This window comes from Onychomys torridus, chromosome 2 (genome assembly GCF_903995425.1).
Source record: "Onychomys torridus chromosome 2, mOncTor1.1, whole genome shotgun sequence".
NCBI classification, from domain to species: domain Eukaryota; kingdom Metazoa; phylum Chordata; class Mammalia; order Rodentia; family Cricetidae; genus Onychomys; species Onychomys torridus.
The window spans coordinates 122,177,444-122,249,532 of record NC_050444.1 but is presented as its reverse complement, the minus strand read 5'-3'; the positions used below and the strand labels follow the sequence as shown (position 1 = coordinate 122,249,532).

Sequence of the window (72,089 nt, the reverse complement as noted above, 5' to 3'; positions counted from 1 at the left end):
ACGAATTTCCCTTGAGATTTCCAGTGATGCTGGAGATTAAGCCTAGGACATAGGTAAAGAATTTTTAATAGTTAACATTCTAGTTATATTTTTAAGTGATTTTATCTTTGTTAGTGACAAGTACCTTATTTTCATGTCCTTTAAACACACACACACACACACACACATACACACACACACACACACACACACACACACACACACACACACACACACACACACACACTTGGAGGCCTAATGGGAGAGTACCACACTGACATGGGTTTCAAATCTGGCCTTGACATCCCACAATCCCCTATGCTTCCTCAGCATCCAAGGATATGTTTACCAATCAAGTGCTCTCTCTCTCTCACAAAGTGGTACACTGTGGAGATATGATTAGTAGCTTTTATTTTTCCAAAATTTAGTATAAATCATGATCTCTAAAAAATATCTGCCAACGAATAAGTGAAAGGTCTGTTTCTTAACAAGAGTTTCCACAAATAGCATTTTAATGAACACGTTAGTTCTTAAACACCATGGTACAACCCTCTCAGTAGAGACAAAAGAACAAAACACCAAGGGCTAAGCAATGGCACCACAGTCCTACCAGTCAGAGGTAGCGAAGCAGGTTCTTCCCAGTTAAGCCATATCAAATTGAAAGCATAGCTGTGCCTTAAGATACTGATAAGTATCTTAGCCTACATTTCCAGGAGGAATACAGAAATTCCACCCCCCCACCCCGCACAAGTGACAGTGCACAGAGATTCTGAGAAGCTAAAAGATCTGCAGAGTCCTGATTCAAAAAGGTCTCAGTGTCCCAAGACGTAATGGACAGAGCAATAAGAACACAGTCACGGATTCCTGCAGGGCATCTGAATGATTCACTAAGCAGGAGAAGGAACAAGTTGCACCTAAGTGACCAGCGCTGCAAAGACAAACCAGCCCACTAAACCACAGGGACAGCTGACTGTCCTTTCCTGGGCTCCAGTGGGAAGCATGGGGCCACCTGTTTACTAAGAGTGCAGCCATTCATTTCATCATCCGAGAAGGGGAGGGGAGCAGCAGCCTAAAGGACTGTATGTCCTGAGAAAGGGACCAAATCACTCCAAAGAGCAGAAATGAACAACATTTCCACCACTGAGATAAGCTTCTCTTTCCCTCTCTTACCTCCAACAAGAAGCGTGAGGTTTGTAAGCAAGATTATGGAAAAAGAAGTCAGCTGCATTTATCCAGCAGAGTCACCCTGTTGAAAGTGAGCATCTTCTAAAACTCATCTAGAACTTAATTAATATCTGGTTCCTGTACACTGGAAAGACAGAAAGGGAGTCATTACTTATATCTATATGTTTGTTTATGGCCAAGTATCACCAACCCATTCAAATAATACCTCTTTCTAAAATTGATGCCTCTGTGTGTGTGTGTGTGTGTGTGTGTGTGTGTGTGTGTGTGTGTGTAACACATATGTTCTTCATGAACCCCTGTGTGTGTGGTTGTGCATGCCTATGCATGGGCATGTACAGAGGCCAGAGGAGAACCTAGGGTGTCCTGCTCTGGCACTCTCACTGTATGCCCCTGAGAAACACTGACTGACCCTCAATCCCCAGCCTTCCCACTGATTCTGCCCACTGTAGTGCTGGAGTTACAGGCATGCTCAGCACCACTGGGCTTTTTCCAATGGTACTGGGGATTTGAACTTAGTTCTCCATGCTTGCACAGCTGTGCTCTCACTGACTGAACCATTTCTCCACCCCTTCAGAAAATAGTTTCAATTGCCTATTGTAGGTGAGGGAAAAGAGCAGTGAATGCAGTGTATAAAGTGAAGTTGAGGAGTTTAATTAGCATCTGAACTATAGAACCAGAACTGAACTTGGGTTACATCTTATTCCAAGCTCATACCTTTTCCGCCTCACCATACTAGCTAAATATAAGTTTTAAAATTGTAACACTCTACACTTATTGATTGACTACACTCATTTTTAAAGACCAGATGTACAACTTTTCCTCTTAAAACTTCTTTGGTCTTCATTAAGGAAGAGATAGCTCAGTGCGTAAAGACACTTGCCTCACAGCCTTATAACTCACATTCAGTTTCTGGAACCCAGGTCAAAATGGAAGGAGAGAATCAACTCCACATAGCTGTCCTCTGACCTCTACACATACACCATGGAACATGACTACCACCACCACCACCCTCCCACCGCCACCACCACAGACACACCCATTCTGACACAATCACACACTATAACAATTAACTGATTAACAAAAAGATGTCTGGTGCCTATGCGTTTATGTCAGCTGGCTAGTCATGGGGCTGACATTGCTTCGAGTAAACCTTACCCAGTTCTAAGCACCACAGCAGCGGTTCTGGGGATGGCTCCAGAATTACAACGTCTAACAGACCTGGGGATCCACCACATCAGAAACTCGGTGCAGACTCAGCAATACGTGCTTTAATAAGATCCTTAGGTAATTAGGTTGACAGAACTGACAATATAGTTTAAGGGTCACTGTTCTACAGGTGAGGGGAAATGATGTTAATTCTCCTGAATGTCAACAGAACCTCAGAGACCTTAACACAGAAGACCAGAGAGATACTGTTGGGATGATGAATTGATGCTGCTTACAAAGATACCTATTTGTCATTTACAAGCAGCTCAACAAAACGATTCTATAGATGAGAGAATGAACTCCAGAAAAATGATACAGACAAGCTCACAAAACAAAACAGCACTAGAAATAAAGCTGTAGATTTATAGAATCCATAAGCACCATGATGGCCTGCCTGGAGCAGTGTTTCCTGTTGAACTAGAAAGTAGGAGAGCGGAAGGAGTTAATAACTTTTATAGGCCATGATGTGGGATCTGGTTTAGGAACCAGCACACAACCAGAGGTTGAGGTGGAATCTGACACCTAAGTTGGGACCAGGATAGGCCAGCACACAGCAAGGGAAGGAAGAGAGGAATCTGAGAGGGAACTGGAAGGGCACCTCTCCCTCTTGCGCTGTTTGGGAGGCCTCCATCTCCCCTGACCCCACCTCTGCTATGCCATTTAGATGAATTAGCTCACTCTGTGCCTGCTTCCTGGACCCTCCTCTCCCCACAGCTGCTGGATATGATCTCCATCCATCTTCACCCAGGCCAAGAGCCCTAGAGGGCTCATGGGGGATCCAGCCCACAGCGGTAATGAAAAGTGGGACTTCCAGGAGCCTGCTACTGAGAGAGGCAGGGAACCCAATCACTAATCACTGGGAAATTACCAGGTGTGACTGGGCAGGTAAGCAATGTTTTGCTTGAGGGTAGGGAACCTCCATGACCCCAAATCTCTCATCACTCCCAGGGAGTCCCTGTTGTCATGGTTTTTTGTTCATTTGTTTGCCAAACCAAGTCTACCTAGAACATCACTGTCTAGACAACACTAGAATGTCTCCGCTGATGGCAATAACTGAGTTTCTTTCACTGTTGGTCTTGATGCTAGTAAGTTTTTCCCAGTTGGAATTTCTATTGCTTCACCAGCCTATTAATATTCTAAGTATTGAGATGTCTCCATCAAATCCCCTGTCTTCCAAGAGCTCAGAGAAGGCTGGAAAAGAAGAGCCTGAAGTAGTCAGGGAGATGGAGGGCCCAGAACGAAGTCCTCTAAAACAACCGAGCAAAGCTCATACGAACTCACAGAGACTGAGCAGCAATCATGGGGCCTACAGGGGTCTGCTCCAGGTTCTCTGCATATACACTATATCCTTCAGTTTAATACTTCTTTGGGACTCCTGAATCTGTAAACAAGCGAGTCTGTAAATCTTTTGTCTTTTCTTGAGGCTCTTTTATTTTTCTGTTGGCTTGGCTTGTCCAACTTTGATATGATGGTTTTGTTTTATCTTATTATATTTGATTTTGTTGCATTTTGTTGTTATCTCTGAGAAGCCTGTTCTTTTCTCATGAGAGACAGAAAGGAGTAGAGAGCAATGGGAAAGGAGGTAGGGAGGAATTGGGAGGAATAGAAGAAGGAAAAACTCTGTTCAGATTATATTGTATGAGAAAAGAATCTATGTTTAATAAAGGAGGGAAATAGTCTAACTATCTTCAAGCTCCCATTGTCTTGAGTAAATGAAGATAACAGTTGAGATAATTTCTGTACTGTCCCCATCATAGGCTGTGCAAATGTGAAAGTGCTTTGCAAATGTGTAAATTATCACACATATATACACTGTGTCCTATTTACTCTCACTTCAAATTCCCTTAAACATCTTCTATAACTCCAATACAGTGATACATTTTATGGCCAGAGCATGGAGCATATTGTCCCACCCAGGTATTTTAAATCCTAATGGACAGTTCCCTGACCCCAACCGCCTATCAGCTCAGTTTTCTTCTCATATCTACCACACACATTTTCTCATCTGATCAAGACCCGCTAGCTCTTTGATCGTTCCCCACCACACCCTCTGCTTCGCTTCCTTCATTATCCACTGAACTATGTGGTCCATCACTTGAGGCATCTGTTGCCAGTGCCCTCTTCCTTCAAGCTCTGTGTCTCTCTTTCTACCTCCCTTTGGATCGTGCAACTCTGCCATGTCTTTTTCTTCGCTGAGCACTGCTGAAAGGTACACCACCGTTGGTTGGATTGGTGCCATTACGAATGTATGATCTCCAAGCTCACTGGAGCCCATGGTCAGAGCAACGCTCTGGTCCTCTTGGTGATTTCTTCTCCCTCTTCTCGCAGCACACAAACTGGCTGAAGCTGCAAAGAGAGAAGAACAATGCTGTCAGATTAGTGCCTGAAAACTCTGCTTATAAAAATCACACACTTTAACCTTGATATGAGCACCAGGTCTCCCCTCCTGAAATCTTGGGCCAGGCAGTAGACTCCTTCTCCTGTTCAAGGCAAATCCCTTTGAATGCTCCCAGTCACTTAGCATCTAACTCCTCTGGAAAGGCCATTTTCCCTGAGTGTTTCATCCCTGCCAGGTTATGGGAGAAGGACAAGCCCCCCTCACATCTCCCACCAGCAACTCTTCTCCTTTTCCTCTTTCCTCCTATTGAATTCTCAGGAGTATTATAATCATTGCCTTCACTTCAATTCCCGGCTGATCAGTATCTAACTGTGCCCATTGCGCTATTGAGCCTGTTTTGGTTATATACCATTCTTGACTACTTTGCACAACTCACTAATGCTCCGAATTCATCTTCTAGTAACTTTCTTACTACCATGTGAAATGTGTGTTTGCTTCCTCCCAGCCCATGCTGAACTCACTAGATAGCTCCCACACTGGAGTATTTTTGACTCTTCTTTGTCCTTTGTGCTGGCATTGAATGAGCCCTCCAATACTGTCCACCTCTCTTCTCTCCATCTCCTCCATCCTGCCTATGTTCAGTCTCCGCGATGCCTTCATTTCCGGGTTGGTTAATCTGCCTTCACTATTAGACCCCTCATACATCTATCAGATCAGAGTAAGCTGTCTAGAGCAGAATCTTCATTTATTAAGCCCTTGCTGGCTGCCAGGTAACATGCTAAATTCCTCACATTCGTTCTGTTGCTTGAGCCTCACAACAACCCTGGGAAGGAAATACTGATTTGACACATTTAGGAAGAAGACAAATGCTTAGAAATATCATGTTCTTCACCTAATACCACAAAAGGACTCAGTGGGTTAATCCACAATGAAAGCTTAGGCTGTGTGCTCCACCTATCCTCTCAGATGGTTCTCTGGCTCTTAGGCTTTGAATGTCTTGGCATGCCAGCTCACCTGATACTCACCTCACAGCACAACTTCTTGCCTCCTCCTCAAGAGGCCTTTCCCTCCTCACCTTTTCATTCCTGAAGAAACTCCTGTCCTTTCTTCTGTGAGGCCTTTGGACTCTGTGGAGACTTCCTTCAGAGTACTAGGACAAACTCATCTTATTTGGAAATTGCTTTATCATGAGTTTGTTTGTGAATTTCTTGAGATCATCTTGTTTCCAGAACCAAATGCTGTGGGATGTCTTTCTGTATGCTGTGAATATGTGTTGTTCTGATTAGTTGATAAATAAAATGCTGATTGGCCAGTAGCAAGGCAGGAAGTATAGGTGGGATAAGCAGACAAGGAGAATTCTGGGAAAAGGAAGGAGTCATTATCCAGACACAGAGGAGATCAGATGTCAAGGTAAAACTGAGAAAAGGTACCAAGCCACATAGCTAAACATAGAATTATGGGTTAATTTAATTTGTAAGATCTAGTCAGTATTAAGCCTGAGCTAATGGCCAAGAAGTTATAGTTAATATAAGCTTCTAAGTGATAATCTTATTAGCGACTGTGGGACTGTGGGCCAGGCAGGACCGGAGAAATCACCTGACTATAACCAAACATTATTCTTATGGCACATAGGACATGAGTTGGTGAACTACAGCTCATGGACTAATGTTTTTGAAAATAAAGTTTTATTGAGATAATGCTTCTCCTGGTCATTTGCATGTCATTTACAGCCAGTTTTGCACTACAGTGGCATACTTGTACAGCTTACAATTCCACAATATTTAGCATCTTGCCTTTTTATAGAAAATGTTTGTTGACCCCTGGTATAGCAAATGCTAAGCTAATGTTGAGTAAATGATCAATTTTCTGCAAGACTGTCTAACTGAAACTATGAATGGAGGAATCATTATTCAGTATAAAACCTTTTCCCAGTGGAAAATAAGAATTTTTAAAATCCCATTTATTTGTGCAGTGAGCAAACATCAAGTTGTTAACTCTTTGAAACCAAGTTTTCTCAAGTTTAAATAGATGCTATAACTCCCACCAGTAAAGTACAGATAAATCTGAAAGCCAACAAGTGACAGATGTGATAGGTTGTATTTAAGGATGGGCTTTGGAACCAGCACCCAAAGTTCAAAGCCCCCCTCTGCATCCTCCATTTATCGACTATGTAGCATTGTAAAGAACACTTGACCTCTCAGCTCATGATTACCTTTCATGTGTAAGTTGGGCACGGCACAGCAGCCATGCAGACTGTTGGCGTGATTAGAGATAATATTTTAAACATTAGATTGTGTAGGTTGGAATCTCAGCACCAAAGCTTACTAGCCATGTGATCTTAGGCAAGTTATTAATTTCAGTACATTATTTTTAAAATTTGTAGAATTGGGATAATTCCAAACTCACATACTTCTTCTAGGCACTAAATGAAATAACACATAAGAGTGTTTAACACAAACTGTGAAATAGAGATAATATTTGTGATAGGTTGAAAGTTTGCAATTTTTCCAACTGGTATATAGAAACTCTAATCCAGTATAGATGTGTTTGGAGGTGGGGGACCTAAGGAAGTAATTAATGTCAAATAAGGTCTTGAGAATGGACCCCTCATCAGAAAGAACTAGTGTCTTTCAAAGAAGAGATTCCAGAGAAAACCTTCCTTCCCTCCCTCCCTCCTCTAATACCTGTAGATGTATCCGGCTTGTTAAATAAGAAACACAGAATCGATTGCAGAGTTAAAAACCACGAGGTCAGAGCAAAAGCGGAAAACCTTACCCTTCACTGCTTCTGCGGTTCCTCCTCTCCACCAGAGACCTACTTCTGTGCGTCCTGTCTATTTAAAGACTTTCTGTTCTGTTTTCTCATTGGTTGTAAACCCAGCCACATGACCTCCCTGTCACTGCCTGTTTGTACAGACCTCCAGGTCATCTATGGTTGGTATTGAGATTAAAGGCGTGTGTCTGCCATGCTGGCTGTGTCCTTGAACACACAGAGATCCGCCTAGCTCTGCCTCCCAAGTGCTGGGATTAAAGGCGTGCCCCACTACTGCTCGGCTTCTGCTCTGGCTTGCTCTGACCTCAAGGCAACTTTATTGACATACAAATAAAATCACATTTCAATACAAATAAAATATCACTATAAATACCTCCCTCCCTTTCTACCTCCTAACTCTGGACCTATTCCATACCTCCTTTGGTGGGTAGATACTAGGAAAAGGGCATATGAAGATGTAGCCAGGAGATGCCATCTGCAGCCTGCGGGAAGAGACTCACTTTACTGCAACATGATCTCAGATTTCACAGTTTACAGTTGTGAGATGGTAAACTGTTTTTGTTTAAACCAATGTGTGTAGGCATGTATATGCGTGCATGAGTGTGTGTGTGTGTGTGTGTGTGTGTGTGTGTGGTGTTTTGTTCTGGCAGCCCAAATGGACTAATGTAATACTCAAAGAATGTTACACTCTATCATGGCCACCGTGAAACTGTGTCATGACATTATCACTGTTGTCACTACCACCACCAATGGGTCATCATTGTTATGACTGGTGAAGTAAATTTCTTGACGTATTAGAGACATATTACTTTTATTTATTTTATTACAATTGATAATATATTTAGACATTATCTGGACAGCTTAAGCCAAAAGAATTTTCCAAGTTTTAGGCAGTTAGCTGTAGAGTTTAGATAGCTATGATCTTGTATTAATCAGATTAATCAGAGTTGGAAGAGGTGAATAAAGTAAGTGGTATTTTGGACTCTAACCCAGCACTTTCTTCCAAAACAATGACCAAAGGACTGTGGAGATAAATCTATCTTCCTGGCTAACTTATGTGGATGTGAGGACTTGACAGACTTCTACAAGGTTGTGAGCCAGTGAAAGGCAGGCTGACACTGGGGCATCTAGAATGGAGGCAGCTCACACCAACAACGATCCAGGACCTTCCAAGTTCATGAGGGCTGGTAGTTGTTCCTGGGGAGCTCTATCTGGAACCTGAGAGACAGGACTTCTGGAAGAACTGTGCTCAGTGGAGGGAGTTGAATCAGTTGACAGCCCAGTAGCATGGAAGGCAAAGAAAGAAATGCCTAGACCCTATTCCCCCTTCTCCTTTGACTATCTAATGGTGTCTGCATCTACACTAGCTAAATAAGTGTACACACAGAAGGCACAGTTGTCAGTCACTGCCTTAGAGTTCCCTCTCCTGCATCACAGAGCTGGGTTCAAATGGCAAAAGACCTGCAGAGAGGCAAGTAAGTAGACATCCACTAACAATGGTCATAATAAGTAGACGTCCACTAACAATGGTCATAATAAGTAGACGTCCACTAACAATGGTCATAATAAGTAGACATCCACTAACAACGATCATAATAAGTAGACATCCATTATCAACAGTCATAATTAGTAGACATCCACTATCAACGGTCACTTTTCCATTTACTACCCATTTAGAGTGGTGAGGGGCATTGTCACATAGTTACCATTTCAAGTGTTCTGGGGATGATCCAAGACTTTTCTCCTTTAGCTCTTGTTATCTTTTCAACCTGTAAGATGGAAATGTCCATCCTCTGTTTTGTCAAAATAATAATAATGAAGCTCAGCAAGGTGAAATTGGAACCAACCAATTCACTTTTAAATGTTATCTCTACAGCCCAGGCCACCCCTCTCCACCCATGAACACATAGCTCAAAGGTCACTCTTAAATTATACATCCATCTCTTTGCATCCTGCTCTTCCCTCCAATTTGAGCCTATACACAAACAACTTTATGTAGGGCTCTTTGATGAGCTTTAATTGTTTTATTTACCCCTGCTGAATTCAACAAATATTGAATTCATTTTTTTAAGCATTCCCAGTGGCTAGAGCTAGCCTGTCTGTTTGGATAAGGGGTGGGGAGGCTGCCCTGGCCACATCACAACATCTAGATAAGGGAGACAGGATGCCACATAACCTTCTGACATTCACTCCAGCACAGCAGCGGAGTGGGGGAATGGAGCATGTGGGTGTGCCTGGTTAATCGGGCAGAGCAGACTAAACAAGCCCACACATTCTGACCGTTTCCTTCCTTTGGCTTTTTAATGAAAGTCCTTTCTCCCAGAGAGTGAAAACAGTCATTTGTTCTTTCATTTAGTGTGCACTGAGTACCCACCCTAAGACGGGCCTTCCACGGGTACAAGGGTGAGGAGACAAATATAGCACAGTTCCTCAAGGAGTTCAGGGCTCATGGGCAAGAGAGACATAGTAGGAAGATGAGGTGATGGATACAGTGCAACACCAACTCTGAATAAGAGACATGGAAGAGCCTCTGGGAGGAGTGCTCGCTGGCTCTGGCTTTTGCAGAAGAAACAAGAATTTAGCAAAAGGATAAGACGCTAGTATACTGTTGACCATCTTTCATGACACTCATCTTACCTACCCTAAAATTTTGTACTCTTCATTATAAATTAAAACTAGAACCAGAGTTGGGTGAATTGTCGCGTGCCCAAGTCCACAAAAGTGGTGAAGGCCAGACTTGCAGAGTGATATATTCAGGGGAAGGCAGGGCTATTTGAATAGTAGGAGTTACACTACCACGGGACGGACATGTGAGAGCCATGCTGGAAGATGATATGGGCTCAGGTCATTGAAAGGCTGGGCATGTGCTGCCCATTTCGACCATTTCCCTTGTCGTTCCTGGGAAGCTAAAATCAGACTCCTGCTTCAGAAATGGGATTCTGGCAGAAGTGAGGAGAAAAACTGGAAGCAGATGGAAGGCAAGGAGATGAACCAAGAGGCTGTTGCCTTCATCTAGGCAAGAGGCACTAGAGAAAGGAATGAAGAGGTTATTTATCAGTCAGGGATTGCAAAATCTGAGTGAGCTGGGGCAGCATTCTGGGATGGCTCCCTGGATAAAGGACTGCCTCATTTGAGTGCACACAGAGATTATCTGAACTTTGCAGCTAGGAAGTTGAAATGCAGGGGGATGAAGAAGGTCATAGAGAGTGTCAACTCTACAGCTGTCCCCACCCCTGACCCAGAGGGAGGTGGAGGTCCTCTGTCCTCTTCCTGTCAATTTCTCTCTGTTCAATGAACACATCACTAGACGCCCATCCTGTAGTACAGCCATGACTGCTTTCCAGCAAGTCATCGTGGAATATCTCCCAGTGCATGGACATGATCCAGCCGTGTGTAAAGGCTGATGGGGGAGGAAGCCCCTAACAATGAGCAAATGTTCAGGGAAAACCCCCGTGCTTCCCCGAAGGAGCTCAGGCAAAGCAAGCCTTCCCTGAGCGCATGCTTCACTGAGCAGGCTGACTGAGCAGAGAGATGATGAAAAGCAGGATGCTGCAGCCTGCAATGCCAGAGTCGAGCTTCGAAGGGGAAACCCAAGTGCAGCCACTATAATAAGTCCTACCTTCCTCTGTGTGCCAGTCGTAAGAAGAACAAAGGGATGCTGTGCAGAGAAGCCCCCTAACTGGACACCTGTGGCTTGTTAAAGGTCTCATTCTGTGTTAATAACCACAGCAGCTCCCACATCCTGCACAGGCTCCTGCTGACCTCCTGTGGCCACCCGTCTAGCATCCCAGGAGTCTCTTGCATTTCCTCCTAGTCAGCTCATTGTCTCTGCTCCTCAGCAGATGGAGAGGGTTGATCTTGTTTTTAGACTCATTTATTTGGGGGAAAGCCAGCAGGGAGGGCAGGTAGAACAGGCCACAGGTTCAAGGCTGGAGTGCCCTCAGCTGGCCCAACCACTGTCCCTGAGACCTTCCTCAGTCTTCAGGCAAGCATGGCTTAAAAGTATGTATGGACCTGACTGACAATAGTCAGTATCCCAAGCACCTTGTACTTCTCACAAGAAGGAGAAAGTCTGTAGTTGGTGGTCAAGCAAGTGGGAAGTGATCAAAAAAGAACAAAATACTCAGTAAGAAAATGGTATGAACCAAAAGAGGCTGAGTAGTTTGAAGGCAGGTGATAAATGGGGTAGTTAGCGCCCCTCAGACTCCAGTGCAAAGCCCCCGTAACAGCATTACACATGTATGGGTGCCAGTTTATTCAGACCCAAGCAAGGAAACAAGGCTTCCTTTCTGGTGGTCTCCCCTGGAGTTGGTATCTAGAACTTTCCATGAATATTAGCCTACTACATCACCCCTTGAAAATGTCCTAGCCGGTCCTACCTCCATGTCTTGGGTCATTACTTTTTTCTGCTTGCCATGACCTCTGACCTTTTCCTAAACTCTCAGCTGTAGCTAATGTTCCAGCTCACTACACACCTCCTTTCCCACAAACTTGGAGTCTGAGTTTGAGGTGCCCAGAAAACAAAAGGCTGAGTCAGGGACTTAGACGCTGGTAGTTCGGTTGAAACCAATCCCAGGAAACAGAAGGAAAGTGAGAGTGAGTGATGAGTGAAGGGAGGAAAAGAGAGCTGATGGAAGGTGCAGCAGATAGACTGCCATGCAGGAATCTCCTGAGATGTGAGATGTGCAGCGCGTACCTCTTGGAATTATCTCTACCGGAAAGATGAAGACCAGGCATTTAATCTACTGACATCTATCTCCTCTGATCTTTGCCCTACTCCCTGATGAAGCAGTCTTCATCAGGGGTCCTGTCTTATCTTAGCCTGGACTTCTAAGCCTAAGACAGGATAAAAGTCCTATAAGAGGAAATACAATGAAATGTGTTCCCCAAAACAGACTCAATCCTGGGAGAATGAAGCCAAGTGAATACATGTTAGCCGATAAGTCACCACTCTAGTTCCCAGGGCTTACCCCTCCTGAGACACTGAGGGAGAGTGTGTAGACAGGGACCTCAGAGCTGTTCCTGCAAGGAAAACAAGTGTCAGAAAGTCTGACACACTGATTCAATCAGTCATCCCTGGAGTTTGAAGCCTGGCCCTGGATTAGAGGTTGGGAGTTTCATTCTCTGGTCCTTCCAACATCCCCATCATACAGCACACAATAAGAATAGGGTTTAACTCTTGGAAAAAGCCAAAGGGCCATGGAATTATACCTACTTGTATAAAAAAATTGTGGATTAATAGGTATGGCCCCCATAGACTCATGCATTTGAATGCTTGGCCCATCGGGAGTGGCTCTATTGGAGGTATGGCCTTGTTGGAGTAGATGTGGCCTTGTTGGAGGAAGTATGTCACTGTGGAGGTGGTATTTGAGGTGTCATATGCTCAAGATATACCCAGTGTGGTACCAGTCACCATGACAATAATGGACTAAACCTCTAAAACTATATGCCAGCCCCAATTATTATTTTTTTCCTTATAAGAGTTGCTGTGGTCATGGTGTCTCTTCACAGCAATAGAAACCCCAACTAAGATAGAAATCAAGGCTGGGTAAGCAAAAAAGTGTTGTGGATACAACACTGCCCCAGAGTGTGCTTGCTTCCTAGGAACTAGAATAACAAGAAGCTGGGGAAAAAATAGGGACTCTGGCTAACACAGGTGACTCTGAGCTGTCCATTAGAGCTGTGGTTAAAGTTAGAGCTAAATGGTGGGGGGGGGTGGGTAGATGTCAAATGGAAGACATGGGGTATGTCCAACACCAGTGCTCACTCTGCCAGGCCCACTGACCTCTCCTTTCTCTGAGTGCTTTCTTCTTAGAGCTCTCTAGATGCAGAGGCTGGCCTGCATGTGTGTAGAAGCACTGTACTTGAAAGCAGACTGCAAACTCTCATGGGCAGGCAGTTCTGAAGCTTTGATTTACAGCACAAATATTTTTATCTAGCTCTCTCTCTCTCTCTCTCTCTCTCTCTCTCTCTCTGTCTCTGTCTCTCTGTCTCTCTGTCTCTCTCTCTGTCTCTCTATCTCTCTCTCTCTCTCTCTGTGTGTGTGTGTGTGTGTGTGTGTGTGTGTGTGTGTTTAGTTTTAGGAAAATAGAAGCATTCTTGCATGATCTTCTTCCCTTACCCATCTATAAGGTCATCTCCACCCCTCATCTATCAATCATTTATGTATCTTTGTGTCTATTTGGCCATATGTATATCCATCCGTCTCAGATCTTAAATCTGCTACGTACATCTCAGAAATAACAAGAATGCCATCCCTCCTTTCTCTAAGTTAGTCCCTTCAGTTTGAGATGCAACTGCCTCCCCTAGTCTCTCAGGAACCCTCCCCTCATCATGATCCCTTTCTGTCAAGTATCTGCATACCAGATATTTGGGTCAGTTAGTAAGTATCCTGCAACTTGGGCCATTCTTCTCCATTTTTGCTGTTTGGAGCCTCTGTACACCTAACAGGAGCCTTGGGATACAGTGCAGCATCTGGGGTGAGCATTCAGCTCTAGCTTAAGCAGGGCAGCCAATGGGCCTGCCTCCAGTCTGACTTGGCCACGGGCGCCATTTTTGTATGATCAATTGTGTAACATTAGCCTGGGAAATGGGACATCTGCTCTTTCCTTCTCCTCAGTCATGACAGGATGAGGACAAACAGGAGGGGTTTGCCAGACTGGAATGAGGCGTAGAAATGCCCTAGTCATGCGCAGCACACGCTTCATCTGCAGCTTCTCCCTCCAAGTCCAAGGGCTGTTGTTTCCCCGGGCCTTCAGAAAACAAATTGCTTCTTGTCAAAACAGTTTGGATTGTTGCACAATAAGGAACATGTTTTTGTGGCCTCCACAAACTCTCATAAATAAAGTGGCTTAAAGAGGTGGAACTGGACTGGGCTGTACAATGACTTTTCTACCTCACCAAATGTTTTTAAGGACAACGTTGGGTATCAGTGAACAGCCAGACATTGTTTTAAAACAATTGATTCAAGCATGCTACTTGAATTTTTTGCCCTACTCTATTTCTTTTGCCAATAAAATTTCTAGTCTCCTTCATGCCACATGCTAATGAGTTTGAAAGGTGTCCTTAATTATGAATGTATATGTGTAAAATATATGTCAGATCTCAGATGTGAACAGATCTTTGTAGAAATTACCTGGTATTATAAAATTCATTCTGGATTTTACTTTTGTTACCAACAGTGGAATTTTAGTGTGGTAGAAAGTGATATTATTTGCTTGGTTTAATCATGTTTTTTTTTCATTTGAAATAATTAAATATACATGGCTGCATATACAATAGCATATTTCTGATAGTCTATCCCTCTCTTCTCTAGAGAAATCATCTAAACTAGACTTATATAAATCACTTTCATCTTTATTGCCCTATTTCTGCACATTTATTGTCTCTTGCTTGTCTTTATGTAAATTACTCACACACAATATATACCTTTGTGGTTCTTTTAACTCAACATTACCGTTTTTGTTCAGATTTGCCTACGTGAATGGTGAAGCTATGGTTGATTTGTCTTCATTGTTGGAGGGTGTGTTGCTGTAGACTAGTCTGTAATTAACGGGTGGACAATTGCATCTGTCGCTGTTGTTGGTATTCCAAACTGCTCTGTGGCCCCGCTTCCACGAGTCACAGGGCAGGAGATCATTTAAGGATGCACTGAAGACTCCCAGTGGCTGAGTCATATACACTTCTGTTCTAAGCAATGCCAAACCAAGGCTGATGTGTTCATTCATACTCTCCCAATGGCTCTGAACTCCTTTGCCACATCCTTGGTAACACTAACACTGTCAAAGTTTTTATTGTTGTTAATCTAGTAGCCGTGAGAAAACATTCTTTGGGATTTCAGTGTCAGGAAATTAACTCAACTGCCAGAAGCCTGAGTCACCTTTCCATACAGACATTCATATCTTTTCTCTTGGAAAAAAAATTGTTTGCATTTTTTATCATTTGCCCACCAAGATTTGGCCTCTTAACATTCCCTCATGGAGGGAGTTGAGTGGGGTAGAATCATTGGCCCCTCATTGGAGATTCTAGTCACTCTTGTCCTCCTGTGTATACCCCACAGATGCAGATTCAAACTTAAGAGGTATAGGAGGACCAGAAGCTGAAGGTCATCCTTGGTTCATATATATATCAGATAGTAAGATAAAGCCAGTTCATATATACATAAGTCATTAAGATAAAGCCAGGCATAGGAGATTCATTTCTATTCTCCAAGCACCCTAGAGGTTGGGGTAAGAGGGTTCCCTGAGTAAGAGGCCAGATTGGGCTATATAGTGAGTTCCAGGATAGGCTAGGGTAGAATAAGACCCTCTCTCTGTCTCTCTCTGTATCCTTCCCTGCCCTACCCCCATAAATCAAATGGTAAAATGACATCTAATGGCACTACTTGTGTTATTTATCTTCTCTGAAACTTAGTTTGTGAAGTGGTGTATCTTAGGGGATTCATGACAAATGTATGTGATGAATGTGTAAGAGTCTAAAAAAGTATTTCACACACAATTGGCCCTTGGTAAGTGTTGATTGGTTCATCTACCAGTGTATAGTCTAGGTTCTCTGTTCCAAGGTTGTTAGAGTTTTACAAGTTAGTTCATTGAACATTCAGTTTGTGATAGTTACATCCTGGACATTTTGTTGAATGTTTTATTGTTTGCCATGGCCCTATAAAGTACACAATATTAACACTGTACAAATAAAGCAATTTGAGGCTCAGAAGAATTAATCGTTAGCCTTTGGGTACACAGCTGCTAACTGGCTGTATTTGTGTTCCATGTTCTCTTTTCTGGGAAATGGTTTATGGGAAGATTGGTATCCTTTGGTGTCCAGGGAATGGCATAAGCCCATTGGGAAATCAATTATATCTATAGGCATGTGGTGTGTATCAGGAGCTGCGGCAGTAGGAAGAAGGTGCAGGAGAGTTTCATGTTTCATTTTAACATGAGATGATTTGCTCTGGTCTGCATCCCCTACTTCCCCAAAACTGACTCAGAATTTCTTAAAATCAGCCACTCACCTCTGCAACTGTCTGATCCAACGGCCCTTCTGGTTTACATCCTTAAAAAGATGCCCACAATTTAATCAACCACATTGCTCCTCTCAGAGGAATTCCACATCAAGTGGAACATTGCCCCAGCCGGGTAACTGGACCCCAGTGATTATCTTCCTGTCAGAACCTTGAGTCACCTACATTACATGTGCCAACAGAGTTTAAAGCTCTGTTTATTTGCTTCTCCAGACAGAGGTAGAAAAAGGATCTCCCACAGCCAGTCAGCTGCCCAGACAGCCATGCTACTCAGTAACCACTTGCTAAAGCTAACACTCTCTTGGCATGTGGTTCCCACCAGATGAATTACAGCATTGCATACACTGGGTTCATTCAAAGCACTGGTGTTAGATCAGGAGGGACACCCCCCATACCTAGTGGGAAGAGAACAGAATCCAAAGCCGCGGTGTTTGGGTGTAAGTCTCTTAACTGTGCATCACACTGGAGGCAATTATATTGTTGGGTCTCCTTCACCTACAAAAGGAAGACTTAAAACAGTGCCTATTCTTCCTACGCTTTATCGTTTAGTGAGAAATTAGCAACATATGATAATTCTCCCTCAACCCAAATATAAAATTGTATGTGAAAGAGAAGAAAATGAAATGCAAACATTCCCTGGTAGGTCAAGGATTTTGAATAATCCTTTTCTTTGAAATACATAATGTAGGACTGAGAGTATAGCTCGGTGGTAGAGCATATGCTCAGCGGGCAGGAGGCTCTAGGTTCACTTGGGCATTTTCTTTACTTGTACACAAATGAATACTATGAGGCAAGCACACAAGGATTGCAGCAGCCCCTAAGGAAGGAAGGAAAAAGAAGAAAGGAGGGAGAGAATGTAAAAAGCATTAGTCTACACTATCTAGGCCTATGGAAGATCCTGCTGGTCACTAACAGGTCTTTTCCCACACCAATATCTACCTGGATCTAAGGAATCTCTTTCAATATAATATTCCAAGGAGTCATCAATAATTATTTCTTTAAAATTTTTAATATTGTTGAGAAACAGTGGATTCAAGATGATACTCCATGTTAAATTCCTATTTAAAAAAAAATAAAGTATCAGTTCTCTTTTGCAGCTATACTTAGGATCCCAAACAAGAGCTACTGACTCTGCAGTTAGCTTAGGAGGTCCCTTTGAGAACTTAGCCTGGAGTTACTGTTCAGCTTCATTCAGCTAGAGCCCTGGCTGTACCGACAAGAGGGTTCCATTCACAAGTCTGGCTGCTGGTATTTTGTATCAGCAGGGTGCCTCAATTATCCACAGGGTCTGGCATCTTGTAGAAGACAACACTGACATTCTTTCAATGGCACCACAGGGCAGCATTTCACATAAGCAAGGACTTGAAAGGCTGATCTTCCAAAATCACAGTGCTCTGCTTATACCATTTGTATTGGTAAGAATGAGTCACTGAGTGTCCCTGGTTTGAGAGCATACCAAAATATTCTATCTCTGGATGGGAGGAGCAACAATGGCTCATGGTAAATGGGTGTGCACATGGATATGGAAGCAGCCTATGACCATGAAAAGATCTATTAGTGCCTCTCTTCTCACTACGGTTTACTGATTTTTCTTCGATACGTAAAGTGCGTCTGTTCCAAACTCACACATCAAACTCACATCCCATTGATATGTAACAGAATATTCTAAACCCTAGCTACCTGAGACAGTGGTAAACATTTCTTATCTCACACAGTTCTATGAGTCACAATTCAGGGGAGTTAGTTAGATGTCTTTGTCTTAGAGTCTCTGGTGATGTTAGACAGAATATCACAAGTGTGGTCAATCTGCAGATTTGAATGGTTCTGGGAGATCTACATTGAAAATGGCTTGATCATATGGCTGTGGACAAATGCTATGGTCCTCATTTCACACACCTCCCCATGAAGCTCTGTAAGGGTTCTTCTGGTGTAGATGCTGCGTTTCCCCAGAATAAGGGATACACAAAGCAAAGAAACATGTGAATCTTCTCTTTGTGACTTTAACTCAAAGACATACTTGACTATGTTCTAATATCTCATGGATTATCCAGGCCAGATAAATGATTGAAAGGGACTATCACAGATCCTGAGGAACTCATTTGGTGGCTGGTACCATAGAAATTACAATGCCAGGCTCAAAGTCTAGAAGTGATGGACTGCTTTGGGTCTAAATGAGCATGAAGTGAGGTTTTCAGGAGAGAAACTCTTGAACAGCAATTTCTAAGACCCATTCAACATTCAGATAGAAGAAGCTCATCTACAAGACACTATCCCACTCACAGTGAAAAAATAAGGAGCATGGGTCACAAATAGAGAGCAATGTTGAAATCCAAATGATCACTTGTCAGAATCCCAACCGCAAGGGTGAGAAATACTCATTGGTTGCAGGCCAGTTCTTTTCCTTGTGAGAGGCCTCGTGTTCTCTGAGCTCTTCACTCAGCCCTCTGAGCTCCTTGTCCGACTTTCTAAAAGCTCCTTTGGTTTCCAAAGGAAGTGGCTGCTGAGCTGTGTGAGAAGATTCCTCCAGAAGCAATGCTTCCTCAGGAAATAATGCCGAGAACTGACAAACAGGACTATGGGAAATTCAAAAGCTGTTGTGCAGCAAAGGAAGCAATCAGCAGTCAACCTAACAGAATGGGAAAAAGTTCTTGGCCAACTTACATGCCAGACAGGGAGTTATTAATATCTAGGCTATATAAAGAGCTGCAAAAATTAAACTCCAAAAATACAAATCATTCTACAACTAATGAACTGAATAGATCATTCTCAGACATGCAACAATAAATACATTCTTGAAAAAGTGTTCATCATCCTTGGTCACCAGAGAAATGCAATTAAAAGTCTAGCTCTCCCCTGTCAGAATGGCTATCACAAGGAAACAAACACTGGCGAGGATGTGGCAAAGAGGAACTTTTATTCCTTGCAGTGGGATGCAAAGCTGTGTGGCCACTGTAAACCTCAGAATGGAGATTCATCAGAACACTGAAAACAGAGCTATCATATGAACCTGCCATACTACTCTTGGGTATATACTTGAAGGACTCTACATAGACCACAGATGTACCTGTACATCTGGGTTTTTTACTGAACTATTCACCATGATCAGGAAATAGAACCAACCAAAATATTAGTCAAAAGATGAATGGATAATGAAAATGTGATACATATATACAATGGAATTTCATTCAGCTAAAAAGAAAAATAAAATCACAGCATTTGCAGGAAAATGATTGGCACTAGAAATCACTGTATTAAGTGAAATAAGCCAGGCTTAGAAAAACAAATGCTTAATCTTTTTTCTCATTATGTAGAACCTAGATTTAAACTATATATAATGTGTGTGTGTACTTGTACATAGGTATTATTCATAGATGTGTAGATATGTGTTTATGTTTGAGTGTGTATTTATATATGTGTGTTTTAAATCATGCTCCCAGATAGGGGATCATGAGAGAATCTTAAGAGAGGCAGGATATAAAGTAATGGCATTCATGTGACTGGAAAAGAGAACTGAGGAATAACTGGGAAGGACTGGATCCAGACGGAAGTGGAGAAGGACATGGGAAGGACAGCAGGAAGGGACAAATGACATCTGTGCATGAAGATGTCATGATGAAAATCATTGCATTTCCTCACAGTGCTATGTACATGGTTCTTTTGGTGGATTTTGGCAGGCTCATTCAGACACGTGCATTCTGCCAGGAAACTGACTGACTAGAAGGTCTCAGATGGCCTTACTTGCATATCTATTGTTGGGTACTGGTTGTCAGCTAAGAACAAGTTAATTTTCTCAATTTGGGGAAATTGTGCCTCCAAGAGATATTTGGCAATGTGTAAATAGTTTTGATTGTCACGGTTTTGTGGAGGTTATTGCGTCCAATAATTAGAGGTCAGAGATATTTACAAGCATGCCGTAATATACAAATCAGTCTCCCTCAGCAGTAAGATACCTAGCCTAAAATGTTGATAGTGCTGAGAAGCCCAGGGACAAGTAAGTTTACATGAAATATCTTCTTTAGTCTTCACAATAGCCATACAGATGGGTGACACTCTCATTATCTATAAGAGAGAGAGTGCCACTATGAGGCAGTAAGTAGTCAGCAAGATTACATAGAGGTAAAGAAAGGAGTTGGGCCTACATTATGTGCACACCTATATGGGCTTTTAAATATCACAATGGAGCTATACATTCCACTTAGAATGTTCACCTTCTGACTACCCTAATTGTCATCATAGAACCTTCATCCAGTAACTGACCAAAGCAGATGCAGATTCACAGCCAAGCACTGGGCTGAGCTCTGGGATTCCAGCTGAAGAGAGGGAAAAGGGGTTATTTGAACAAGGAGGGGCGGGTGTCAAAGTCATGATTGGGAAACTCATGGAGACAGCTGACCCAAGCTCATAGGAGCTCACTGACTCTAAACTGACAGCTAGAGAGACTGCATGGGACTGAGCTAGACCCTCTGCCTGTGGATGGCAGTTGTGTAGCTTGGTCTGTTTGTGGAGCCTCTACAAGTGGGACCAGGACCCGTCCCCGGCACATGAGCTGGCTTTTAGAATCCCTCTATAGTGGGATGCCTTGCTTAGCCTTGATACAGGGGGGAGGAGCTTGGTACTTCCTCACCCTGATATGCCATGCTTCGTTGATTCCCATGGGAGGCCTTTCTGAGGAATGGATGGGGGGTAGCAAGAAGTGGGGGGAGGGAATGGAAGGAGAGGAGGGAGGGGAAACTGTGGTTGATATGTAAAATAAATAAAAAATAATAATTTTTTAAAAAGAACGTTCATCTTTATAAAAAATCTGATTTTCTTTTTTTTTTTTTTTTCTTTTGGTTTTTCAAGACAGGGTTTCTCTGTGTAGCTTTGCGCCTTTCCTGGAACTCACTCTGTAGCCCAGGCTAGCCTTGAACTCACAGAGATCCGCCTGGCTCTGCCTCCCAAATGCTGGGATTAAAGGCGTGTGCCACCATCACCACCCGGCTGAAGATCTGATCTTCTAAAAACTAAGACCACACCCAGGCAACAGCCTAACGTTTCCACCATTTGTTGCCTCAGACAAATTCCCAAGAAGCAAAGCCCAGTGCAAGAACTCAGTGTAGATGCTTTATGGTGGAGGTACAACCCTGTGGTTGCCAAACTGAGCAGAAGAGAAGGTGATGCCGAGGAGGATGGGAAGCAGTGCAAGGTGAGTTGCTCCAGCAGGAACATCTGCCCAGATTGGGGAGCATTTCCAAATGGGCTGTTGCTGTGGTCCATGCTCATTGAGTCAGACCGCTGGAAGGAGGAAGGAGGAAACAACAGACTGTGCACTGCACTGTCAGCGCTTACCTTCCTGAGATTCACATGCTCACCCTCCAGGGCTCTACCGCCTGGTTCCTGTAGTAGGGACTTTGGAAGCCACACATCAGCTGCAACTTGGTTTTCATAGCCTAAGAGTACTGTGGCCTTGGCAGGGGATTCAAGAAATCGCTAAGCAGTGAGCTTCTCAGCCTTCTACAGCCACCCAACTATGGCAGCTCTGAATTTATTGATTTGACATAGTTAACAGTTTTCCTCATGATTGTCCTTCACAGAAATAATTTCTTGGATCAAGGGTAAATACTAAAAACCAAAGCCCCTTATAATGAGAAGGCTGAAGATCAGAGGAGAGAGTGAAGCCAAGGTATAGTGTCAAACACCTAAAATCCCAACCCTGGGAGGCTGGAGAATCACAGGAAGTATTGGGCTACACAGCAAGTTCAAGGCAAGCCTGGGGGTGTGTGGGAAGGCATGGTGCTCACCTGTTCTGCTTCAAGACACTGGTGCGGATATTAGGGGAAAACAAACCCCTCTTTACTCCCAAGTCATCAGTTCTCCAGAATCAATGGCTCCAGACTCTTCAAATCCCACTCATGTGAAGATCTTCCATGTCATCTCAAGACTCGATTGCCCAAACCCTTGTTAAAATAGAGCTTAAAGTAGAGTTCCAGGAAACGAACATGATGATTCAGATGCAAGTGTGTATCAGTGAGAACAGGACTGGCCTGTTGCCCCGTCAGGTCACTGCACTCCTAATAAGCTAGTGAGGGGCCACATTTGCTAGTTGGCAGGCACAGAACACCATTGCCTCATACTGTCCATTAAAGCTCTTCAGAGTGTTTCACAAGCTCTAACAAAGGCTTTTCTCCCCATTCTATCCTCCCCTTGATTGCTTGGACTCAACTCACCCACTTAACTATTCAATTTACTCTGAGATGACACAATTCTAAGTGGGCACATGTGTAATCAGCCATGTGCACACTCCTGATTATAGAACACAAACAGTGAATACTGCTCACTAGAGGGCTCAGGTGGCGAGGCCATGTAAGCAAATGACAAATGGTCAGGTAGGATCCAAGTCAGGGAGGCAGGAACTCTGGTGCCCTGGGAATTCAGAAGACAGCTTTGCCTAGCTTGACGTAACTGCTGCCTTGCAAAAATGAAGCCTGGGGTTGATAGGTCTTCTGGCTTAAAAAAAAAAAAAAAAAAAAAAAGTTAGAAAACTGTGTATTTACTGGATATACTCCATCTTTTAAATGTTGGCCCCCAATTCACAAAATTCTAACATATACTATTGGCCAAGGGAAAAAAAAAAGGACATTTGCAGTTTGGGTCCAGCCCATGATGGGTTTCAAGTTTGTAAGCTCCCCTGTGGGGACAGAGGACTTGCTCAGCACTGGTTTTAATTGAGACAAAAATGTAAAATGGCTTGTGTTATCTTGGATTTAAAATCATAACATTTATTTTCAGTACTCCCCTGTTAATCACGGGCTTGAGCCTTTTAAAGCCAAAAGAATCTTCAGAGTTACACTGTTTAGTCTTTTTGTTTTACAGAGAAGGAATGCACGGTTCAGAAATAAGAAGTCACTTGAATTTTAAATAAATTTCTGAAAGAACAAATTTAAAAACTCAGATTTCTAGAAATGGAAGAAGCCACCCTGGCCCGCTAGTGCAGGGTTTCTCAACACGAGCACTGTTGCTGTTTTTGAATAATTCTTGACTAGGGAGTTTGCATTTGTTATTTTTCTCATCACTGTGACCAAACACCCAACAGGAAACCACTTGAGAGAAGAAAGGTTTTTTGGGCTCACAGTCTAAAGGACTGCAGTCCATCATAGTCAGAGTACATGGAAGCAAGTGAGTGCATGGCAGCAGCAGCAGCAGCAGCAGGCATCTGGGCCTCCTCATTGCCTGACATTTCAGGGGAAAATGATGCAGATGAGAGGCGAGGTTTGGAGCTTAGCCGGCTGCGTTGTTTTCCCTTTTTGTAGTCTAATGTGCTACCCCCAACTTGTGGGGTGCTGCTGCCCACATGAAGGGGGCATTTCCTCTGCTTAGTTAACCCTCTCGGGAAAGGCTCTGACAGACACAGCCTAAGGTGGGTCTCACTATTACCCAGTCAAACTGACAGTTGAAATTAACCACACCACGGTGGCTGTTGCACACACTGTGGGATGTCCAGCCACAGCTCTGATTTCTGCACCCGAGATGCCTGTACTTGGCCCTGCAGTCACAAGTGCCACTAAAGGACAAAATCACCATTGCCCTTGGAAACCAATGGTGACCACTGGCTTCATCTAGTCCCTTCATGTGATAGATGAGGAAAACTAGACTCAGAAAATTGAATATTTTTCCCCCAAGATGACTGAAGAACAGAATTATTGGCATGGATAAGGCCATGACTCAAGTCTCTTATTTCCTAGTACAGTGTTCTCTTTACCTGCATGTCTTTCTTCTCATTATTAATTTTATTTATATTCATTATTATTGTGTGTATGTATGATGTGTGTGTATGTTAGTGCAGGTGTGGGCTTGCAATTGGACATCAGAGAACAACACTGCTGGAGTCAGTTCTCAGCTTCTCCCATGCAACTTCTAGGAATCAATTCCAGCCATTATTAGGCTTGAATGGCAAACACTTTTACCCACTGAGCCATGTCCCCAGTCCTCAAGCCTGAAGCTCTTAACCATGAGTCTTTAAATAACCGAGCTGTCTAAAACTGTGATTCCTATGAAGTGACTGCATGGCCAACAAGAGACTCAGAGCCTAAGACTGACAGATTAGGGATCGGGTCTCAGCTTTTCTATTTACTAATTCTGTACTGCTGATCCAGTGAACCTTCCAAGTCTTTATCACTTTACTTGAAAATTAGATTGTAAAAGCTATCCAGTGCTTACCACATGATAGTATATTCCTATGCTGTTACCATTGTTGCTATTATAATTAGTGGTACCTGGGATCTGTAAACTATAGCTCAAATAATTATCTGGACTGCTTGTTTTTAAATCCTATGAGCAGAGAATTTTTTTATCATTTTAAATGATAAAAATAACACTACTGTTGTGACACATGAATATCTCTTACAATTCAAAGATCAGCGTCTGTAAGTAAAGTTTTATTGGAACACAGGCATTTCAACATATAGAATCTATGGCTGCTTCATGCTCCAACAGAATTGAATGGTTTGCAACAGACATTAATTAGATGGTATTTGAAGATTGATACACTATCTGATCCTTGGGGGGGGGGGGGGAAGACCACTAATCCTTTAACTAGACTTTTGGTCTCTATGAAGAAAAATAGTTAAAATTTGCACAGTGCCCTCTGGTGTGCAGGAGGTAATATAGCAAATGAATTCTTCACTTGTTTCTGATGCCAATTGATATTTCCCGGGGTCTGTATACACTGAGGCCTTCTTAAAGACATAGGCTCCTAAGTCATCCAAGGGACATGAAAAACCTTTACTTTTTATAGACATCCTTTTTAAAATAAATCTCATTGCAAAATTGGTTCTTAGAGATGTTCTTTCAAAATCTGGAATTTTTATCAAAAAGAAAGGAAATGGCTTGCTCAGTGTTAAGCAACTGCATATTTTAAGTGTTCCATGATTTGGACAGGACAATAAAGAGGGATATCCTGGAAAGGGAAAAACAGAGAAGAACTAGATGCCAAGATTAAAATTTAAGGGATGTTGTCATGGCACTCTTTTTTAATACCTTGAGCATCTTGACTATAATTTAATCTTGCTGTTGGCCAAAAGTTTAAATGCCCTGATTTCTGTTTACAACCTTAACTCTACCAAGAGTTAGATGTAGGCTTCCTACAAGTAATTTTCAATTCAATGGAATCCAAGTAGCGATTGTCAAACACATGCCCTGGGCATCAGAATCAACACTGCCTTTGCTATCAAATATTTCTTAGCAGCTCTGGTTCAGTCATTAAAGCTCTTGAGTAAACTCCTTCTTTGAATATCAAAGTCAAGCATTGGATTAAATATCACATCCAGTTCAAGGAAGATTAATTGAGGGCCTTTGTCTGTCCTTACTCTATTCTCATGAAATCCATGTCACCCATATACATTAGCAGACCACCAAGAATGGAACAGGGCTCTGCCATTGTGGTCATTCCATTCTAAAGTGCACCCACTCTCTGCCCTTTGAAGTGACTCATGAGATAAATGTTAGAAGGAAACCCCTCCCCGAGTTGTCCTGAACGAGGAAGAACGGACTTTACAAGAGAGGCAACAATGGAGCGAATTGAAAATGATGAACACATTGGTGACGAGGTAGGCTGGGGATGGCATAAAGTCAGACTAAAATAAACTAGGAGCCACAGATGAAGACTGAGTCCAACGAAGCCAGTACTTTCCCCGGTGGAGTCCGAATTCAAAACCCAGTCCAAAAGGGATGGACAATTCTCAGCAAAATATCGATTCATATCAATAAACCTGATGGGCAAGGATGAGGTAGGAATGTCTTTTACATAGTGCCAAACATAAACTGAAAAGATTCATTCGGAAGGAGGTGGCAGAAATGAGGCCCATAGCTCCCCAAGGAAATCGGCTGATGAGTACTCAGACAGAGCTAGGCCAGCAACCAGCTGCTCTAATTTAGGAATTTACTCTCAATCGGTAGGACTTATTATATCCAGATTATTCTCAGTTCTCATGCACTTATGGCAGAGAGACTTGGTGTGTCTTGTCCGTTCTGAGGGCCCTGGGAGCTTAGGCAGCAGAGGTACAGCAGAGCCGGTCACAGAGATGGGGAGGATGAGGAGGCCATGTAAGGGAGAGCATGCATGACAGCAGTGGAGTGCTTGCAGCCCTGCAACAATCCTGCCTGCCGCTTCCCAGTCCTCCAAGTTGCTGTGTGTGTGTCTGTAGTGACAGTTAGAGCCCCAGCACCTCTCATGAGGAATTGGGCAACAGAAGCAGGATTCACACCCACTGTTTAATGCTGTTTGGGTGAAATCGAATGAAATCCCAAACTGTCCGCCCCACTGTAGGAGGAACAGGACAAGTTAGGCCTGACTTCCTCAGGAAGGATCCCTCAACATTCAGACCCCTGAGGAAGCAAAACTGTGGATACCTCTGCCCGATGCAGTAACTGCCTCTTCTGCATGTCCTGCTGCAGAATTGGAGATTCCGAGGGCCCTCTGTAAAGGTCTGTCCCACTGCAGCTGGTTTAAAGCATACCTGGCCGTGGCTAGAGGACCCTCCTGCCCACCGCTCATGACACTCTGGTTTCACTAAGTTTCCTAGCCTGCTGTGCCAAAGCTTCCCCTTCTCCCCACCCTCCCACACCTAGCCTCCAGCCCACTCCTAGCTGCAGTGTGCTTGGGGGAAATTCAATCCATATGTTTCCTCTTGTTTCTTCAGAATGCATCCAGCCATTGTTTAAAGAGGGAGGCAACAGCCAAGAAGAGCCATGGGAGGCCTCTCTTGGCCTTCCAGTCCTTCATTAGGGAGCAGGGAAAAAAGGACTCTGCCAAGAGCAAACCTGAAACATTCCTTTGGGTTCAGTTCAATGCCTGCACATCACGTTCACACACAAACATGACCCCAAGACTGTGGATGGGAGACATTCACTGTTCAGAGACTCTCATGGAGGAGGAGGTGGTAAAATACCATCACCATGGCCTAGATTGGTAATGTCCTCAGGGAAGCAGTTTCTAGGATGCTGTTCTCTATAGCTACCTGTGCCCACTCTGACAGTAGAAAAGATCACAAATATCAACACACATTAATGGAGAATCAATGAATTCAGCTCTGTCTCATTTATAGAAAACATCTCTAGGCTCAGAGAGGGCAACAGCCTTGCCCAAGGTCAACAAGATGACCAGGGTTTCATGTGGAAACCAGGGCTTCTTATATCCACAGCTTTGACCCCTTCGTTTTGCAACCATACCTTACACAGATGATAAGTGCCTGGTACAGACCTTCTGGCTTGTTCTAGGCCAATCCTGTGAAGAGTCTTCTTTACCTATGCTTCTAGAAACATCTTGGCAGTTGAAAACCCAAGATCTAATGACTGAAAGACAACTAGGAAATCTTGAGTGTTATATATCACTTCAGTGTTTCAAAAAGCAGTGGTAAGAATCATATTAATAGCTGTCCTTCCAGAGGACCCAAGTTCAATTTCCATCACCCACATTGCAGCTTACAACTGCCTGTAATTCCAGTTACAGGGGATCCAATGTTCATAACAATAAATTATTTTTAAAAAAGAATCATAGTAAAAAATAAATTTATGTTAACATATTATTTCATTAAGTAAAAATTTTCTAGAAAGTAAGGTCCTTACAAGCCTTTTTAAATTATATGTTTTTAACTTAAATTTCATTGATACCTTATACATCATGTGTTCTCTGCAATGCTAGGAATTTTATGAAAACCAACAAGGTCCATGTATTAGTTATTTCCCCATTGCTCTGAGAAAACACCATGACCAAGGAAAATTGGAGGAAGAAAGAGCTTCCTTTGGCTTGTGTTTCCAGAAGGACAAAAGTCATCATGGTGGCTACAATAGAAAGCCAAGAGCTCACATCTTCAAATGGGAAACATGAAGCAAAGAGAAAAAAATAGAAATGACTTCACATTCTGAAAGCCTGCCCCTAGTGATATATTCCTCTATCAAGTCCATATCTCCTAAACCTTCCCAAATAGTGCCACCAACTGGGGACCAAGTGTTCACATACATGAATCTGTAGGGGGCATTTTCATTCAAACCATTACAGTTTACAATCACCTACCTTTGGCAGTACTTCCCAAAGACCCTTTCAGCCTTAACCCACCATGACTTAAAAAAAAAAAAAAAAAAAAAAAACCTTCCAGCAGCAGGAAGGTTACTCTTGAGAGAGAGTGTAACAACAGGGTGGTTGAGGCTGTGAAGTAGGTAACAGATGGGAGTGTGGAGAAAGATAAAGGCTGAAGTCATAGCTCAGTAAGCCCTCCTGGATATACTGGCTATGGAGCGTGGCGACTTCAGAGTCAAGCTCTGTAGACCCAAGCCCCAAATTCCATACTGCTAGGGGACGTTATTTCACTTTTGACAGTTAACTATCCTAAGCCCACAACCTATAAAATGAGGATATGGATACACACTTCCAAGGGTAACCCGAGATCACAACAGGCTTGCTGTAGCTCACATACATTGACCAACAGGCAGAAAATTCCATCTCCTACCCACGAGACAAATCCTACAAAGGCAGGTTGTTGGGCTGATTTCAGCTCATCTGTTTTGATACCAGAGGCTGTTTTTCTCTTGAGAACAGTATTTGGAAATCAAAATCACAAAAGCGTGAAGTCCACAGGCTTGGCATCATTGAATAGTGCAAAGGGAAAACGCCTCATCTCAGCCAAGGAGCCTGGCTCCATTCTGTTTACATGTACCTTGCCTTGGGTACAAGTGAAGCAAACACAGGTATCAAGACATCATGGAGGTGCTGGACATGGATTTCTTAGTGTGCTCCTCTGTGTGTACAGCTGCAGTCAATTATACAAACCAGGAATTGTTTTGTTCTTTTGTTCCCGGAGAAAGAAGAACGGATGATGGGTTTTCCTCTTTCATCTTTCAGTATTTTTTGTTTTATTTTTATTTCTCATCATAATATTTAGATAGTATTTGTAGAAGGGAAAGCAATCATAATAAAGTGGTAATCAAACAAAGAGTTCTAAGGCACAGTCGCCGAAACTTCCACCTCAGAAATGCTTCATGCAGGCAGCAGATGGCAGAGGGCATGGGAAAAGTGTGCTTATAAGAAGAGGGCATGAGCTGTACCAGTCAGCACCTCTTCCCAGACTCCCCATGTGTAAGGTATGGTATAATTAAGCACTCCAAAAAACAGATGTCCTGCATGCTTCCCAGGGCTAGACCATGCTAAGATTGCAAGGTGACTGAAAGCCAAGAGCAAAAACCCAGATCATTGCTGGGTAAGGTGGCATAAGCCTATAATCCCAGCACCCAGAGGCTGATGCAGGAGGATCACAGGCTCAAGTACCTAATGAGACCCTGCCTTAAATAATAACAAAGAAAAATATCTCGGTTAAAGAAGATAAATATGATGTCAATGCAAGATTTTAAAATAAAAAATTGATTTAAAAACCTTATGGTGCACAAACTATCAAAAGTAAAGCATACCGCTGGGAGTTTATATGTATAACTGGCTGTGTCCAGAAAATACATTTTCCTGTAGTCACCCACCAGCTCTGGCTCTTACATTCTTTGCACCCCTTCTTAGACAATGATCTCCAAGACTTGTGAGCAGATGTGTGATATCAATGTTCATTTAGAGCTGAGAACTCCCTTATTCTCTAATCCTTGACCAGTTATGGGTCTCTGTGTGAAGCACCATCTACTGCAGAAAGATGCTTCTTTGAAGAGGGTTGAGAGATGCCTTAACTTATAGTCATTAGGATGACTTTGATAGTATGTCAGTTTAGCAGAGCAATGGCAACAGGTTTTCCACCAGGGTCTGTTGTCTAACTAGAGGTTCTTGGCCTCAGTCATGGTGCCAGGCATGAGTTTTATCTTGTGGAGCGGGTCTTAAATCTAATCAGAAAATGGCTGGTTACTCCCTGACTTTCATGCCACTACTGCACCAGTAGACATGCTTTGCCAAATTTGCCATTACTGTAGCTCTCTGGGATCACAACTGTGGAAGACTGACGATTATTTCTCTCCTTTGGTATCATGCATAGCACCTTCTAGCACTAGGAAGTCTACCCAGCATGGATGAAAGTTCCTGATCAGTACCAGCTTGATTTCTCCACATTCTGTAACTAAAGTATATGGTGTCTTTGGTGATGGGGTCTTCATCATCAAGTTCTGGGAAATAATCAAGGCACTGGCAATAGTCTGTATTTGGGAGTCCATGGGGCCACGCTGGCCAACAACTCCAAAACAAAGGTGTCCCACTATAGGCACTTGGTTTTTCACTCATAAGCCTGCAGTATCTAGTAGAGACTTCATTGCTCTGTAACTTCATTTAAGCTCTTTTTATGGATGCTAATCTATATGTTTTAGGAAGCTTCTCCAACAATGAGTTTTCTTTTTTGAAAAGTCTTCAGTGTCAGCCTTCCTCATATTTCCTCCTCAACCCTGCCCTCCCAGATCCCATGCCAATCTAACCCTTCCTGTTCCATTATTCACATTTAACACTTTATGCCACAATATGCCTAAGACCTGTACAAGCAGACCAAATCCCAGCGTAGAGATAAGAAGTAGACATGAAGTACCACCACAGCTGAAGAGCTGCTGGTAATTGATGGATCCTGGGAAAGGGAGAGTCAATCTTCTTTAAGAATGTGAGCTCTAAGCCAGGTGGCGGTGGTGCACACCTTTAATCCCAGCACTCCGAAAGTAGAGCCAGGTGGATCTCTGTGAATTACAGAACAACCTGGTCTACAGAGTGAGATCCAGGGCAGGCACCAAAACAGCATGGAGAAACCCTGTCTCAAAAAACAAAACAAACAAACAAACAAAAATCAAACAAACAAACAAAAAAGAACGTGAGCTCTGATAGGCTGACCACGCTACTGTGAAAGGTCATAAACCCAGGAGTGTATGGGAAGCACTAACTATACCTGGTAGATTGATTGATTGATTGATTGATTGATTGATTGCTTTTTAGGAAAAAACAAAGTCAGGTGGGTAGGGGGCTTTCATATGGGAGGACTTGAGAGGGGGGGTTAAATTCAATCAAAGTCTACTGAAATCCTCACTGTGTGCTACACCAGCAACTGGGCTAGCAAGACATGCCCTTTAGTGCAACAGTAACAGGGATGTCATGGGAATAACCATGCACTTTCTGATTGGATTGAAAGCCCACTAGACAAGATAAAACCCATATCTGGCACCATTCTCTATCCAAGAACTTATGGTTAGAGAGATAATAAACCCTGTTTATTACTCTGCTAAGTGGACATAGTATTAAACAATTCTGACAACTAATCATTACACCCATAGATTAAGGAATCTCAAACAGAGGCTTCTGTTTGCACATGACCATCTACACAGAGAAAAACACCCGGCCAAGGTGCAGAGACTAAGACACTGCAGAATGTCCAGCCCTAAATGAAAAGTATATAGCACATGCACCCCTCCTGCAGAGGCTCAGGGATCCTCGCAGAAAATGGGACAGAAAGAGTATAAAGAGGCAGTGGGTGACCACAAGGAAACAGTGGCAACAACAACAACTCTGGAAACAACAGGGCAATAGGACATATGAACTCAGAGCAGTTGTGACACCAGGCTTGAGACCTGTGCAGGCCCAACCAAGCAAGACCAAATCCCAGCATGAAGAGATAAACTGGGCACAAAATTTACCCCTAGCCAAGGAGCTTTCAGAAGTTTTCAGCTGCCATGAAAATAAGGATCAAGTTTTTGCTAAGAGTGCATCCCCCAAATAAGTTGACCATAATCCAGTGGAAAGCCACATACTGAAGAATATTTGAGCATTATATATTGACCTTGATGTCTGTGTGTGTGTGTGTGGGGGGGGAGACAGAGAGAGAGAGAGAGAGAGAGAGAGAGAGAGAGAGAGAGAGAGAGAGAGAGAGAGAGAGATGGCGTGAATGGGGTGAATCTAGAACAATTTGGGGAAGGGAATGTGAAGACAATGGAAATGTTGGATGAAATTCTCAAAGAACTAATAAAAATAGCAAGACTGACATGTTGTCAGTTAAATATGCACTAAGATTGCATAACACTTTAGGAAAGTCAGTATTACTGAGAAAGGTAAATACTTTAGTCATAAAAGTAAGTCTAGCACCAAATCTAGAAAACAATAGATGGAGTAAATAGCAAGAAAAATAGGAATTCAAAGCTGTATGGAACAAAAGTTTGAAAATAAATGTACATATTTCAAATACGTTCTTTATAGAATATGACTGATTACCTTTTGAAATAAAATCCCTGGCTTTGAAATTTGGAAATAAGATTGAGAGTCACGAAATATTCATTTCCTTTGACTGGATCTCTTGGTCTAATCAGTGCAATAGCCTGCTTATGAGGTCATAGCCAACTGTGCCACTAAATACGCCAAAGATTATACTTACAGGAATTTGTTATAAGTACAGCCAAAATGTAGGAAAGAGTCGATTGTAATGGAGAAAAAAATTAAGTAAGTCTCAAAGGAACACTATCCAGTAAATTAAAACAACGATGATGATGCCTAAGCAATTAAAATGATTAATGGACTATTTAAGGTGAAAATAGGATACAGTTTATGCACCACACCCAAGACTATATGGGCAGCAATAATTAGAGTGAGTGGCAACACTGCATACATTCACAAAGAAGAAGTACACAATAATGTTGTTGTAAAAATCGCCCAATAAAAGAATGTTTTAATTAGCTAAAATAAATAAATGAATGAATGAATAAATAAATAAATAAATAAATAAATAAATAAGAAGAATACAAAGTTTGGTGGGTATGGAATAAGGGATGGATCTGAGAGAAGACTGGGAGGGGTGAATACGATCAAGCTCTAATGTATGAAATTCTCAAAGATTAATAAAATCTAGAAAAGAAGATTCTTGCAGTTCTGAAAATAAATAAATAAAACTGGAAAATATATGCACCATACTAACAATCAAACAGTTATATACAAACTGCATATGAAAGCTAAAAGTAAATATATCAAAATTCCAATAATTTTAATTTTAAATGGAAATCTCTATTTCTACCTTCCTTCTTTCCTCTTTTCTTTCTTCCTTGCTTCCTTCTTTTCCTTCCTTTTTCCTCTTCCTTCCTTCCTCCCTTCCTTTTTTCTTGGTTTTAGGAATTGTGTGCCTACTGTATCTTTCAAGGTCTAGACAGGAAGCATTCGGCATAGTCAAGGGTATGTCTGGAGAAGTAAGGAATTACAGGATGTCTCAGAAGTGTAAGTCGAGAGACACAGCAAAAGATATTGAAGACTGGGGTCTCCACCAGCTGGAGCCATTGCTGCTTTTAGAACCAAAAGAGAGACAACAGGGAGCAGTGCCTGGAGAAGTCACAGGACCAAGGTGCTCAGAGAGGACGATCCAAGAGGAGACACCACAGAGCTGCAGTGAGGGATGGGAACAGAGGAGAAGCCAGCTCCACAGAGCTGCAGTGAGGGATGGGAATAGAGGAGAAGCCAGCACAGAGCTACAGAGAGGGATGGGAATAGAGGAGAAGCCAGCACAGAGCTGCAGTGAGGGATGGGAACAGAGGAGAAGCCAGCACAGAGCTGCAGTGAGGGATGGGAATAGAGGAGAAGCCAGCACAGAGCTACAGTGAGGGACAGGGAAAGATGGCCCAATCTTCCTCTCCCCCACTAGTCTCTGGTCAGTCACTCCCAATGGCTAAACACAGCCTCACACCATAGGATAAAAACACAAGCTTTTGAAGCCACCCTCGTGGGGCACAGGGAGGGTGAGGAAAAGGAACAAGATGGGATCTGAAAGGTGAGCAGTAAAAAGGTTGAAGTCATTGGTATTTTATTTCTAGCATGGAAAAAATACATATTTAAAAGATAAATTGATAGGAGCCTTAGTAATGCAGTAGATAGTGCATCAGTTTCCTCAAAGTAAATTGAAATCAAATCAAAACTCACTTCCTTCAGTAGTCAAATGCAGTTTAAATAAAATGCAATCATGCACTACCATTGACACAGTGTCCTAGGTGATGCCTGTGTCCAATGCCAAGCCAGGTGCCCAGGGCACACATCTTTGAAAACATTAATCAAGGAGCAAACAAAGACTCTAAGTAAATGTGTAGACGTTGAAAGCAGGTGGATTATACAAAGAAGGCATATTGAGTACTTGGCCATCTCAAGTACTCCACAAGGGTTAGTCCAATAAATATAAGTCCTGTCAAGTAGCTATTACCATTCTACCCACTTTACAGATATGCTAACTGGGGTCGGGGGGGGGGGGAATAGGCAAATAGCTTGAAGCTGCATAGCTGGTGAGTGAACACTTCGAGTTTTTAGCAAATGACTCCACTTGTAGAGCACAGGCTCTTAGTTTCTATGTCCTTTGGGAGGACTGCATGGCAGACGATATAGAACTAGAATTAAGCCTAGAGAGGACTAACCTGACAGTGATGAGGCAGCTGGGGGGCGGGGAGGGGGGAGATGAAAGAGAAAAACCAGTTAAGTTCACTCAAGGCCAAGGAAGTAGTATTCAGGAAAGACCCGGAGAGATACTTGAAAGGACATTCTCAAAGAAAGGTGGCTGGAACTCAGTCAGAGGTGTGTTGAATGGGATCATGATTGGAACCATGAAATAAACAGGACAAGCTGTAATGAATTATCTCATAGTCTTTAGGTAACACGTGAGGAAAATCCATGCCACCACCCTTCTGCGTGTGTGTGTGGTGTGTGTTCATTTAGCATGGTTTCTTTCAAGGAAACGTGCTCTTTGGGAAGTGTTCTAAGTGAGACTCTCTCTTGCACTGAGCTGGCAGTGTTTGGGCTTCCTGCCCCCCGGGATCACTAGGGCACCTCAAACCCAGGACAGTGTGCTAAGTGTGGTTACCTACACTGAGCTCTGCTGCCAGCTTTGGCTGGGCCTGTGGTTGGAATTCCTCATCTTTCCTGGCTGTTTCATCGTGTTCTTTGACAGGCGGCCGAGAGACTCTGTTGCAGCTCAACCAAGTCATCCCACTCTCTACCTTCGATAATAAATTAGGCTGCAACAGCCTGCAGAACGGCTCTTGCCCAAGTAAGGGGGCAAGTTCTCACCTGGGGTAGCCGATCTGAGAGGGTAGAATGGATCACTAGGGATACACAGACAAAAGGGATATTTCAGGTTCTCATAAATGGGGTAATTAGTCCCTTGTATATGTTGTTGAGTTAGGAAAAGCTGAGAAAGAAAATTTAAAACCAGTAGAAATATGAATGGTCTACTCATGGGAAAACATACACATATACCCACACATAACCAGAGAGAGAAACACATATAACCACACATGCCCCCGCCTCCTACACATGCATTCATTTCCTCTACTAAGAAACAGACTAAATAAAAATATGTACTGATGTTGTGAAGAATATTTGAATAGTTTAGTTTTTGCCTATTTGCTTCTTATTTACACTTTTACAAATGTTTAGCAAATGCCTTCTCTACTCCCAGGTCTCAGCACTTGTGTCTATAATAGTGAAGACGCCAGAGTGAAGTATTTCTCCCCAGTAAGTCTTTATTCCAGTGAAAGAAACATTACAGAAAACCAAGAGAGCAATCAATCAATCAATACACATTCTGATAGATGCTAAAAGAAAATGAAGAGGCTCCTCTGAAAAGGCTCTTGGGCCTGTGGGAAAGCCCATGAATGTGATGTAAATGTCATGTTTGAGCTGACATCCAAACACTGAACAGGAGCTGGCTGGGTAAAGAAAAATAGGACATTCCTAATAGAGCAGACATCAGAAAGCATGAATGTACTTGAAAAAGATGATGCCCATGTGACTGAAGAGCAAGGATCAAGGGCACCAGTGAGGCTAGAGAGCAAGCCGATCACATAGTACCATGAGGGGATCTGAGGGTCTCAGCTTTATTTCAGCTGCATTGAAGTTTACAGAAGAGCTTCAAGGAGGGTCCTTGAGAATACAATGAGCCAGTTAAGAGACACTCAAGGGCAATGACTGCTGCATCTACAATGATCTTGATGACTGTGGTAAGTCAGAGTAGCTGGTTATATTTAAGGGTGAAAAGCAAAGGATTTGGTGACTCACTGGTGTGAAGGGTATGAGAAAGTCGAGGACATGTGTCCAGAGCTTATGTGTGTGGGCAAAAAAGCTGTTTTTTGTTTTTGTTTATTTTATCACTTATTTTTTCTTTGAGATTATAATATAATTGCTTCATTTCTCTGTTTCTTTTTCTCCCTCCAAACTCTCCCACATACCCCTTCTTGCTCTCTTTCAAATTCATGGCTGCTTTTTTCATTAGTTGTTGTATGTATGTGAATGTATATGCATGTACACATATATTCCTGTTTTTTTTTTTTTTTTCCAGAGCTGAGGATCGAACCCAGGGCCTTGTGCTTGCTAGGCAAACACTCTACCACTGAGCTAAATCCCCAACCCCAATACATATATTCCTAAACACATAAATACAACCTGCTTAGTCTTTGCAATGCTATTTGTTTGGGAAGGTCTGTTTATTGTGATTTGGAAGTTGCGATGAGGAGCTCCACACCTGACATACAGGGAAACTTTTGCACTGCAAAGTTTTGTGGGTAATGCAAGTGCTTGAGTTTCACACTCGAGGAATGCACAAAGGACTAGCGGAGCAGAAAGCAAGAGGCCTATCAATCTGCAGAGCTGAAGCTGGCACCTAAAAGACAAAGAACAAATTGTGAACCCTGTGAACTGCAGTAACGATGGCAAGGTATGCCCCCTGGTGCAAAAGTGGCCAAATATTATGGGAGTAACCAGTGGTTTTCTGAGTTATGGCTCACTTTATAGGAGGAGATGTGTGCTTGGTTCTGTAAATCTGACTCCAAACTATAGTTATTTTGCTAAATGGACATTCCATCCAACTGCCTTCTAAATTCATGCCTCTGTACCAATAGATGAGGTAACTCTTGAATATCAGAGAAGTCTCTTTGCGCAGTGGATGACAGTTAATGGAAAATCTCCCAACCCATCCAAGTATTTACAATAAGAGCACTGTGGAGAGCTCAGCTACAAACAACACATCTCTAGAGCTCACACCCTTCTCTAAATCTCAGGGACTATGGCAGAAAACGGGGGTGGAAGGGTTGTAAGAGCCCGCGATAGGGGAGAGGCAGAGCGAAACAGTGTCTTCTGGATATGAGGCAACCATTGCACGTGTGAACTCACAGCAGGTGTGGTGGCTTGCACAAAGGAAAGCTGATCCGTGTGAGCTCCCACCCTGAACCGAGGAGCTATGGACACGGTGGCGGCTTCGAGAGGAGGAAGAGTCCATTTTCTCCAGGATGTGGCTCCTGGAAGGTCAACCACACTCCAGTGGACAAGTCTAACACACAGCGGTACATGGGCAGCACCAAGCGGAGTTGACAGGTTCTTAGAGCAGACAATAAAGAGGACAGGAAGTTGGAGGGTAAGTGTGGAGGCGGCAGGGGCTCTGGGAGGAGTTACGAGGAGGAATTGGGGGTGAACACGACAGTTAATATAGGGAGTGAAAAACGCCCAGAACTCAGGCTAAATCTCAAAATTACATTATATCATTCCTTAGAATTCTCAAATAATTAACAAAAATAAGTACTTTTAATAAACAATGAAAAGGAAAAGAAACGGGAGGGAGGCCTTTAGGAAGAGGGTCGGCATTTAAGACGGGAAGGTTTAATGGGAAAGTAGCTGCAACCAGGCCTCAGAGCTCCCTGACGCTGCTTACAGGATTGGCCCCAGCCAGGCCCCAGCCAGGACCTATGGACACTTCGCACTCCTCATCCGCTAAAGGAGAACGCATTGACTGCAGCTTCCCTGCTTCTTCGTTGTGCACCTGAGATGTGGATAAAACAGCTAGTACTTGTTCCTGCAGTTTAGCTAAAAGAAACCATTGGTATGGCTAGCTGTCTTTTGTCTTTTAAATTTCTTCATTGTATTCCTCTGAGCTTGGAAGTAACCGTGGTTTGGAAAATTCCATTCTGCCCTTGTTTCTGCACCTCCCCCTGCTGCTAGCGTGGGACCTAGCACAAGGTGGTGCTCAACGAAAGGTCACTAAAGCCTAAGGATGCGCAGCGCATCCATGGCAGGACACACAGATAAAGCAAAGCTTTTGCCGTCAAGAGAGTCACAGGCATAAATCCCAAGGAATAAAAATGTATGCATATATCCTTGTGTGTTGTGTGATAAATGTGTGTATATATATATATATATATATCGTCCCTCCCTCTCTTTCAAAAGTTAACAGACTACAACCAAAGCCACATGTTTTCCAATCTATAAGCATTGGCTGGCTTGAAATCTCCAAAGCAGAAACCCGAGGGCACAAAAGCAGATTCAAGCACAGTCTGCGGAGGTCCTTGAAGTGACCCATAAATACTCACCGCGCCTTTCCCCGGCCCTGCTCCTAGTCATAAATCCCCATTTCTTTTCAAGAACTTCTACATTTGATCAACGGTGCAGGGTGATGTTTAAACCAGGCCATTTGGAATATTCGATTTTCATGCATAGTTTTAAGATTTTAATTTCCACTCTGCAAACTGGCTCAGATTTTCCCTGTCCTGAAATAAATCAGGATTTCTAAGACATGAAAGCGGGCTCCAAGCACAGAGGGGCTTTCTGAGTGTTCAGCCTGCCTGCACTGCTCAGGCAAGTCATACTTACAAACGACTTACCTCTCACCTCATCCCAGCCCCGGGGAAAGGCCTGGAAAACTGGCAGCTAATGTGGTGAGAGAAAAATGCCCAGCACTCAGGATCAATCTGTCAAAAAGAGGCTGGAATTGCTTGTCAGGGGAGAGGGGAAATAAACCCAAAGATGCTATGAAACGTTTGCTCAACCAATCTGAAATTAATTGGTCCCCCACTCAACCTCCCCTCCTTTAAGCCTTCCCAGTGGCCATGTGCTCCAAGTGGGTAGCCAGCTCTCAGCAGCAGAAAGGATGGTTTGTATATGATACTGACAGTACGTCACAACACAGAGCATGTTTGAGCAGTCTTCGGATTTCCTTTAGCAGATTGATTGCCTACTTTAGAAAGGTAAAGCAGAGAAGAGACCTGTAGCTGGCAGCAGAGAGGAGCTGAGTTCTCCACCCTGTTAATGCTCAAGCTACAGGACTTTAGGGTAGTTAGCCATCTCAACCAATCTGAAATTTATAATTTTTATCTGATAAAAGGGGTGGGGGAAAAGGTCTTCTCACCGGGCTTCCATGGTAATGTAAGTGAATTCACTTTGGAAACTGAACTAAATGAACACAGACACAGGCAGGAAATTATCACCATAAAGGACTCAATAAGAACTCCTTGAATTCTATAAAGAAGAAATAAATAAATATTAATCTTTTTTAAAAAATAGAAAGAAAAACCCTCCCTGAATCCAATCAATGTAGAGACATCCTCTCAGCTTCTCATCAGAGTCTTCACATTGCTTCCTAGATGGAATCCTAACAGCTTCCATTCATTATGTAAAGACTGATTCTAATGCTAGTGTGCCAGAGACTTGCCTCCCACTACTAAGTGTATTTATCATTGGATCCTCTCTCATTATATTTCTGAATGTAATTACAAATTTTAATTAAATATCATACAATCCAGTAATATTGTTGTAATTATGTATTTTAATTAAAAATGCAATACAATAAAATTTATATTTGTAATATACATAGGAAAACAGTTGATAGAACTGTAGCTATGTGATACTTTCGGTCAAATTGGTGTGAGTAAGGTCACTATAAAACATTGAAAGAAATTGTATAATAGTTTAGAAGATTTCTCCCTTTGGCTGTTTCTCCAAATGTCTTTTCTGTCTAGCTTCATTCTAAAGAAATTAAAAGATTAAGCAGCTTGTGAGCACAACTGTTTAAGAGAGACAGTTGGCATTTGGCTTTCAAATAGGAAAGCAACTGTACAATATGACACAATATGGATAAACCTGGAAGGCACTGTGCTAAGTGATAGAAGCCAGACTGAAGGAAGAAAACGGTATGATGGCAGTTGCATGAGGTATAAAATAGACTTTAACAAACCCCAGAGAGTGGCACAGTGGCTGTAAGAAAGGGCCATGGGGAACTGATATTTGATTAATGGGAAGTCTCAACACACAAGATGAAAGGGTTCTAGAGATCTCCTGTGTATCACCATTTTCCTGGTTGGGTTTTATTAACCTGACATAAACCTAGACATATCTGGGAAGAGGAAATCTTCATTGAGAAAATGCCTCCATAAGACTGATTGATATGGGAAAGCCAGCCACTGAGGACAGTGCCATCCCTGGGCAAGTGGTTCTGGGTGGTTTAGACAGCAGGTTGAGGAAGTCATTGGGGGCAAAGAAGTAAGCAGCCCTCCTCCATGGCTTCTACCCCTGTTCCTACCTCCAGGTCCCTGACTTGAGTTCCTTTCTGCCCAACTTCCCTCGGTGATTGAGTGTGAACTGATAGCTGTAAGCTGAAATAAACTTTCCTCGCCAAGTTGCTCTTGGTTGTGATATTTTATCACAGCAATAGAGAAGTAACTAAGATAACTATTCCTAACATTAACAACATTGGATTATACATTAGAATTGTTGTTGAGGGCGTATCTTCTGTTAAGTATTCTTATTATAGTAAATAAAGTTAAAAAAAAAAAAAGAAAAGAAAAAAGACAAGTGGGGTTGGGGATTTAGCTCAGTGGTAGAGCACTTGCCTAGCAAGCGCAAGGCCCTGGGTTCAATACTCAACTCAAAAAAAAAAAAAAAAAAAAAAAAAGAAAGAAAGAAAGAAAGAAAGAAAGAAAGAAAAAAGAAAAGCCTTACTTTTTGCCGGGTGGTGGTGGCACACGCCTTTAATCCCAGCACTCAGGAGGCAGAGCCAGGCGGATCTCTGTGAGTTCGAGGCCAGCCTGGGCTACAGAGTGAGTTCCAGGAAAGGCACAAAGCTACACAGAGAAACCCTGTCTTGAAAAACAAACAAACAAAAAAGTTAAAAAAAAAAAAAAAAAAAAAAAAAAAAAGACAAGCGGAGATGGAAAAATGCCAACTAGGAAATCTAATCAGTGGATCTATGGACACAACCAAGACCTTAGACCTATTCAGAAAAATTGTTACCCAATTCTGCATCACCATCACTTCCTCCTGACAAAATGTAACCACTCAGGATGCCATTCCTAGGTAGCTTGCCTGTACTTGTTGGCTGACGGTTGTCTACCCGGTCAGTTGCTAATACCCAGGAATCCTGAAGGCAAATACTATTCATTCTCTATCCATAGCTGTCAAGAAACCCACAATTTGGTTGAACACTGACAAAATGGGAAGCATGGATAGCACAGGTACTGACATACGACATGACTCACAACTGTCCTCCAAGAGCAGTACAACCAGAGCGGGGAGAGCTGAAGGATTTCTCCCAAGTAGCTTATCTTGGTACCACTGATGTAAAACTCTTCATTCACTGTCCATAAAAAGCAAATGGGAGCTGGAGAGATGGCTCAGAGGTTAAAAGCACCAACTGCTCTTCCAGAGGTCCTGAGTTCAATTCCCAGCAACCACATGGTGGCTCACAACCATCTATAATGATATCTGGTGCCCTCTTCTGTGTACATAATAAATAAATAAATCTTTAAAAAAAAAAAAAAAAGCAAATGGCCTTTAGAGCCTAGAACCAAGTAGGCTCTTCATTGGCTCAACAATATCAAGAAAGTGACACATAAGCAGGATGTTGGAGGTGGAATTAAATAAGAGGAAAATCCAGGAGACACAAGGAAATGGAGGAAGAATATGTTTGGGATCCTCTTATTCTCACAAATATTTCTTGAGTATCTCCTTAGACATCTTAACCCCTCTGCTTGTGGACAGATGATAATAGTAGTGATCAATTATAATAACCCAAAATACAGAGTCACTGTGCCAGGTGCTGTGTAAAATGTGTTAGCCATAGCAACTTATTTTCCACAACATACTGATGAGGTGGGCATTTATAACCATCTTCCTCTCACAGATGGCAAATCTTAGATCAGGAGGAGTTAGGAGACTTTCTCAAGGTTTCACAACTGTGGGTATTAACATGGAACTGGCACCTAGGCCAGTCTCAATTAGCAATTTAGACTAAGCCAAGACAGCCCACCCACACTCATTAGCAAGCTCAATCTTGGCATTAAGTGACTCAAACATAAGGTGTCTCAGTGTTTACAGTCTTCTGGGAAAGACAGACATATGAACCAATACTATAGACCAGTAGACAAGTGGGATCTTAGAGATAAATGAGACCTAAGCATAGGTAGCGTGGAGCAATCAGGACACATGGTTCTCACAAAGGAGGTGCTTCATTCTGGAGTGATGAATACTAGTTTGCCAGGCAGGGGAGAGAAAAGAAAAAACAAAACCCTCCTCAGGAAATACCAAGTTGCCATGTTGCCCTGGATGGCTGGGGATCTGGAAAGGTGGGAGATGGAAGAAAATGAACTGTAGGAGCAGAGTGAGTAGACTATGAAAGTTTCAGGGTAAGCAGTGAAGAGGAATGGAAAGCTAATGTTTCTTGTGATCCCTGTCCCAGAAAAGGTGTGCATTGAAGGAATATAGATCATGGGAGAAAATGAGAAGATTTTGCTAAATATATAAACGTGTCACTAGGGCAACATGACGGACTTTAGGTTGCAAAGTGGGCAGATGAGTTGAAAAGATGCACCTAAGAAACTTTCAGGATAACCCTGATGAACAAGGATGAGGACAGAAACCCAGAAGGTAGAAGATAAATATTAAAAAGAAATCCAGAATCCCAAGATTAACGTGTTGTGGGGACTCACCTTAGCAAGGAGAACAACATGTAACCACACATTAATCATTCAGAAGATAATGCAGTGGGATCACCCCTCCAAAGCCAATTCATCTTGGCTCAGCTGAATAAATCATATTCGATTGAGAGGAAAGTTGCTATTTTTATCCCTTATATTTATATCCATGAACTACGCCTTCCCATGAAGGATTTGAGGTGTCTGGAAAATCACCAAATGAAATGCAGCATCTGATGACAAGGGGCTTACCAAAGGAACTCTTGCAGCCATAAATCAGCCGCTCCTGTCAAGGAGACAGGTTCAAGTTGAAGATAGCAAGAAACATCTTCTGTGGCCAGCTCCAGGTTCCAAGTCACACTCCCTCCCTTTATCCACAGAAACAAAGGTTCAGAACACACCCAGCTTTCTGGGCTGCCAGCTTGAGCCTTTCTGTGGGAACATGAAGATATATTGAAACTGGCAATAAGTTTCAAATAGAGACTGAACACCTTTTCCTGGAAACGCCTAGAATTATGTAAGGCTTGTAAATAAGTCAAGATTTCCAAAGAGACAACATTTTAATCTTAAAATAGATGAAGCCCCAGGAAGGTGAAGCTCTGAAGACCTTTGTGGTGTGTTTGGACACGATGTTTGTTGTTTGTTGTTGTTGTTGTTGTTGTTGTTGTTGTTTTGTAACGGTCTTAATCTCATTCAACTCATCTTGGCTACAGATGAAGCTGGAAATGAATAGTCTCCATTTCACATACAAAAGAACTGAAACTCAGAGGTGAATGTCACTTCCTGAAGGTTATTCTACTCCTCAATTCAAGAAAAGCTGGTGTTAGAAGAATAGGAAGATCTCATATGTATAGTAGCTGGAGTACGCTGCATCTACATTGAATTCTGATACCACCCTATGCAGATAAAACAATGCCTAAGTGTTCAGAATATTAAAAGTTCTTATGAACCAATTTATAAAAGCAGACTAATAAAAATATAAGCAAATTTTTAAGTGTTCCTTCTAAAAACAAAAGAATTTGACAATATATCCTTGTCATGAGAAAGAAAGGTCATGTTAGCCCATGCTGATTTTTTTAAAAGGTAGATGTTTTAAGTTGCAAAAAAAAAAAAAAAAAAAAAAAGGTTCTGCATTTATTCATGTATAAATTAATTTCCATGTTGGTAACTCTTTATGTATCTGCATACACTTATCATTAAAAAGTGAAAATACCTTGAAACATGGATTTTTGTGTCTCTATAGTCTTACAGATTTATTTAAAAATACACAATCATATAATATCCCACAATAATAATTCAAGTGTTCAAGCCGGATGTGATCCTAGGTACTGAGTTTTATATGACCTCAATAATCCTTCTGCTTCTAATGCTCTAGAACACTGGTTTCTACCCAATGGGTCATTGTGGGCTATTGTCCAGGTACTCACAGGGTGAATCACTATGGACAATTATCATGACAATTGAAGTGATGACCTCAAATGTATCATTGTCATTTATTTTTAAACTTTTGGTTTGTTTGTTTGCTTTTGCCTTTATTTTTTTCTTTGTTGAGGCAAAGTCTCATTGTTTAGCTTAGATGGGCTTGGAACTCAAGGCAAAGGTCCTGCTTTAGCTGGCTTCTCAAGTTCTAAGGCTCTAGGTGTGTATGTATTGCCATATGTGGCTTATATTCCATTTGAAATATTTTTTGGAAAATAAAAATTAAGTTTGACTTTTGTGTACATTTAAAGAAGTCTCATTATTTTCTCTTCATCTTTTTTAAAATTTTTATTTATTTTTTTCATTAAGGAATTTTTTATTCATTTTACATACTAACCACAGATCCCCCTCTCTTCCCTCCACAGCTGTTGGTCTAAAGTACATGAGTTCCCACTAGTTTGGTTTGGTTGTCTCTGTAGGTTTCCCCATCATGATCATAATGCCCCTTGCTCATAGAATCCCTCTTTTCTTTCTTCAACTGGACTTCTGGAGGTCAACCTGGTGCTTGGCTGTGGATCTCTGCATCTGCTTCCATCAGTTACTAGAGGAAGGCTCTATGATGACAGGGTATTCACTGATCTGATTACTGGGGTAAGCTGTTCAGGCACCCTCTCCATTATTGCTAGTAGTCTAAGCTGGGGTCATCCTTGCAAGCTCCTGGGAACTCCCCTAGCACCCAGTTTCTCCCTATCCCCATGATGTCTTCATTTATCATGGTATCTCTTTCATTGCTCTCCCACTCCATTCCCGTTCCAACTATCCCATTCCCTTATGTTTTCATCCTCCTTCCCCTACCCTTCATTGCCCCATTTTTCTTATGGATAGCTCATCTATTTCCCCTTCCCAGGGCACTCTATGAGTCCCTCTTGAGGGCCCTCCTTAGTAGCCAGCTTCTCTGGAGCTGTGGATTAGTAGTCTGGTTATCCTTTGTTTTATATCTAATATCCACCTATGTGTTGTCCTACTAAGTCTGGGCTACCTCATTCAGGATGATATTTTCTAGTTCCATCCATTTGCCTGCAAATTTCATGATGTCATTGTTTTTTTACTGCTGAGTAGTACTCCATTGTGTATTTGTAACAAATTTTCTTTATTCATTCTTTGATTGAGGGATATCTAGGTCGTTTCCCAGTTCTGGCTATTACAAATAATGGTGCTGTGAACATAGATGAGTATGTGTCCTTGTGGTATGATTGAGCATTCCTTGGGTATATGCCCAAGAATGGTAGAGCTGGGTCTTGTGGAAGAGTGATTCCCAATTTTCTGAAAAACTGCCATACTGATTTCCTAAGTGGCTGTACAAGTTTGCATTCTCACCAACAGTGGAGGAGTGTTCCCCTTGCTCCACAGCCTCTCCAACATAAGCTGTTATCAGGGTTTTTGATCTCAGCCATTTTGGCAAGGGTAAGATGGTATCTCAGAGTCATTTTGACTTTCAATTTCCCTGTCGACTAAGAATGTTGAGCAATTCCTTAAATGCCTTTCAGCCATTGGAGATTCTTCTGTTGAGAATTCCCTGTTTAACTCTGTAGTCCATTTTTTAATTGGATTGTTTGGTGTTTCGATATCTAGTTTCTTGAATACCTTATATATTTTGGAGGTCAGCCCCAGATGTGGGGTTGGTGAAGATCTTTTCCCATTCTGTAGGCTGTCGTTTGGTCTTATTGACCATGTCCTTTGCTCTACAAAAGCTTCTCAGTTTCAGGAGGTCCCATTTATTAATTGTCACTCTCAGTGTCTGTGCTATTGGTGTTATATTTAGGAAGTGGTCTCCTGTGCCAATTCATTCCAGACTACTTCCTACTTTCTCTTCTATCAGGTTCAGTGTAGCTGGATTTATATTGAGGTCTTTGATCCACTTGGACTAGAGTTTTGTGCATGGTGATAGATATGGATCTATTTACCATATTCTACATGTTGACATCCAGTTATGCCAGCACCATATGTTGAAGATGCTTTCTTTTTTCCATTGTACATTTTTTACTTCAATGTCAAAAATCAGGTGTTCATAGGTGTGTGGATTAATGTCATGGTCTTTAATTTGATTCCATTGGTCCACATGTCAGTTTTTATGCCAATATCAAGCTGTTTTTATTACTATAGTTCTGTAGTAAAGCTTGAGGTCAGGGATGGTAATCCCTCCAGAGGTTGCTTTATTGTACAGGATTGTTTTAGCTACCCTGGGTTTTTTGTTTTTCCACTTGATGTTGAATATTGTTCTTTTCAGGTCTATGAAGAATTGTGCTGGGATTTTAATGGGGATTGCATTGAATCTGTAGACTGCTTTTGGTAAGATTGCCATTTCTACTATATTAATCTTACCTATTCATGAGGATGGGAGATCATTCCACTTTCTGATATCTTCTTTAATTTCTTTCTTCAGAGACTTAAAGTTCTTTTCATACAGGTCTTTCACTTGCTTGGTTAGATTTACTCCCAGGTATTTTATATTATTTGTGGCTATTGTAAAGGGTGACATTTTTCTGTTTTTTTTTTTCTTGGCCCATTTATCATTTGCATATAAGAGAGCTACTGATTTTTTTTTTATTATTAATCATGTATCCTGTCACATTACTGAAGTTGTTTATCAGCTATAGGTGTTCCCTGGTATAATTTTTGGGGTCATTTATGTATACTATCATATTGTCTACAAATAGTGAAACTTTGACTTTTTTCTTTCCAATTTGTATCCCCTTGATCTCCTTTTGTTGTCTTACTACTCTAGCTAGGACTTTGAGTACTATACTGAATAGATATGGTAAGAGTGGACAGCCTTGTCTTGTTTGTGATTTTAGTGGAATGGCTTTGAATTTTTCTCCATTTAATTTGATGTTGGTTTTTGGCTTGCTGTAAATTTCCTTTATTATGTTTAGGTATGTTCCTTGTATTCCTGATTTCTCTAGGAAGATCATGAAGAGGTTTGTTGTGGTTTTTTTTTTTCATTTTTCTTTATTAAGAAATTTTCTACTCACTCCATATACTATCCACAGACCCCCCTTCCTCCTTCCTTCCACCCCCAGCCCTCTTTCCCAAGCCACCCTGCATCCCCACATCCCCTAAATCAAGGTCTCCCATGGGAGTCAGCAGAGCCCAGCACACTGAGCCTAGGCAGGTCCAAGCCCCTTCCCACTGCACCAAGGCTGTGCAAGGTGTCACACCACAGGCACCAGATTCCAGAAGCCTGCCTATAGACTAGGGACAGATCCTGATCCCCCTGCCTGGGTGCCCCCACAAACAACTGTCTTCCATAACCAGAGGGCCTAGTCCAGTCCCATAGGGGCTCCACAGACACCAGTCCACAGTTCATAGGCTTCCACTAGTGTGGTCAGTCATCTCTGCATGTCCTCTGATTATGATCTCAACGTCCCTCACCTGCAGTATCTGTCCTCTCTCTCATCAATTGGATTCCCAGAGCTCAGCCTGGTATCTCTCTGGCCATAGATCTCTGTATCTGCCTCCATCAGTCACCAGACAAAGTCTCTATGATGACAGCTAGGTTATTTGCTAGGCTAGTCACCAGAGTAGACTAGTCCAGGCACCCTCTGGACCACTGCCAACAGACCAAGGTAGGGTCAACCTTGTGGATTCCTGAGAACCTCCCCAGCACCCTGCCTCTTCCTATTACCATGATGTCCTCATCTATCATGGCATCTTCCTCCCTGCCTTCCCACTCTGTTCCTGTTCCAGTTTGGCCCTCCCATTTCCCTCTGCCCTTGACCCCACTCCTCACCCTCTGCCACCCCCCACACACCCAGTCCACTCATGTAGATCTCATCCATTTCCCCTTCACAGGGTGATCCATATGACCCTCCTAGGGTATTTTCCTGTTAGCTAGCCTCTCTGGAGTTGTGGGTTGCAGTCTGGCCATCCCTTCCCTCACATTTAGTATCCACTTATGAGTGAGTACATACTATGTTTCAAGATGATATTTTCTAGTTCCATTTCCCTGCAAATTTCATGATATCATTGTTTTGTTTTTTTGGTTTTTTTTTTTTTTTTTTTTTTTGCTGCTGAGTAGTAGTCCATTGTATATATGTGCCATATTTCCTTTATCTATTCTTCAGTTGAGGGGCATCTAGGTTGTTTCCAGGTTCTTGCTATTACAAATAATGCTGATACAGACATAGTTGAGCATGTGTCCTTGTGGTAAGATTGAGCATTCCTTGGGTATATTCTCAAGAGTGGTATAACTGGGTCTTGAGGAAGACTTATTCCCAATTTTCTGAGAAACTGCCATACTGATTTCCAGAGTGGCTGTACAAGTTTGCATTCCCACTAACAGTGGAGGAGTGTTCCCCTTGCTCCACATCCTCTCCAACGTAAGTTGTCTTCAGTGATTTTGATCTTAGCCATTCTGACAGGTGTAAGATGGTATCCCAGAGTTGTTTTGATTTGCATTTCCCTGATGACCAAGGATGTTGAGCAATTCTTTAAATGCCCTTCAGCCATTGGAGATTCTTCTGTTGAGAATTCCCTGTTTAACTCTGTAGCCCATTTTTTAATTGGATTGCTTGGTATTTTGATATCTAGTTTCTTGAATTCCTTATATATTTTGGAGGTCAGCCCCAGATGTGGGGTTGGTGAAGATCTTTTCCCATTCTGTAGGCTGTCGTTTGGTCTTATTGACCATGTCCTTTGCTCTACAAAAGCTTCTCAGTTTCAGGAGGTCCCATTTATTAATTGTCACTCTCAGTGTCTGTGCTATTGGTGTTATATTTAGGAAGTGGTCTCCTGTGCCAATTCGTTCCAGACTACTTCCTACTTTCTCATGAAGAGGTTTTGAATTTTGTCAGTGGCTTTTTCAGCATCTAATGAGATGATAATGTGGGTTTTTTTTTCAGTTTGTTTATATGGTGTATTATATTGATAGATTTTCATATGTTGAACCATCCTTACTTGTCTGGGATGAAACCTACTTGGTCAATGTGGAGAATTGTTTGATGTGTTCTTGGATTCAGTTTGCCAGTATTTTATTGAGTATTCTTGCATCTATGTTCAGGAGGGAGATTGGTCTGTAATTCTGTTTCTTTGTTGCGCCTTTGTGTGGTTTGAGTATCAGGGTAACTGTAGCCTCATAAAAGAGTTTGGTAATGTTCCTTCCATTTCTATTGTTGGAACAATTTGAAGAGTATTAGTATTAGCTCTTCTTTCAAATTCTGGTAGAATTCTGCACTAAAACTATCTGGTCCTGGGCTTTTTTTGGTTGGGAGACTTTTAATGACTGTTTCTATTTCCTTAGGGGTTATAGGTCCATTAAATTGTTTATCTGGTCTTTATTTGATTTTTATATGTGGTACCTATCCAGAAAATTGTCCATTTCTTTTAGATTTTCAAATTTTGTGAAGTACAGGTGTTTTAAGTATTACCTGATGATTCTGTGGATTTCCACAGTGTCTGTTGTTATGTCTCCCTTGTCATTTCTAATTTTGTTAATTTGCATGTTCTCTCTCTGTCTTTTGGTTAGTTTGGATAAGGGCATGTCAATCTTGTTGATTTTCTCAAAGAACCAACTATTTGTTTCATTGATTCTTTGTATTGTTATCTTTTTTTCTATTTTATTGATTTCAGCCTTCAATTTGATGATTTCTTAACACCTATTCCTCCTGGGTGAGTTTGCTTCTTTTTGTTCTAGAGCTTTCAGCTGTGCTGTTAAGTCACTAGTGTGAGATTTCTCCAACTTCTTTATGTGGGCATTTAGTGCTATGAACTTTCCTCTTAGCACTGTTTTCATAATGTCCCATAAGTTTAGGTATGTTGTACATTCCTTTTCACTGAATTCTAGGAAGTCTTTAATTTCTTTATTTCTTCCTTGACCCATTGTTGATTCAGTTGATCGTTATTCAGCTTCCATGAGACTGTATGCTTTCTGTAATTTTTGTTGTTGTTGAAATCTAACTTTAAGCCATGGTGGTCCAATAAAATGTAGGAGGTTATTCTAACTGATATGCTTTGTGACCAAGTATGTGGTCAATTTTAGAGAAGGTTCCATGGGTTTCTGAGAAGAAGGCATATTCTTTTTTGTTAGGATGGAATGTTCTGTAGACATTGATTAAGACCATTTGAGTCATGAAATCAGTTAAGTCTTTTATTTCTCTGTTAAGTTTCTGTTTGGCAGATCTGCCCAGTGGTGAGAGTGGGGTGCTGAAGTCTCCCACTACTATTGTGTGGAGTTTGATGTGTAATTTAATGTTTCTTTTACATATGTGAGTGCCCTTATATTTGGGGCATAAATGTTCAGAATTGAGACTTCATCTTGGTGGATTTTTTTCCTGTGATGAATATGTAATATCCTTCCTGATCTCTTTTGATTGATTTTAGTTTGAAGTCTATTTTGTTAAATATTAAGATAGCTACACCAGCTTGCTATTTGACTGGAAAGTCTTTTCCCAGTATTTTACTCTGAGTTAATATCTGTCTTTGAAGTTGAGGTGTGTTTCTTGAATGCAGCAGAAGGGTGGATCCTGTTTTCATATCCATTCTATTAGCCTGTGTCTTTTTATAGGTGAATTGAATCCATTGATATTGAGGGATATTAATGACCAGTATGTTGATTACTGTTATCTTTTGGTAATAGTGTGTATGTATTTCCCTTCTTTGGGATTTGCTGCTGTGGGGTTATCTATTGTCTATTTTTGTGGGTGCATCTAACTTCCTTAGGTGGGAGTTTTCCTTCTAGTGCTTTCTGTAGGGATGGATTTGTGGATAGATATTGTTTAAAATTGGTTTTGTCTTCTTCACTCCATCTATAGTGATTGAAAGTTTTGCTGGGTATAGTAGTCTGGGCTGGCACCTGTTCTCTCTCTCTCTCTCTCTCTCTCTCTCTCTCTCTCTCTCTCTCTTCTTTTAGAACTGTCTGTATTTTTTATTAAGAATTTTTTTATCCATTCAACATACCAAAGATCCCCCTCTTCCCTCCTCCTGCCCCTTCAGTCTCACCCCCCCCACCCCCCCCCCATTCTCTCCTACAAGAAGTTAAGGCTTCCCATGGAGAGGTATGTTCAGTAGAGGCAAGTCCAAGCCCTTTCCCCTGCCTTAAGGCTGTGCAAGGTTTCCCATCATAGAAGTGGGCTCCAAAAGGCCTGCTCATGCACAAGGAATGGATTCTGATCCTACTGCCAGGGGGCCCCTCAAGCAGATCATGCTATACAACTGTCTTACTATGCAGAGGGCCTAGTCCAGTCCCATGTAGGCTCACATCTGTGGTCTCTTAGTGTCTGTATTACATTCTGGCTTTCAGAGTCTCCATTGAGAAGTCGGGTGTTACTCTGATGGCTCTGCCTTTATAGATCACTTGGCCTTTTTCCTTTGCTGCTCTTAATATTTTTTCTTTATTCTGTATGTTTAGTAGTTTGATTATTATGTGGTGAGGGGACTTTTGGGGAGGTCTAGTCTATTTGATGTCCTATAAGCTTCTTATATCTTCATAGGTATTTCCTTCTTTAAGTTGGGAAAGTTTTCTTCTATGATTTTGTTGAATATATTTTCTGTGCCTTTGAATTGTTATTCTTCTCCTTCTTCTATTCCCACTATTCTTAGGTTTGGCCTTTTCATCTTGTCCCAGATTTCCTGGACATTTTGTGTTATGATTTTTTTTGGCTTTAGTGTTTTCTTTGACTGATGGATCTATTTACTGTTTTCTTTGACTGGCAAATCTATTTTCTCTATTGTATCCTCCACGCCAGAGATCCTCTCTTCCATCACTTGTATTCTGTTGGTTATGCCTGCATCTGCAGTTACTGTTCATTTACTCAGATTTTTTATTTCCAGCATTCCCTCAGTTTGTGTCTTCTTCATTGCTTCTATCTCAATTTTCAGGTCTTGAACTGTTTCCTTCACCTGTCTAATTGCTTTTTCTTGGCTTTCTTTAAGGGATTTATTGATTTCTTCCAATTTTTTGTTTGTATTTTCCTCAATTTCTTTAAGGGAATTTTTTATTTCCTCCTTAAAGGCCTCTACATCTTCATAAATGTCACTAATTTTATTTATTTATTTATTTATTTATTTATTTATTTATTTATTTATTTATTTTGGTTTTTTGAGACAGGGTTTCTCTGTGTAGCTTTGTGCCTTTCTTGGAACTCACTCTGCAGCCCAGGCTGGCCTTGAACTCACAGAGATCTGCCTGGCTCTGCCTTCCAAGTGCTGGGATTAAAGGCATGTGCCACCACCACCTGGCTTAAGGTCACTAATTTTTAAGGTCACTTTCTTCTGCTTCTTCTATGTTATGATGTTCAGGTCTTACTGTTGTAGGACCACTAGGTTCTGGTGGTTCTATATTGCTCTTCATGTTGTTATATGTATTTTTACACCAGTGTCCCATCTCTTCCTTCAATAGGTATAAGAGGTGCCTGTGTTTGAGCAAGCTGCTCTTGGTCTAATCTGTGCTTGCTATGTCTGTGTCTCAGGGGGCCACTCTTGTTCCAATAGTAGCTCTTAGTATAATTGGAGCTGGGGGATTCTACATCTCAGGAAGCTGCTCTTGGTCCAATCCAAGATGATGGATTCTGAGTCTCAGGGAGTCACTGAGGTCACGGGGGGGGGGGGGCAGGGATAGGTTTGGGGTAGGGAGTGGGTCTTGTAGATTGCAGGGTCTTATTGGGGGTTTTGGTGGGGAAGCCTGCCTTCAGGAGTCTTCCCTTCTGGCTGGCAACTGGGGCAGCAATGGGTCCTCTTCATCTTTTTCTAATGAGAATTTATTAGTCATTCACATACAAACATATATAAATATATATTCACATGCACAGATATACATATATATGATGTATCTTTTCTCTTGTTCCTTTTAAGATTTTCTTCTTTTGTGAAATTTAGCAACTTGGTTATGATGGGACTCTGTATTGTTGTCTTTGCATTTATTTGTTGAGATCCTCTGGCTGGAGGAGGGGATTGACAAGTGTTTCCTGCCACCATGACACCTCTGAGTAGCTAATCACATAGATATTGACTGTGTTCTGTTTACTCAAGGTTGTTGAGGTGGGGGGTTTCTTGGGCCTTTCTTCTGTATGTGCGACATTGGACAGCTTCAAGCTCTTAGTCTTGTGGTATGGAGTCTGCTGATGAATATTTCATTGTAGACCCTCCCTTTTCATCTCTAGAGTTTCCATTTACTTCTCTTTGTCTTTTATTCCTTGGCTCACATTCCTTGTGTCACTGTTTCCATCCTTTAACTAGAGTGGTTTCGGCATCCTTGTCTTCACACTCATCACTGCTGTGATTTCTGGGTTTATTTCCACTGCCTTTTTATTTTATTTTATTTTCAAATTATGGGTGGCATTGCTATGTTTCATTGGTAACTTATATTGCATGCTATACACTGTTTTTGAATACCTGTATTTTGTTGTCTTCCTTCAAAAAGCATGGCACGTTATTTTGTCAGGAACTTCATCTGTGAATCATTCTGATGCTTTCAAGACTTGAAATGACAGATTTCTTCAACCTCTGCAGAATTCCCTGGTCTTTAGCGAGGTCTCTGCAGTCTGGATGCTCAGAATTACTAGCCCCTATTGGCTCTAGAAACAGTTTGGTCTACACATCCTTGGTGAATTCTTCACAAGATCCTTTTTGTTTGCTGGCTTCAGAGTCCTAGTCTAGACATGCTGAAGGCCTTGGTGGGATGCTGCATCTTTCTAGGCTCACTCTTCTCCGCTCTGTGGTTCTACTACAGTCCCTGCCATGCCGGATCCCAAACTGCCCTCTGTTCCTACAACCTGGGAAGGTGCCAAGCTGCCTTTAGTCTCCCTCCCTGTGTACTGTATCCAGAAATGTCTCCATACTGCAGGCTGAGTTTGTGTGAGGGCTAACCTCCACTTTTAGTTCTCCTCACAGTGCAAGGAGTCAAAACAAAGGTGTCATATACATTATTCAGTTCTCCTTGTCAATAAAGTGAGCAGTTCTATTATCTGTTACCAAATCCAGACACTTTTAACATTTCAACAAAAGTCCACTAAGCAAATTCACACACTTGTTTACACATTAGTTTGACAAACAGCTCTGAAATGTGTAATAAGTTTCTGGCATCGTGCCTCAAGGAAAAACAGAGTGGTAGCTGGGAAATATCCGAGATCTGGACCTCATCGACTCTGCCCCATTCACTCACTTTGAGAAAATTCTTTAACCTCTCTCGTCTCAGTTCCCTTACGGTTAGACCAGAATAATAAAATGCCTCCCATATAAGATTATTGTTAGGATTAAATATATTGTCTGTAAAACAACCAGCCAATCCATGGCTTATGGTCTGAGCCTGATTGATTGCAATTATTATTTTTATCAAAGGCGCCTCTGGAAGGAATTGAAGTGACAATAAATCACTGGGTCTGGATGAACCGCTTCCATTGGTGGCTAGTAATAACCCCGGGCCTCGCAGTAACGGGATAAACTGGGTGACATCCAAGAGAAGGAATGAACAATGAAAACTGAGAGTTTAAAGAAATAAACTTTTCTCCCCTGGTTAAGTAAGGGAGTATCTCATAATGTGTAACCTGAGATTTCAGAATAAGTAATGCAGGCATGCTCCAGCATCGAAAGGCAGACCGGCTGCTACTGACAGAGCAGTTGGATTCCTTAGGGACAGAAGATGGAGCTCCAGAAATGATGGGATTGGTCTCTGAGGGAAGTCACTGTGGCACGGAGGATGGGGAGTAAGAGCTGTTCCTCTCCTCTTGACAGATCAGGCAGGGACTTCCAGCTAGAGCTTGAGAGTCTGTCTCATACAGAGCAAAGATTCTTCCAATCTGTGCCAGCCATGCAAATGAAAGTCTGAGTCAATTAAACTTAGTAGCAGGTGACTTTGGTGATCTGAGTGTCTGCTTAACTCCCCAGAAATACTCTGGGAAGAGCGTTGAACAACAGAGAACAAATGCTAACTCATAAGTAACCTGTGATGCTAATGACTGGGGACTGAGATGAGGGTAAATGTTGTTGCCATGGTCAAACTTTGCATCAAGTCATTTCCTGAGTCCACCCAAATTCAGATTTGGTGCATTCCACACCAACACCACTTTCCAAAATAATTCTGACAATAATGTGTTTAAGTCAATTAACATGATGCCCAAATTCTTGTTTTTATATTTATTCCTGACATAAAATTCATGTACCTTGAGCTCAGTCAATGTTAATGTCTTTTTCTTTGAACCATAGCAGCAAACAAAATACTACACATAACACAGTAAAAAATAACAATACCAAATCCAGTAATAAGGCCTTCAGTAGATGTTAAAAAATATTTAAGCATACATTTTTGAGTGAATTAATGAACAGCAAAAAGATCTACCTTTCTGACACCACAAGAAAAAATACTCTGAAAAGTGACTGTGCTGATAAAGATTTTGTCAACTAGAGCCATGTGGGAAGACTAACTCTCAACTGAGGAAATGTCTCCATCTATGGGCATGTCTGTGGGGCATTCTCCTGGTCGCTAATTGAGGTGGGAATGTCCAGCCCACTGTGTCTATTACCATCCATAGTCAGGTGGGCCAGGATTGTACAAGAAAGGTAGGTGAGCAAGCTAGGGGAACCAAGCCAGTGAGCAGCATTCCTCCATGGTTTCTGCTCCCAGCTCCTGCCCTCAGTTCCTGCACTGGCTTCCTTCAGTGATGTAATGTGACCTGAAAGCCAAATAAACCTTTTTGTCCCCAAGTTAGTTTGGTCAGTGTTTTATCACAGCAAGAGGGAAGCAAACTAGGAAAGTGGCTTTTCCACTTGAAACTGAAGAATGACCAATTAGGACGGCAATGCTTAGTAGAATCCGGCCACCTTTTGGTATAAATATTCTTCCTTCCTTCAGTTTTTTGAAACAGCATCTTAAAATATAACTCATGACAGTCCTCCTGCCTTAGCCTTCCCCTGAGTGCTGGGATTATAGACATGAGCCTTTGTGCCTGGCTTGCACGAAGCTTTTAAGTAAAGCACCTTTGTTTCCACCCTCCTGCTCAGTTTAGCCATAGAGAATACAAGTAGTCATGGTTACTTTAAGAAAAATTCTCATAGGCACCAGCAGTGGGAAACAACCAGGGTTATTTGTGGTATGAGAACTTAATGCAATTTGGGAAATTTTATATAATATTCTCATTTTGGTTGGTTTCTACTTTATTACATTACAATTCTTCAAAATGGATGACTATGCACACAAACAAGTTCAGGCAAAGAAAAGAAGTTCTTAAATATTACTGCCTAAAGGAACCTTTGTGTGAATATTTTCCAGAAAAATCAGTTTTCTTAATGGCATCCCTGGGAGTGTTTCTTAAAATACATTGAGAGTGACCAAATGCCACTCTGCATTGATTTCCATGTGGTTAATTTAAGAACAATTATAAATGACATCCTAGGAATGATAGAGATAATTACATTGGTGTAAGAACTACAAAATTTAGGGGCAAAGTGTTCTGAATTTGTGTGTGTTGTCCTCAGTTCATGGTGTTCATCGTAGCAAGATGGCCCTTTGACAGCAAGGCTTTTGTTAGTCTGGGAGCAGATGTCTTATTCCCATGGCCATCTATAAGTGTTCAGAGCTTAAGACCTAAGTTTGCGTTTTGACCTCCAGGGCTTTCAGGTTGAGTTTACCAGGACAAAGTGGGAATAAAGAAAGGACAGACATAGATATACAAATGGAAAAGCTGTAATCAGGTAGCCCATGCCTTCCAGTGGAGATACACCAGCAGCCCAGGAACTCCACACATTTATTATATTACCACTGAGCAAGGAGGCGGGTCTACTGTACACATATGAATGAGGAGGAGGCAGGTTAGCTCATTTCAGCAAGTCTCAGGTTACAGTCCTCCAGGAGGAGTTATGGTTGAGAGTTTCAGCACACACTGGTTTTAGCTAGGGATCAATCACTCATAACATCTATACTTCAGCTTTGCCATTACTCTGAGTGTGACCCAGGGAAGGCTTTGCCATTCTCATTGGTCTAAGGCACTGGAGTCTTTGACATGGATGTAACCATGTCAACAGCACATGTTCACTCAGGACTTCATCTGCTCTCCCACAAGTTTGTATGGATAGTACTTGAAGTGACTTGAGATCTCATAGAGACACCTTCCAACATACCTGCCTATTGTGCCCTGTGAACCCAGGAACAGTATCTTTCTTCTTTCACTGACCCAATAAGATATGCTACACACTGCCTTCTGTATCCCATCCCCTCTGTAGTTAACTCAAAGTGAGTAGTCCCACCATATTACCTGTGTCCTAATTATGTGACAAATGTTTAAATCCATTTCAATGAACACTTACCTCTTTTGCTATACTCTAAACTTTAAAAATTGACACTTTCCAAACTATACAAAAAAGGAGTTTTTTCAAGGTTAAATTTACACTTAGAAAAATGCACATTCAGTGTATAATGTATTGAGCTTTGACAAAAGCGTGCATTGGTGTTGTCAAATTTTCCATCAACACAGACAGAGTTCTTCCACTGTCCATAAAGTTCTCTCATCCCATTTACCAGGTCCTACATGAGCAATGGCTATTGTAAAGATTGTTTTTGGTCATAAATGAGTTTTGTCTACTTTAGAACCTCTTACAAATTGAAGCACATAAAGAATATTATTTTTATCCAGCTTTATTTGAGCTTGGCAGGGTGTTGGTGAGACTCATCCCTAAAATTCATTCATTACTAAGCAGCATTGAAATCTTTAAATAGACTACAATGTGTCTCTCCATTCACTTATTGCTGGTCAAAAACCATTGTTTGTAGAGGTTCTTGTGCAAGAATTTTTGTGGGCAATTGCTTTCATTTCTCTTAGGAACATATTTAAAAATAAATGTACCCGGTCACAGGCTGAGTGCATTTGAATTTTATAAACAGTCAAACTTCTCCACAATGGTTTACTGAATGTGAGATTTATCCTTCCGGAACTAAAACATGAACTCCCTCATTTGCTGAAAACATTGGCAATAAACAACTCCTAAAGAAATTCCTCCCAAGGATGTGTCTCAGGTGTAAAAAGTAATTTGGCTCCCAGGAATGGATCAAAAATATCAGGCAAGTGAGGACCACGAACACAAAATGCAGAAGGCTTAGCTCTGGGCTTTGAATGAATACATCTTCTTTTCATCTGTGCCAACATACATTCATAGACGATTTAAAAACTCTTCTCTACTGACCCTGACAGCTGGGCATACTATCAGATGAATGCCACAATTTTGAATGTTAGCTATCAACAATAACTTTTCAATCTGTAGAGTAGTATGCAAATTACCAAGCAATTTCCTTTCTATTGTTCTTTTTACTCTGTAGGAAGTTTAGCCAATCAAAAAGGACTCTAAAGGTAATGAGATTAGCTTGAAATATGAAAAGACATTGCCAAAAACAAAGCTGGAATTTACTTTCAAGTCCTTATTCATCCAAAGTACCAACTTATGCACAGGATGCTACAGGATCCTTCAGCATAATATGGTTTGTTGAAAGGAGTAAGTGAATGGAAAATGAAGGACCCATGATGGTGTGAATGTTCCTTTTGCCAAAACAGTGATGGAGCACATGGGTTCTGCATTTGCCAAACAACTCTGGGAGCTGGGAATTCTCAAGCATATGAACATTTCTTCTCTCATCATATGCAATTCGTTTCTTTACTTGGCACCAAATCATTCATCAGTAGGTCCAGGGTTGACTCTTGGTCCTTTAATAATAGAGTAAGTCATTTTAGGGGAATCACATGACTTCTCTGAAGTTCACTTTCTCCATCTGCAAAACCGGTTTTCAGAATTTCTGATTTCAGAGGAGGGGAAGGGAAAGAGAGGGGCAGGGGAGAACTACCGTGTTATTTTTCACTGTCAATGTATCGTTTCATGAAAAGCGGAACAAAAGACATCCCTTCAAAATAAATACGCTCAGCTAACTTGATGAATGAAATTCATCATGACCAAACCTAAGCCAGAGCCTGGCCTTGGGGAACTATAGTCCTGGGTGATCCTCGAGGTTTTTAATTTATGAAGTTATGAGCCTCTTTGAAGGCAACACAAGACGTTTTGTGAGAAGGATCTCTTGGTGGTAGCAGTTTACAATGTTTCTGGTTTTCGGGGGGAATTTCATTAAGTTCATGGCTTGGCACGGGGAGCGGAGCATCACAGGAGAGGCCTGACCTAAGGAGAGCTGCAGATGAAAGACTGCTTGATTACCAGCTGGTTCTGTGAGAGCAGGGTCCACACCCAGCAGTGGCCGTGGTTGTAAAATTCCCGAAAACACCACCTTACCCTACAGCACTGCAAGGCCCACTCCGGGTGTAGCAGGCAGCCCAGCCAAGCCCCCTGCATGTGCAGAGATGACAGCTAGCAGCTTTCAGGCCCCATTGGATTCAACTTCATGCTTTACATTGATTTGGGTTTAGTCTCCCATTTTTAAAAATCATTGCAAGATATGTAAGGTGCTTCATAATATGCGAGCAATATTCTCTCAAAGTTTTAAATTATATTTCATTTGTAATTAAGATATAATTACCCCATTTCCCTTTCCTCTTCCCCCTCCAACTCCTCTCATGTCCCCCCTGCTCCCTCCTCATTTCATGGCTTCTTTTTCTTTAATTATTATTGGTTCCTATAGCTATCTATATATGAATAAATACATAAGTGCAACCTGCTGAGTCCACTTAGTATTGCATATGTGGTTTTAGAGCTGACAACTTGGTGTTAGGTAACAAATTGAGGTCTAATGCCTAGGAGAGACTGATCCTCCGTCTCTTGGCAGTCATTAGTTGCTTGTAACTCTGAACTTAGCAGTAAGGCCCTGTGAGACTTCCCCCATCCACACTGGGCTGGGAACTAGTGTTGGAATTGCCCATGGCTTAGGCAGCCATAATGTTGAGATTTCATGGGTATAGCTTCCCTGTCATATCTAAAAGACATAATCTTGTAGGAAACCACCTGCTCCTCTGGCTCTTAAAATCTTTCTACCCTTTCTTTCATAATATCCCTGGTAATTCCTAACTGCCTTCTAAATGCTTATTCATATACCCACAGGTAAGTTTAACTCTCCCTGTCTCATCAATGAAGCTGCTTTTTACAGCAGAGACCAGTAGAGAAAGACACGTCTGGTCAAAAACACAGAGAACAACAGACTGTGGGGTGTCTACCCTCAACTGGTCCATCTACCACTACAACAAAATGTTCTTATATTCATCCTTCTTATGCCAAAATAGAGACACCGCAGCATAGACCAGGGAACAATTGGTACAAAACAATATAACTCAGTTCTGGTCAAATCTGATTATTTACCTGGGTTAGTCATGGGAGACTAAAGTCTTTGTGGGTAGACATCAAACTTGTATCCTCATTTAATCCCAGCACTTAGTATATGGATGACTGTATTTCTGAGTCAAAGAATATCTGTCATCTGACAAACAAATGAAACATTGGAGTTATTCTTTTGTTATAAGTAGCCATCATGAGCTTCCTACATGCTTCTGGAACTGCAAACCATTCTGCAGACACTGGTGAACAATACATCTTCATAGTTTTCCTTATTCAATATATATGCATTTAACAACTACCTCAGGAAGTACAAGGTTTTTAATAATATCATGGAGGGCTTGTGACAACATACACCAGCCATATCCATGTATGATTGGCAAGCACAGCACAAGGAAAAACAAATCCAACCTCACAAAACTCTTATACGCTCCCACGTCTTTTTCCAACTTGCTTCCCGCACTGGTAAACTGGGAAATGCAAGCATTAGCCTATGGGGACCAGGCTGAGATTTCCTGTTACTCACTCCAGATTTCCATGGCAGTTAGATAAACATGGAAATAATAGGAAGGTATGGGAGCTTTCCCATCATGACCCTGTTCCTAAGTAAACCAAGTATATCTTCTACAGAGAATGTTTTCAGGTATGGGCTTCCAGAAAAATTAGAGAATTTCAGTTTCATCTTCAGTTAGTAATAATTCTAACCCAAAATCTGAAATTAATAGTTCTCAGTCTTGAACCCACTCACCAAAGGAATCTTATAAATGTCTAGTGCAATATCCTGACTTCACATAAGATCCACTAAAACTGTATATCTTGGTTTCACTTTCAAATTGCTTTTCCAAAAAGAGTAGGTTAGAAGCAGATATGTAGTGTTGCTATATAGGGAGAAAAGAAGAGAGGAAGTTGTTGGGGGGAGGGAGAGTAAAGAAAGGGTTCATTTAGAAGGTGAAATATTAAATACCACGTTTACATCTTAATGGGAAGAAAGGAGTATAAATGAAGGCTTTTTTTCTGTCCTGCCCTGTCCTGTGGCCATTTGTAAATAATCATTCAGAGGCTTGATATTAATTACTTATAAATTCTTGGCCTATTGTTCAGGCATATTACTAACTAACTCTTACAACTTAAATTAATCCACTTCTATTTAATCTATATTTTGCCACATGGCCATGGTGTTACCGGTCTACTGGCATCTTGCTCCTTGGGTAGCTGGATAGTGTCTCTTCAACTCTGCCCTTCTTTTTCCCTGTTTTCAGTTTGGCTTCCCTGCCTAGCTATATTCTGCCTTGCCATAGGCCAAAGCAGCTTTGTTCATCAACCAATAAAAGCAACACATACTTGCAGCGTACAAAAGGACATCCCACATCAAAGAAGGAGACATATCAGTGATGGAAGAGAGGACACAGATGCTGAAGTAAGTCTTCACGCAGGGTTAGGGTAAGGATTCAGCATTAAGGGGACAGGAGCAGCATGGACAATATAGCAGGTGCCATCTATACTAAAGGAAGAAAGGCAGAGCATGGTGGCTTAGATGCTGTGGAAAGAGTATTTTACAAAGCAATGTTCCCAATGAAATGAGAAGGGAGTTCCTGAGGAAACAACTACAAGGAAGACACGCATCTGGGTAGCTGCACATAAAAATGAAAAGAAAATGTAATGAAAATAAAACTATCTATAGACAGAAATTCTGTAAATCATGAAAAATACTACCAGTAACTTTATGTTAATAAATTTTAAAATGTAAAGAAATTCTGGTATTAGATAAAATATTATTGAAATTTCTTTGATGTGATCAAATACAAACCACTAAAAATTTATTATGATAAAAAATAAATATATTTAAAAATAAGTTGTATCTATTTTACTGGGCATGGCTATCATTTTTTTCAAAAGCTAGATACATATTTCACAGGATACTTCATAGACTATGAAAATTAGGAGAAATTCCAACTCACTTTTGAAAATACAAACCTTGCTCCACAATCCAAAGAGGAACTCTCAAGAAAAGAAAATTTTAGTCACTCTCCATTAGGAAAAAGATTTAAAAATCATAAATAAAGAGAATGTTAGTAATTAAAATTCAATGAGACATTAGAATAGTGTAATAACTAAGTTTTGGTTAAGATGCATGCACATATATAATATACTTACATATGTTTATTTGTGTGTGTGTGTGTATGTATGTATGTATAGGTTGACTTTAATTCCCAACTTTTAAAAATAAGTCATTATTAAGATTGTGATATAAACAAAAAATAAAGCAAATATAATTTTCCAATGGGAATCATTGTAGTAAATCCTTTAGGTACTAGGCAAAATAAATTCCTAATCTTACTCTCCTCAACTTTTCAACAAAGGAAGCTGACAATGCAGGAAGACAGGAAAAATAATGACAGTTGGAGAGGGGTCCCAAATGACACACTTTCCTACACAGAAAATATAAATAGAATGAATGACAGTTGGAGAGGGGTCCCAAATGACACACTTTCCTACACAGAAAATATAAAAGAATGTTCACATACACTCACAAAACTATGACGAGCATCCAACAAGTGCCCTAAGTACTAAACCACACTATAGATGATATTATTCCCGATTTCTAGCCAAAACAATCAGGAAATACACTTTTCAAATACTACTGCAACAGTGATAGGTAATATAACTACCTAGATATAAACCAGCAGGATGGAGTTGGTGTCCTTTGGAGAAAAGTTACTAAGATTCATTGGCGTTTCCTCATAAGACTAAAATGAATTAAAAAATTTCACACTTGTTGTTGAGTAAAGTCTAAATACAAATTGTAACCTTCACTTTAATCTACACTCATTCATAAAGTCCATTACTATAAAAATGTAAGCAATAAACTACAAACCGAACAAGCTAGTTATAACATTCACATAAAAGAATAAAGGGCCTAGAGTAACCAAAATAAAAGATAAAAGGAAAAAAAATGAGTAAAGTAGAATTTGCTGCATCAGCACAATTGGACACTTTCTTCATAAATTATGTAGGGTAAAGTTTTCTTAGTTAAGACACCGTAATAGACTGTGCAGATGCCGCCATTCCCTGTTGCCACCTGCTGTAGCCTTGGCCAACCCCACTGTGTTCTTCTACATCATGGTTGACGGTGAGCCCTTGGGTCTCCTTCGAGTTATTTGCATACAAAGTTCCAAAGACAGCAGAAAACTTCCACACTCTGAACACTGGAGAGAAAGGATTTGGGTATAAGGGATCCTCCTTTCACAGAATTATTCCAGGATTCATGCGCCAGGGTGGTGACTTCACACGCCATAATGGCACTGGCAGGGGATCCATCTACAGAGAGAAATTTGAGGATGAGAACTTCGTCCTGAAGCATACAGGTCCCGGCATCTTGTCCATGGCAAATGCTAGACCAAAGACAAATGGTTCCCAGTGTTTATCTGCACCGCCAAAACTGAGTGGCTGGATGGCGAACACGTGGTCTTCGGAAAGGTGAAAGAGGCATGAACATGCGGAAGGCAGGGAGCATTTTGGATCCAGGAACGGCAAGTCCAGCAAGATCACCATTTCCTACTGTGGACAACTCTTAATTCTTTTGACTTGCAGGCTTCCTACCCACCAGACCATTCCTTCTGTAGCTCAGGAGAGCACCCCCACCCTATATGCTCGCAATACCCTATAATCTCTGCTCTCACTGAAATTCTCTGGGTTCCATATTCTCTTCATTCCCCTCCAAGTCTAGCTGGATTGTAGCGTTAAGTTTATGATTATGAATAAAAACTAACTAAGAACTGTTAAGAAAAACAAGACACAATAATAATAAGATTAAAACATTCTAGGCTGGAGTGCAGCTCAATAGTATTTATCTTCTGGCACTGCAAGACCTGGGTTCAATACATAGCACCATAATAAATTAAATAACTCTACAGTATAAATGAATATCCATAATTACTTATATTAAGGACACATCACTGTCTTTAAGTAAAAAATGTCTGTCTGACAAAAATATATCAGTAATTAAGACTTCAAACTATGGGCCAGAAAAATATAATCGTAATCAGTGTGAGTAAGCATTATTATCCAAAGCTTATAAATGTTTTTATGGATGTATATGTGAGAGATAATTTAACAGAAAAACAGGAAATGATATGAATTTTTGGTTCATGGGTAAAACTGATATGTTAATGATAAAACACTAAAATATTATTTTCCAGATTTCAGACTGATAAAAATAAATTTTAAATAACAAACATTTAAATTCTAAAATGAGATAGTAATGTGCAATTAATGTGAGCCAACATTAATAAATCTAATAACATCTAAGGTGGGCGAGGATATAGGGAAAAGAATACTGATGCTTATAAGTAGAATCACTAGTTGGTCCTAATGCCTTGGAGAGTGGTAGTACAAGGTCAAGATGAAGATTCATTTGTTCCTACAACCTTCTAGGTATCTGTCATGTGGAAATAAAACCAACAGTAACAATGAACTATGTTCCCTATGTCTAAAGAACCATATGTCCAGAACCTTTTGAGATTGTCAAAAATCAGAAATCCAAATCTTTCTCAGCAGTGGTGAAAGAAAGGTTGAGCTGAACTGCATTCACATACAAAGCACACAACTAATAGCATCGGTTCTGGGCTGGACTGTATCTCCTCAGAATTCATATGCTGACATCTTAACCCCAGATGCTTTAGAATTTGTGTCTATCTTGGACAGAGCATCTTCTCTGCCCATTCTACCCCACCCTGGGTGCTGCAGATTGAACCCAAGACCTTGTACATGAGCACTCCACTACTGAGATACCTGAGAAGGACATTTCCAAAGAGGCAATCAAGTCACAAGGCCATCAGAGCAGGGGCCTGATTGGTTTGGGATGGGTTTTCTTATAGGAAGAGGGAATTTGAACACACAAAGAGATACCAAGAACGTCCACACAGAGAACAAGTGAGGAAGACAGGTAATTAATCCTTTTTGTCTTAAATACACACTGTGAAGGGATCTTTTATCATATTATGTTTGTTTACCATCTAGAACATTGAATAGGCAGTTTCCTTTAACATATGTTGTTTGTCTTTCAAAAGTCTAGGTCTCTTAAAAGTCATGTTGCCAAATTAACTGCACAGAGAAAGACTAGAGTCGGTAGTTAGGAAAAGATACACACACACACACACACACACACACACACACACACACACACACACGAAGTCACAAGTCGGAAACCAGGAGTGAGTGGTGCTGGAATTTGCTATGTATACAGGTCTGTGTCCATTTCTGGAGCCCTAGTCAAAAATTTCATAAGCAGTTTGCTCTTTCAAAAGGCAGGCATTCAAAATCTCAGTATCAGAGACTTCTCCCTGGGTCTCTTTCATCATCTGAGCTGAGAGTAGACATCTTTTGTTTTGGTCTCTTTCCAAGAATGGCAATAAAATAAACAGCCTCAGAAGATACAATCTCCTCCCAGAGCACAGAGCAGAACTTCGCTTTCAATAATATATGAAAAAGCTCAAGATTGCTCAGCTGTGAAGTGAATCTCCATTCTAAATTGGACAGTGGGCATCACTCATGGGATTCTGAAGGCCAGAGGACCAAAGATAAGACGTCCTGCTGTTCACTGTACAATAAGCAATAAAGTCTTCTGTCTCTGCCAGGAGTCTTGTGACTTCTGTCAGCCTCCATAAAATTGTGACAGAGCCCTGTATTTACTAGCTTGCAAGCAGGGCAAAATCTTAGATCCTTCACATTTCTTAAAAATATAATATAATATATATATATTATATAATATATATAATATAATATCCAGTCTCTTATTTAATCCTTATGGTAGATCTATAAAATACCAAGACATAGTTACACTAGTTGGTATTTCTGCAATAGCTCTTGATTACACATTGCAATTATCGTCCCTATATGATAACATGGAAGTGGGGAATCTCACGGGGTCCCACCTACAGACAATGAACTACAAGCAACTGCAGAAAGCTGAGAGTGAAAATACTCTTCCCCAGGGATGAGCCCCCAAACTGGTAACTGCTACCCAATACCAAGTGGTCAGCACTGAAATTATATATATAAACAAGCAACACTGAATGGACTCAACAGGTTGCATTTATAAAGCTAAGCAAGTGTGCATGTGTGTGCGCATGTGTGCGTATGTACGTGTGTGTGTGTGTGTGTATGTGTGTGTGTGTGTGTGTGTGTGTGTGTGTGTGTGTGTGTGTGTAATAATAATAAAGAAAAATAGGCCATGATTTTGAGAGGGAGCAATTGGAGGGATCAGAGGGAGGAAAGGGAAGCAGGGGGGATAGTGTAGTTATAGCTTATTTAATTGTTTTTAATTAATAAAAAATAAGGAAACGGCTGTGCTTGCCCCACATAACAAAACTCATGCGTGTGAAGCTAGGGTATCAGCTTGAGTTGGACAGCAAAAGGTGACAGAGGTTAGTAACTGAAAAAGCCGCTCTCAGTGGCGGAGGAGGCAGCTCAGAGGGAGAGTGTTTGTCCAGCGTGAGGGAGGCTCTGGGTTGGATGCTCGGCATGGCAAAAGAAATGCATCAGTAAAGGTGAGGAAGGGAGTCCTTTCAAACATTTAGAATGAAAACCTTGACTCTTATTATACTATTTTGGTATTCTCTATTTATTGATTGATTCATTTTTTAAAAACCTAAAAGAGCACTGTTTAGGTAAGAGTGACCAAAATGTGCTAAAATCAGTGGACAAAAGCTTGAAGAGAGAAAAAGCCTGTATAATTGTGGAATTTGTCTTTCCCAAGACACATTCAACTGCCAGAGTCAAAATAATAATAACAACAATAATAATAACAATAATAAAAGTGATAATAATAACATAAAAAAAAGCCAGGAGTCAACTGAACCCAATGACAAAAATGCAAGACAGATCAAAGCATCACCTCCTCCATGTGTGACACCATAGTCACAAAGCCTTTTTAAAAAACCCTTGCCGGGCAGTGGTGGCGCATGCCTTTAATCTCAGCACTCATGGGGCAGAGGCAGGCAGATCTCTGTGAGTTCAAGGCCAGCCTGGGCTACAGAGTGAGTTCCAGGAAATGCAGAAAGCTACACAGAGAAACTCTGTCTCGAAAAAAAAAAAAAAAAAATCCTTGCTCCTCTTTGCTGCCAGACCTCGGCCATCATGGGTCACAGGCACATTCTCAGGAAGGGCCCTTCCCAGTCAATGCTGCCTCACAGCTATATATATAGCGTCCCCATGTGGCTGAAGCTGATCTCTGATGAGGTGAAGGAACAGATTCACAAACTGGCCAAGAAAGGCCTGACTCCCTCCCAAATAGGTGTGATCCTGAGGGACTCACATGGTGTGGCACAGGTCCAGTTTGTGACCGGCAATGAAATCTTGAGAATCCTTAATCCCAAAGGTCTTGCCCCGATCTCCCTGAGAATCTCTACCATTTGATTAAAAAAGCGGTCACTATCCAAAAGCATTCTGAGAGGAACAGAAAGGATGAGGATGCTAAATTCTGCCTGATTTCTGACAGAATAGAATTCACTGGCTGCCTCCTTACTACAAGATTAAGCAGGTCCTCCCACCCAATTGGAAATATGAGTCATCAACAGCCTCTGCTCTAGTGGCATTAATTCTCTTGTGTATGCAAGCAATAAAATCACTTTGAATTTGAAAAAAAATCCTTGCCAAGAAATGTAGAACCTCATCCTAATCATAAGAAAATACAAGCACATCTAAATCAGGAGACAGTCTCCAAAACAGTCAATCATCAAAACTGTCAAGGACAAGAGAAGCTTGCGAAATGACTAAACTGATAAAGCATTTGCCACACATGAGGACCTGAGGTCACTCTCCAGCAGCCACATAAAAGCTGGACAGAGTGATGCACACCTCCAGTCCCTGCACTGTAGAGGCAGGGAAAGAAGGAGCCTAGGGGCCTGCTGGCCAGTCATCATAATAATATTGCCAGTCATCATAGCCGACTCTGTGAGTTTCGGTTCCAGTGGGATACACTGTCTCCAAAAGCAATGTGGAGAGCAACTGAGGAAGATAACCAGCATCAACCTCTGGCCCCCACATGTGCACACACATCCATCCACACACATGTGCACACACACACATGTACACACACACACACACACACACACACACACACACACACACACCAATGAAATGAAATAAAGTCAAGGACTTGGAAGTCAAAGGAAAATGCAAAACCTTCACAGACTGGAGGAGTCAAAGGCGAAAGGCAGCTACATACAAGGCAAGATCTGGGGTGAATCTTGAAACAGTAAAATTCATGTGAAAATGCACAGATTAGAAAACGGACTAGTTGAAGTAATAACGGCATGCCCAAGTCAATTAACATGTTAGCAGTGGGAGCAGAATGGGAGGAATTGGAGGAATTGGAGGAATTCTTTGTATTTTTATTTTAATCCCTCTATGTCTAAAATATGTTCAAAATGAAGCATTTAAAACTAAGTGTCCATGCTGATTCAATTAGACAGTATCTATATGAGGCAGGGCAACAGCCTGTGCTCTGAATTCAACCCCCAGCTGTGTAACTGATTAATTGTGTAATTTAGGGCAAGCCGTATTCATCACTCTGTGCCTCTATTTCCTCATTTTTGCAAAGAGTGTCATCATAATGCCTACTTTATGAGGTGGATATAAGGATTAAACAAGGAATCCTTGAGAGAGGTAACGCAGAGCTTGGCATATGATAACTACTCCATCATGTCCCTCTTTTACTGTTTATGCACAGTACTTTTCCCATGCCAGGCAGCCTTTGGGTTTTATTTGTCAAAAGATGGCCTAATGAAAGATGTCAATCACCTGTTGAGACTGGACAATGAAAGCATATAGAGGCAAAGGACACCCTCACGTTGTGTACTCAGAGCACATGAGTCAAGTGCTAAGGAGAGCTAAACTACATCAGGGAATGGAGTCACTTGAGATGGGATGGGCTGGGCTGGATCACAGGCTTCCTGCCCATGATGTACATCCATGTTTCTGATGAGGTAGTGGCAACTGGCCCAGTATTTCTAAATTAATCTTCCTTCTTCCTTTCCTTCCTCCCTCCCTCCCTGCCTCCCTCCCTCCCTTTCTTCCTTCCTTCTTTTCTTCCTTTCTTCCTTCTTTCCTTCCTTTCTTTTGTCTCAAGAAAATCAAGTATCTTGGCTCTTTATAAGATAATTCATGATTTCAAAGTGTCAGCAGATGATTCATAGATGGAAACCAGCCTGAGCCAACAGTACAAAAGCCAGACTCAACATGTGAGTGAGCAAGATACAGCTGATGGTCCCCACTTGAAGTGGTCACCTTCTTAGCAGTATGATGTGTGAAGTAGTAAGGATGTAAGGCTTTGAGGTCAAGACACCTGCCACAAATCCACTCTGATTTAATTAACACAATCCCCCCTTCACATACATGCTTGCACACAATCACAATGCAAGTATGCACATCACCACATCTGGGAAACTCAGAAACAAAATTAAATGTAAGTTTTAAACTGAAAGTCTCAGAACCATTTATTAAGTCCTAGTCTATTAGGAATAAATACAGATTAAATTCATGCTGTACCTTCCCCACTTATCTAGTTCCCTGCGCCTCCAGACCATTTTCTGAGGAACTACTCCAGTCAAGTGTTCTGGGAAAATGCTTAGAAGATGCAGACAGGTATCTCTGGTGTCTGTACCTCCTCAGCCTTAAACTCATCACTATACCCTCTCTCCCCTTGCTGTATAGTGTTGGTACCTGGTAGACTCCTAATAAATGATATACAGAATCCACCTCCTCCTGCAAAGGAATTTGAGGTTCACAATACTGTGTGTACTTCAGCTGAGGAGGAAAAAAGATGAGAAGTAGAGCCAGATACCACATGGGGCTGAAACCAGCTCGCAGACCCTGCCAGTTGGTTTTGATTGCTTACCAAGGAGAAACCAAACAAAGACAGGGGTGGAATTTATTTCAGCGAACAGCCCCTTTCAAAGAAAAAGAACTCAGTTACAATCTGAACACAGTTGCAAACAACCACTTAAAGAAAACAACATGTTCAAACAGGGTTTGCTAGAACAGCGTTTGGTGTCTGCATGTGTGCTTGTGTGTACGTGGGTGTGTGTCTACGTGGGTTCTGAAGGCAGGGTAAACATACTTGCATACATCATCGCTATGCCTATGAACACTTAGTAGCTCAGGAGAGTAAAGTAAAAGGATACTACACATTTAAGTACTGGGGGATTTCATGGTGTATTTTGCCAAATACTCCTCAATCAGCAGATGATGGGCACACGTGCCAAAGAGGCTCAGGGCCTCCTTTTTCCCTGGGTCCCCTATTCCTTTCTTTCCTGTTCTCTTCCCACAGAGCACTGCTTCTTAAAACACAGACGCATTAAGAAAGGTCAAAGGGGTCAGAACTCTGCATAGTAAATTCCAGCAACAGTAAAGTGAATTTAGGACATTTGGACATAGGGAAAGTCAAACAGGAGTAAAAGTATTGGTCAGAAAGGCAATAAAGTCTAAAGCAGTAACACTGCACACGTTCTCAAATGCACGAAGAACCTAACGTTGGTAGGAGATCTTAGAAACTATAAGGATATTGCTGACAGCTAACAACCCTCCATTGAAGCTCTCTGTTCCACCATTTCCTGTCTTCCACTTAATCTCACAGTGACCTCCTGCCACAAAGATGGCACTATCAGATGGCACCACAAAGATGGTACCCTAAGTCAGTCATACAGTTCAGAAGCAGAGATGTTGGGGTTCCAATCCAGATCACCGATTCCAACACCTTGAGTTTTTCAGCCACACCAAAGGACAGGCCCAGTAGGAAACCAAGCATGTATTATGATGCCAAAAAAAAAAAAAGTACATAAGCCTAGAGTAGTAGCTCACATCTTTTAATCCAAGCACCTGAGAGGCAGAGGCTGGTACATCTCTGACTTTGAGGCCAGTCTGTTCTATATAATGAGATCCAGGCTAACCAGATCTACATAGTGAAAATTCTAAGAAAGGGAGAAAGAAAGGAAAGAAGGAAGGAAGGGAAGGACGGAGGGAGGAAGGAAAGGGAAGGAAAGAAGAGAGAGAGAGAGAGAGAGAGAGAGAGAGAGAGAGAGAGAGAAAAGAAGAAGAAGAAGAAGAAGGAGGAGGAGGAGGAGGAGGAGGAGGAGGAGGAAGAAGAAGAAGAAGAAGAAGAAGAAGAAGAAGAAGAAGAAGAAGAAGAAGAAGAAGAAGAAGAAGAAGAAACCAACCAACCAGGGTATATAAAACACTAAAAGAAAAAAAAAA

General features: G+C 41.5%; 1 pseudogene; it reads left to right on the top strand.

The window, feature by feature from the left end:
• Positions 1-33,668: 33,668 nt before the first annotated feature.
• On the top strand, positions 33,669-64,503 carry LOC118577951 (annotated as a pseudogene).
• The last annotated feature ends 7,586 nt before the right edge of the window (positions 64,504-72,089 follow it).